This window comes from Camellia sinensis, chromosome 2, assembly GCF_055761805.1.
Source record: "Camellia sinensis isolate YWXY chromosome 2, ASM5576180v1, whole genome shotgun sequence".
In the NCBI taxonomy this organism is placed as follows: domain Eukaryota; kingdom Viridiplantae; phylum Streptophyta; class Magnoliopsida; order Ericales; family Theaceae; genus Camellia; species Camellia sinensis.
This window is the reverse complement of record NC_138962.1, coordinates 20,677,756-20,749,844: the sequence shown is the minus strand read 5'-3', so window position 1 is coordinate 20,749,844 and position 72,089 is coordinate 20,677,756. Positions and strand designations below refer to the sequence as shown.

Below are 72,089 nucleotides of genomic sequence, written 5' to 3'. Positions count from 1 at the left end.
ATTTGAGCTTTGTTGTCAACTGAAAAAAGTTTTGTTTTGAGGTCCTTTTGATGTTTGTTTAAGGTCATTTTGTTGTTGGGGGTCTTCTACCCCCTTGCATGCTTCATTTTGCCTTGTTTTGAGCCATGCATTAAGGCCTTTGTATTGATCTTTGTTTGGCCTTTTGACCACTGAAATCCAATGGATTTTCAGTGGTTATCATGTGTTTTTGAGAGCCAAAATCAGAGAGGGTGACCCTCTCTCTCCTTGTCTTTTTTACTAGCATATTTGGCCTAACAAAGGAGCCTATACTTGCATGCTTCCAAGCCTTGTTTCAGGCCTTTTTCAGTGAGTTTTAGGACCTGCATAAGCTCTTTCTAGAGCTGGCTTTGTCACCTTGGGTGTCCCTCATGCATGTGTAGAACAACCCTCTTCATAGCTTATCAAAGGAGCATGTCATTCTTGTATGCATTGACTATGTTTCAATGAGTTTTTGGGCTTTATTTGGCATGTCATACCTCTAAATTTTGCTGGTTTAGTGGCCTCTTGAATGCCTCACATGCTTGTAGTGTAAACCCTCTTCACTAGCTTGTATTGCATGTTGTTTTGGCCTTTGATTCTAGCACTTTTTGGCCATGCCCTAAACTGATTTTGTGCATGTTTTGGACTGTCTTAGCTCTGTTTTTATGCCTCATGGTCGAATGATGCTTTCTATGCATGGTTGTAGTGCAATACCCTTGCCTAGCCTTGAGTTTTGAAGCCTATTGCATGCTTATGTTGAAGTGTTTCCATGTCTTAGCATCATTTTGTATGACATTTCAGAGCATATAAGGTTGCCATGTCCCCATGTTTTCCACTCTTTGGATGTGTTTGAGAGTTGTGCTTGTATGCCTCATTCATGGACCATTGCATGAGCTTCTTTTCCATGCCTTTTGAGCCACCATTTTAGTCCATTTTCCTACTGTTTTGGACCTGCCTAGGGTCTGTTTGGGGCTGGTTTTGCCATTTGGGCATTGCTTTGCATACATCCAGTGTAATGCACCTCACTAGTTTCGGTATTTGAGCCTTCTAGCATGCATTGTGTGAGTTGTTTGCATGACTCAGAGCCATTTTGTATGTCATTTCAGAGCTGGAAAATATGTGATTGTATGTCATATTTCATCCTTGCCATGCTTTGGAAGAATTGCATTTGGTGCCTTAGGTTTGGTCCCTTGCATTTGTGCATGCATTTTGTTGCCTCATTTTCATCATATTGGCCACTGATTTGAGTGTGGTTGAGGCCCATTTATTTTAGTTTAAGTTCATCTTGCATTGTGTACGCCATATCCATGTTGTCGCATGATTGATCGTCGCATTGCGCATGCCTTGTTCGCTTCATTGTGTGTGTTAGTCTCCATGTGTGCATTGCGTATGCCATATAGTTTCCGTGTGCATTGAGTATGCCATTGATTATTTCATAGCATTGTGTATGCTAGTAAGCATGTTTGCATATCATCACTTGCATGTTTGCATCATTTAGTGGCATTGCATTTAGGTTGCATGTCAGAGTTGCATTCATGCATGCCATACTTGTTGCATTCTATTTAGAGTAGGGTTTAGTCCAAACACGGGAAATAAGGAACGTTTTGTACTCAAAGTGATGAAACGTGATTCAATTCCCGGTCGCCGACACTCCGGATTACACATGATAGAGTCTAGGCCTTATTGTGTTCATATGTGCATTCATTTCGCATTGAGTCGTGCAACTCGACTCCTCGGCCATCATGCATCGAGATGCGTGATTGGTGGCACGAGGATCGAGGACTACACTCCCTAGAGCTTATGCAATGATGGGGAGAGTGGTCGGGCACACATATGTTGAAAATACCTTGCCTTTTCTCTCTCTTGCCTTTGTTGCAGAAAAAGCAGAAACCAGGAGAATGAACTGGTCGGCCGACCAGGTTTTCTGGCAGGCCGACCACCTTTTCTGGGCTTTACCACCAAGGGTGGTCGGTAGGTGGTCTCCAATGCCTATAGCTGGGCAGCAGCCCTCCCACAGCTTTCCAGGGTGGAATTTCATCTCCTTGGAGCTTCGCGCAAGTTTCTGAATTCAATTGCAAACAAAGGCGAGCCGAGGCATCGCGATGGAATTTACCGACAAGGCGACCCGAGCATGCATGCATTCTTTATCATTCAAGGCAGAGCTGAGGCAGTCCTTTCCATATTATTTTGCATGCTAGTTTACTTTGCTTCCTTAGTTAATTTGTTAATTAATTAATGTTGTGTAATAATTAGCTGTAATCCGTTATTCATTTCGGTTGTGTAATAACTAGGTTAATTAGCTTAGATTAGCTAGTTGGTTGTGTATTATTTATTCGGACCCTCCGAGGGGGGCAGTGCTGTAATAAGTGTGCGTGCGTGTGATGTATGTCTTCCAACCCCACGTCTTTCTCCCTTTTATTTACCAACTTATGGTGGTTAGCTTTAGGGCATGTTTCAATTAGCATACTTATGTTCGCATGTTTGCGTTTATTCATTTGTCTTGCATGCATCGGGCTCGGTGCATCATACTAACTGCATTACATTTTAATTCCAAGTTGAATACATGTTACCTGTAGCATCTCATATGCCATCATAGAATAGCCGAGCCTATCTTAGTTGCATTTCGCATGTGTTGCATTAGGCATCTCAGTATAGTTAGGACTCATGCATGATTTCTAATCAGTTTCTGTTTTGGCTCGGAGTACTCGGTAAGTGTTTATGCTTTAGCATCCTTGCATGTGTGTGAGTGACTGCCATGATAGCATGCTTGCCATAAGGCTAACTACTTATGTGATATAACTGCCTGAATGCCTGTGGGTGAAGGTTGGATTATCTGAATTGGAACAATTCATCGATTGCGAGTTTTAAACCCACTAGAGAGTGGCAAAATCATGTTTTCTAAGCCTACTTGAGGGTGGCAAATCCACGTCTTAGCCTACTTGCGAGTAGCACCATCAAACCATTTTCAAATAAATAAGCATGAAATGTTTTGTTCTAACTCAGGCGATCCAGTCTATACTTGTATGCTTGCGCATCACATAGTAATTCTAGGCTAATAACCAAAATAAGGACACATATGTTTTCAAAACTCGATATCTTGTTTAGTAGTGACCGATCTTTGATCGGGCGAGCGGGGGTGCTCACAGCTGACCTTCTCCAATCGTACCTAAGTTGCCGAGCCGAGACAACTTTGGTGATGACGGATACGTGGCCTTAGGCACGAGTCAGGGTTTCCTAAATTCCCCAAAGTAAAATATTTAGGTGGCGACTCTGTATCTGGCAAAGTAGTCCATGTTTGGCACTTCTTTCTAAAAATCTGTTTTTCAAAACGATTTGCCAGATTTGGACTCTTTGATGACTCATCGGTCTTGCATTGCACTCTGCGAGATTAGATACAGGACCGTGACTTTGAGTTCGAACTGTAGTAAGCCCAAATGAACAGATCGGGATTCTCTCCTGGGGCGTTCGGGGACGTCCACAATGGTGAATTATGGAAATTTTGGAAAAGTTAGGGTTTGATTTAAAGCTATAAAAAGGGAGTTTTCAAATGTTAAAATCCATGTGTATGTGGGACTATGAAAAATGGAATTATTGTTGTTGAATTGATGAAAATGAGCCTTAGGACTAATGTTGGGAAAAGGGGAAAAAGCCCTAATTTAATGTGACCAATTAATTTGTATGATTAATTTGAGAAATTATGAGAATGTGAAATTGAGTTGGAAATTATGAAATTGGGAAATTATGGAATTGAGTGGTGTAGTTGGACTAATTAATCACTCACCTATGAATATGTTGATATTTTATCTGTTGGGTAAATTTATTATCTGTTTAGAGATAACTGCTTTGGGCTATCAGTGGAGGATAGTCTTGATTGTTGTAGACACTGTATGTTGATTAGGAAAAACTGAAACTAATCACCTGGAATATGTCATCGAATATGACGGTTGGAATAATACATCGAATATGTGTATTGATTGATCATTGTATATGATAAGTGTTTAAATACATTGTATATGTATATTGTTTGGGAGGAGATAGGGGATGTACTCCATGGTTTGAGAGGAGATAGGGGATGTACTCTCAAACTTGTTTGGGAGGAGATAGAGGATGGACTCCATTGATAATTATGTTGGCCGGAGTGTCTAGGGTGAAAGTCCCGAAATTCTAATTGCGTTTGCATAACGTAGATAATTGAAATATTGGAAGTGTTTTAATATGAGTTGTAGTCTCATTTGAATTGTGAATAAGGGAAGTGTTTGGATATGAGTTATAGTCTCATTTAACTATTTGGCTAGATTATGAGCCATGTTTATGAATTGAAAATTGGATAAGTAAAGGAAAGTGGAATGAAACATGGACTATTTGTCCTGGAACTAGATTGTGTCGTAAGTTGGTTTACAAGTGTTAGCCATTTATCAAATGCTAATGTTTTAGTTATTTCTCATACTTGGTTTAGTATATCTCTATTGGGCTTTGGCTCACCTTTTATAGGACATCATTTTCAGGTACAGATGGTATGCCACCTCCAAGGATGTAGCTTGGGAGGCTGAAAGATCTTTTTGTGTTATCTTTTTGTATTACATGTAAATCAAGCCAAGGGCTTATTTTGTATAAAGAGTTAGAACTCTTCTTTTGTTAAACCCAAGTGTTGACTTGGAAAGTTGTAAGCCCATAGGGCATTTACTTTTGTTGTCAACATGTAATACTTTTGTACTAAACACTATGATGTACGGAATATATTGTCATTTTCTTGTATCATGAATGTATGAATTATGGGTTTATTTTGAGGGCGTTACAACTTGGTATCAGAGCGTATCGGGTTTGAATACTTCGGGTACGTGGGAAGTGGTTAGTACCACAATGGGTTTGTCTCGCTTGTTAGAGACTTATGTATGATGTTATGTGCTTACGTGATAACATGCTTATGTGACTATATAGGTATGGAATTTAGTTTCTAGGATGTTGATTGGATCCTTGGGTTTCTGGGAGTCCTGTTGGAAAAGCACTTGATCAATGCTGTTTCTAATCGAAACTCTAGCAACGCCTCGGGACTATCATTATCCGAAAATGAAATTCGTAAGTGCTTATGTGATTATGTGCTTACGTGGAATGAATTATTGTTGTCCAATGCTTTAGGACGCGAGTGAGATAGCTTTGGCACATTTGTGAATGTGCTAATGTTTTCGTTACCTTTATTAGAATGTCAGGATGAGGATGTGGCGGTAGGCGAGGTAGGCCTAGGAAGCAGGAGATGCTTATACCGGATGAGATTCCGGCGCAGCAGGAGGGTGTTGGTCAGGCCAATGTGGCCGAGCCAGTAGGTCAGCAGGCCATGGGCGCCTTAGCCCGCGAGATGGCAGGAGCATTGAGTGAATCCATGGACATTCTCAGAGCTGAGAATCAAGTCCAGGCCCATGTTGTTGAGGCAGGGCCTTCTTTTCTGAAGAGGGAGTTTTTTCAGTCTAATCCGGATGAGTTTCTGGGGGATTTGAAAGAGCCACTTAAGGCTGATGAGTGGCTTGAACAAATGACGAAGACGTTTGAGATGCTTGGCATCGAAGACGGAGGTTTACGGGTGACCTTGGCATCCTTCCAGTTGAAGGGAGACGCAGGTCAGTGGTGAAAGTTTGTTCGAGGCCGTATTGGTGGGACTTGGGAGGCTTTCGTTGGTGCCTTCCAGGAGAAGTTTTTGCCTCCCGCTGTTAGGGAGAAGTTGAGGGATCAGTTCTGTCAGCTCAAGCAGTTGAATACACCAGTGGCCAAGTTTGAGGCCGCATTTACTAGCCTATCTAGGTTTGCACCTGAGCTAGTGGCGTCTGAGGAACGTCGTTGTCTTGAGTTCAAGAAGAAGTTGAGGACTGGGCTCAAGCTTAGGGTTGTAGGGTCCATGACTCGGGAGTATGGGCGCCTTGTGGATGCTGCGGCTCATCTTGAGATTATTATGTATGAGGAGGATGAGAGAATGGGGGGCTCCAAGAGGAGTCAGGATGGCCAGGGGGATGGTAGGAGGTAGAAGGGGTTCTAACCCTCAGCAGCCCTAGAGTGTTTTTGCGATATCTACCTTTCCAGTGCCGAGTTCAGGCTCTGGGAGAGGCAGTTAAGGAGACTTTACTTGTTATAAATGTGGTTAGCTGGGCCACAAGTCTCCAGCTTGCCCGCAGAGGGGAGGAGGGTAGAGAGCAGCTTCATCTTCGGCTCGTCCTCAGAGCTAGAGTCAGGGCAGAGGTCAGCCGCTCTTTTGTTACCAGTGTGGTCAAGGTGGGCACCTAAAGAGGTTTTGCCTGCAGTTGAGTGGCACATCTGGTGCATCTGGGTCGAAGCAGAGTTATCAGCCAGCTTAGTCGGTTCAGGCCTCGAGGGCCAATCAGGGAGCCTCATTGTCTCAGTCTGTACAACAGTCTTTTGCTCTGAGAGGTGAGTAGGTAGACCAGAGACCTTCTGGGCATGTGTACGTTGTTACCGTGCAGGATCTTGTATCGGCTCCATCGGTTGTGAGAGCTACCTTTTTATTTTGCAACTCGGTTGCTAATGTGTTGATTGATACGGGTGCATCTCATTCCTTTATATCTGCTGCATTTGCATCTGTTTTGGGGTTGGAGTTGGCGCAGTTAGCATCTCTAATTTGTGTTGTATCACCTGTTGGGGGTGAGTTGATTTTGAAATGAGGGTGTCAGGGCTGTGATATTGAGGTCGCCGACCGCCAGCTTCCATTTTCTTTTGTAGTTATGGCTATGTCGGGTTTTGATGTAATTTTGGGTATGGACTGGCTATTGTCATACCGGGCTGTTATTGATTGTTACCACTAAGAATAACAACTCTCAGGTCCAGAACCAGACGCAGACGCACGCTCGAGCGAAGGAACTCTGGCTCGAGCCACCAGACACAAAACTCAACTCTCGCTCAAGTGAAGATACCCTGGCTCGAGCGAATGATCTAAAACAAAGAGCTCTCTCGAGCGACAAAGTCCTCGCTCGAGCGAAGACACCAAAATCTGGGCAGCAACCATTTGTTCCCAATCACACCTAACCTGTAACAAACCTGCCCAACACATCCTATAACTCAAATACAAAGTATTGAAGGATGGAAACAAAATATAAACAACAATCAACACCACGAAACCTAAGTCCGGAATACTGTACATAAAGGGGAAAACCCGGGATCGCTATAACCTCCCCTCCTTAAAGAATTTCGTCCCCGAAATTAAGTAGTATAGGTTTGTAAAAAACCAATTTTCTCAATTCCCAACAATATGACATTTCAATATTCAACAACTTGGCCCATTACCGGCCATTCCATCTCTATTCAAGAGGTAATTCACAATATATATTACAACATGCATTATCAACATGCATTTCTTCCAAATCCAACAATTTCCAATATACAAGGTTCCCAATTCCATATCATAGTCAAAATTCATGATATATTTCTAGTTCTACAATACATTCAACATATGCAATGTTATATTAAGCTTCCATTTCAAGGCAAGTTTCAAAATACTTCCATAAATCAAAACATATACAATGTTTTACAACTTAAGACATATTCAATGCTCTTAAAGTTTAACAATACAACAGAAAATACAACATATGCTCAAACATCCACAAATAGATCTGGATATTTCTCTCGGACCTCCAACTCACGTTCCCAAGTGGCTTCCTCCACTCCGTGATGTTTTCACAAGACTTTTACCAAAGGAATGGTCTTGCCTCGCAAGACTTGATCCCGCATATCCAAGACCCGAATCGGTCTCTCCTCATACGAGGCATCCTTATCAACCTCTAAGCCGGTCCAATCCAATACATGCGATGGATCCGACTCGTACTTCCGAAGCATACTAACATGAAACACGTCATGAACTCCGGACAACTGCGGCGACAAAGCTAAATAGTAAGCAACCTCACCAATCATCTCAAGGATCTCGAAAGGGCCAATAAACTGAGGGGACAACTTCCCACTCTTCCCAAATCTTATCAAACCCTGCATAGGTGATATTTTCAGAAAAACGTGATCACCCGCCTGAAATGCTAAAGGCCTCCTCCTACGGTCGGCATAACACTTTTGACGACTTTGGGCTGTAACAAGTCTCCAACGGATAAGCTCAACTTTCTCTGTCATTTCCCGAACCAACTCTAGGCCCAACAATGGCACATCACCCACCTCGGCCCAACAAACCGGAGACCTACACAGTCGGCCATACAAGGCCTCAAACGGTGCCATACCGATACTAGACTGAAAACTGTTGTTATAGGCAAACTCCACCAAGGGAAAGTGCCTCTCCCACGACCCACTAAAGTCAATAACACAACCTCGAAGCATATCCTCAAGGATCTGAATAGTATGCTCGGACTGCCCGTCAGTCTGAGGATGATAAGCCGTGCTAAAGGTCAACCTAGTGCCCAAGGCACTCTACAAACTCTGCCACAACCTAGCAGTAAAGCGTGGATCTCTATTTGAGATGATCGACACTAGGACCCCGTGCAACCTCACTATGTCCCGAAAATATAAGTCGGCCAGATAATCTACCGAATCTCTCACGCGCATAGGAATAAAGTGTGCCGATTTAGTCAACCGGTCTACAACCACCCAAATAGCATCACTACCCCGCTGAGTCCTCGGAAGACCTACAACGAAGTCCATAGTGACATACTCCCACTTCCACTCGGCAATAGGCTTTCACTTGCTGACAAGTAAGGCACTTAGACACAAAAGCTGCCACATCCTTCTTCATACCCCGCCACCAAAACTGGCGACCCAAATCACGATACATCTTAGTGCCTCCCGGATGCACTGCAAGGCGTGAATGGTGAAACTCTCGGAGTACCTCCTCTCGGCAAGACTCCAGCTCAAACAAATGGTCTCGGTATCTCACACTCTGGTCGGGATACACCGTCAAACCCTTCTCAATCTTTCCACTGGAGATTTTCTCTTAGAGGGATTCTATCTTAAGGTCATCTCTCTGTGCCTCTAACACTCGAGTCATAAGTGTAGACTGCGCAACAACAGAAAACAAGGCCGCAGCCTCAACAGATTCACCCAGAAGCAAATCAAACTTGCCAAGTGCCCCCAACATCTCCCACTCCCGGATGGCTATACAAGCTACATCACTAATGGATTTCCTACTAAGGGCATCGGCCGCAACATTGGCCTCCCTCGGATGATAATGTAACTCGAAATCGTAATCCTCAATAAACTCCATCCACCTCCTCTGCCTCAAATTCAAGTCTTTCTGTATAAACAGATATTTCAGACTCTTATGATCCGAGAACACCTTGAATCTCTCACCATAAAGGTAGTGCCTCCAAATCTTCAAGGCAAAGATCACAGCTGCTAGCTCTAGGTCATGTGTAGGGTAATTTCTCTCGTGTATTTTCAACTGACGTGAGCCATAGGCCACCACTTTCCCCTCTTGCATCAGCACACAACCCAAACCCTCTCGTGAGGCATCACAATATACTGCATAACCCAAACCTCTCTCCGGAATAATCAACACTGGTGCAGTGGTAAGTCTAACTTTAAACTCCTAGAATGACTTTTCACAAGTCTCACTCCATACAAATTTGACCCCTTTCCGTGTCAATCTAGTCAACGGTGAAGCTAGTTTGGAGAAATCATTCACAAACCGTCGATAATACCCAGCTAATCCCAGAAAACTGCAGATCTCAAAAACACTCTTAGGCTGTGCCCAATATTGCATTACCTCAATCTTGGATATATCAACAGACACCCCTTCCCCAGAAACCACATGGCCTAAGAATTTGACCCCTCCTAGCCAGAACTCACACTTTCCAAACTTGGCATACAGCCTATGGGCTCTAAGCAACTCAAGCACCACTCTCAGGTGTTCCTCGTGCTCCTCCTCTGAAGATGAATAAATCAAAATGTCGTCCACGAAAACGACCACAAAATGATCTAAGAATTCCCAGAATATCCGGTTCATTAAGTCCATAAAGACTGCCGGTGCATTGGTGAGCCCAAAAGGCATCACCAGAAACTCATAATGGCCATACCGCGTACAGAATGTCGTCTTCGGGATATCCTCCTCCCTGACACTCAACTGGTGGTAACTCGATCTCAAGTCTATCTTAGAGAAACAACGAGAACCCTTCAACTGGTCAAACAAATCATCAATATGGGGCATAGGGTACTTATTCTTGACCGTAGCCTGATTCAACTTCCGGTAATCGATACAAAGTCTCAAGGCATCATCTTTCTTTTTAGCAAAGAGGGCCGGTGCTCCCCACGGTGAAACATTAGGGCGAATAAAGCCCTTATCTAACAAATCTTGGAGCTGAATCTTCAACTCACTCAACTCGGCTGGGGCAAAACGATAAGGTGCCATAGAAATCAGCACTGTGCCGGGCACTAAATCAATAGAGAACTCAATCTCTCGATGAGGTGGTAAGCTAACAAGGTCCTCAGGAAAAACATCCGAATACTCACAAACCACTCTCAGTAATACAGTCTGGGTCTCATCACACTCACCACTCATAAAGCTAGCGAGGAGACCACTAAGATCACTCTGCCCTCGCGGATCATACACCGGTGGCAACACACTACTAACCTGATCCCCCAGGAGATGGAAACAGTCCCCGCTCAAGGTACATACAGCGACCCTCTGGCAGTAGCAATCAATAACAGCCTGATATGACGATAACCAGTCCATACCCAAAATAACATCAAAACCCGACATAGGCATAACTGCAAAAGGAAATGGAAGCCAGTGGTCGGCTACCTCTATATCACAGCCTTGACACCCCTGTTTCAAAATCAACATACCCCCAACAGGTGATACAACACAAATAGGAGATGCTAACTGCGCCAACTCTAACCCCAAAACAAATGCAAATGCAGCAGATATAAAGGAATGGGATGCACCCGTATCAATTAACACATTGGCAATCGAGTTGCAAAATAAAAAGGTACCTCTCACAACAGATGGAGCAGGTACAAGATCCTGCGCGGTAACAGCATACACGCGCCCTGAAGGTCTCTAATCAACCTGCTCACCTCTAGGAGCAAAAGACTACTGCACAGGCTGAGACGATAAAGCCCTCTGATTGGCCCTCGAGGCCTGAACTGACTGTGCTGGCTGAAAACTCTGCGTCTGTCTCGAACCAGACGCACCCAATGTGGCACTCAACTACAGGCAAAACCTCTTTAGGTGTCCCGCCTGACCACACTGATAACAAAAGACAGTGGCTGACCTCTAACCTGACTCTGGCTCTGAGGTCGAGCCGAAGATGAAGTAGCTCTTTGACCTCCTCCCCTCTGTGGGCAAGCTAGAGACTTGTGGCCCAGCTGACCACATTTGTAACAAGTCACGTCTCCCTGACTGCCTCTCACAGAGCCTGCACTCGGCATTGGAAAGGTAGATCTAGCAAAACCACCCTGAGACTGCTGAGGGTTGGAACCCGTCTGTCTCCTACCATCACCCTAGCCATCCTGACTCCTCTTGGAGCCTCTTTGCCTCTCCTCCTCCTCATGCATCATAATCTCCATATGGGCTGCAGCATCCACAAGACGTCCATACTCTCGAGTCATAGACCCTCCAACCCTCATCTTGAGCCCATGCCTCAACTTCTGCTCAAACTCAATATAACGGCGTTCTTCAGACGCAACAAGCTCAGGTGCAAACCTGGACAAACTAGTAAATGCGGTCTCAAACTTGGCCACTGATGAACTCAGCTACTTAAGCTGGCAAAACTGATCTCTCAATTTCTCCCTGACTGCGGGAGACAAGAACTTCTCCTGGAAAGCATCTACAAAAGCCTCCCACGTGCCACCAATACGGCCCCTCATGAACTTCCACCATTGACCCACATCTCCCTTTAGCTGGAAAGATGCCAAGGTCACCTTCAATGCCCTGTCCTTGATGCCAAGCATCTTAAACGTCTTAGTCATCTGCTTGAGCCACTCATCAGCCTTTAGTGGCTCCTTCGGATCCCCTATAAACTAATCCGGATTAGACTGGAAAAACTCCCTCTTTAGAAAAGAAGGCTCTGCATCAACAACCTGGGCCTGGACTTGATTCTCAGCCTTGAGAATGCCCATGGATTCCCTCAAAGCTTCTGCTATCCCGCGGGCTAAGGCGCCCATGGCTTGCTGACCTGCTGGCTCGGCCACATTGGCCTGACCAACCCCCTCCTGCTGTGCTGGAATCTCATCTGGTATAGGCACCTCTTGCCTCCTAGGCCTACCTCACTTACCTCCACGTCCTTGTCCTGACATCCTAATAAAGAAAACAAAGAACATTAGCACATTCACAAATGTGCTGAAGCTATTTCACTCGCGTCCTAAAGCATAGACAACAGTAATTCATTCCACGTAAGCACATAATCACATAAGCACCTACGAATTTCATTTTTGGGTAATGACAGTCCCGAAGCGTTGCTAGAGTTCCGGTTAGAAACAGCATTGATCAAGTGCTTTTCCAACAAGACTCATAGAAACCCAAGGATCCAATCAACATCCTAGAAACTAAATCCCATACCCATATAGTCACATAAACATGTTTTCACATAAGCACATAACATTACATCTAAGTCTCTAACAAGCGAGACAAACCCATTGTGGTACTAACCACTTTCCACGTACCCCAAGTATTCAAAACCGGTACACCCTGATACAAAGTTATAACGCCCTTAAAATAATACATAAAACCCAACATTCTTGACATGCATAAATACAAGATAAATAAACATCTTTCCATTCATCAGAGTAGTTAAGTACAAAAGTATTACATGTTGACAACAAAAGTAAACGCCCTATGGGCTTACAACTTTCCAAGCCAACACTTGGTCACAAAAAAGAGTACTAACTCAATTACACTTTAAGCCCTTGGCTTGTATCTACATGTAATACACCAAAAAGATAACAACAAAAGTCTTTCAATCTCTAAGCAATCCAAGCTACGTCCTTGGAGGTAGCATATCACCTGAACCTGAAAATGATGTCCCATATAGAGTGAGCCACAACTCAGTAGAGATATACTAAACCAATCATGAACAGTGACTAAAATAATGGCATTTGATAGATGGTTAACACTTATAAACCAATTTATAACATAAACCATTTCCATGACATAAAGTCCATGTTTCATTTCATATTCCTTTTCTTATACGATTTCAATCCATAAACATGGCTCAGAACCTGGCCAAACAATTCAATGAGACTACATTCCATATTAACACTTCCTTTATTCTCAATTCATATTAAACAACAATTCATATTATAACACTTCCATACTTCAAAATAATACACATATTCGTTGTATTAACACTTCTATTTAATACACATATTTGCTGTATTAATACTTCAATTTGATACACATATTCACTGTATCAATGGCGTCTATTCCCTATCTCCTCCCAAACAGGTTTGGGAGTCCATCCCCTATCTCCTCCCACACAATATACATATTTCAAGTATATAAACAATTATCATATACAAGGATCAATCAATACACATATTTGATGTATTATTCCAACCGTCATATTTAATGACATATTCAATGTGATTAGTTTCGATTTTCCCTAATCAACAAGCAGTGTCTACAATAATCAAAACCATCCTCCACCGATAGCCTGAAGCAGTTATTTCTAAACAGATAATAAATGCATCAACAGATATAATATCGATATTTTCATAGGTGAGTGATAAATTAATCCAACTACACCATTTAATTCCATAATTTCCCAATCTCATGATTCTCAACTCAATTTCTCATTTCCCCAAAATTAATTATACAAATTAGTTTGTCATAATAATTAGGGCATTTCTCCATATTTCACATATCAACCCTAAGGTTTGATTTCACCAATCTCACATCATAAATTCCATTTCTTTCAATGTTTCACATACATTTGGGTTCAAATATTTGAAAACCCATCTTTTATAAATTACACAACAACCCTAACTTTTCCCAAAATTACCCAACATCACCAACTAATCAAAATGACCAAAATTAAAGACAAAACTCATAAGATGGAGTAGGGTATCCCTACCTCGAAATGAAGAGCTCAAATGGAGAATATGACCAAAACCCAAGTGCTCCAAATCCAAGATTTTTCATATTAAAACGTAGCCCACACAACCCTCTACCTTTCTTACAAAGAACTTAGGTTAGAAACACTCTAAGTAGATCAATCCCTAGAGAGAAGGTGTATAGAGAGAGAGAGAGAGAGAGCACGGATCTAAGGTTTTGAAATCAAAAGAGGTGAAAAAGTGAAGTGTTTACCCGCTGTTGTCTACTAATATAACACAGGCTCGCTCGAGCGAAGGATTGGTCGCCTGAGCGACCAGACACAAGAAACCCTCGCTAGAGCGAAGAAAGTCTCGCTCGAGCCAACAATTCGAAGCTTCAGGTCTGCAACCTAGAAGCACGCTTGAGCAACAGAATGCTCGCTCGAGCGAAGAAACTCAAAACATACACCTCGCTCGCTCGAGCCAAGAATAGCAACTCTCAAGTCCAGAACCAGACGCAGATGCAGACGTACGCTCGAGTGAAGGAACTCTGGCTCAAGCCACCAGACACAAAACTCAACTCTAGCTCGAGCGAAGAAACCCTGGCTCGAGCGAAAGATCTAAAACAAAGAGCTCGCTCGAGCGACAAAGTCCTCGCTCGAGCGAAGACACCAAAATCTGGGCAGCAACCATTGGTTCCCAATCACACCCAACCTGTAACAAACCTACCCAACACATCCTATAACTCAAATACAAAGTATTGAAGGACGGAAACAAGATATAAACAACAATCAACACCACGGAACCTAAGTCTAGAATACTGTACATAAAGGGGAAAACTCGGGATCGCTATAGTTAAAGACTCATAAATTCACCAAAAATGATATGGTAATAAAATTGGAGCCTACATCATTGGTTTTATAACAAATCAAAAAATGATACATACCATACTACATAATTCTATTATATATCTAATGATTTATTCTATTCAATTTTATAGAATAATATTTTAATTTTTAAAAATACAAAATTTAAATATACTGTAATAATAATCCGTACCTTGCACGGGCCTTCTTAAATTAGTATATATATATATAGGTTTAGAGGAAGTAGATTAGTGTGTGTAGAAAAATTTATAAATACTGTTAATGGAGGTTAGTGGAAGAAAATAAGATAAATAATAAAAAATTCACAGTGCTGTAAATGAGTTTGTAAAGTTGTGGCAGGGACATATCTCTTATTTGTATTCATTTGCACCTCATAAAATTTTAATTATTTTTTACTTCTCACTAATTTTTAATTTCACTGAAAATTATTCTTTAAAACTAGGCAATTTGCCTACATAATTATTAAGTTAGTCATCTAACTTGAGAGAGGAGTTGGACTTAATCGATAATTTTGAGATTGATTTCGGTGATTCAAACTGTTCAATTTTTAAGATTCATTAACTAGAATAATCTTGTAAAAAATAAGATGATCAAACATTAATAGTTATATGTTTGAATCACATTTGTTATGAAAAATAGACGACAAATATATTTTAAAAATAGCATCAATTTTCGTAATACAAATATGACTTAAAAATATATCGATATTTGATTATATTAAATTTTTACATGAATATTCTACCTAATAAATTTTAAAAAAAATGAACAATTTAAATTTACCAAAGTTAATCCAAAATGGGCCCATCAAAACCAAACTATTCTCTCAAATTGAATTGTCAAATTGAAAGAATTTAAATCCGAAAGGAAAGTAATTTAAGAAAGACATTTGAAACTTTAAAAGCACAAATAATTAATTAGGTCATGTACGAAGTTAATAATTACCGGTACCTTCGTTTCTTCTCAAAAATGTCTTCTCAAACAAAGCCCAACTCTCCTTTTCTATTAAGTGCCTCAATTTATAAAGCACGAATTGTTGGTCTACATGCTTAGCAACATTTTCATTGCGAGTTGTTAGCAATATTTTGCTGCCTACCTCTGTAGTATTTGGGAAGCCTGGTCTCAAACTATCCCAATCCGCATCCTTCCAAATGTCATCAAGAATCACCAAACATTTCTTCTCACTTTGGACTTGATGAAGTTTCTTGACTAGCTCATCATGATTCAACTTTCCATTGCTTTCCTTTCTTCGTTTGATGGAGAGAGAAGTTTGATAAGAATTCCTTCAAGAACTTCCCTTGTATTGCATTGTTGAGATATACACTACAGGAAATGCCACTTTTGGCGACCAAAATATTGGTCGCCAAAAGCCCCATTTTTGGTCGCCGAAACAAATTAGCGACTACTATTTTTTGTCGCCAAAGTCGTCGCCTATAGCCTGTCGGCGATAGTATTGGCGACTAAACTATTTTTGGTCGCTGAAAGTGAAGGTTTTGGCTACTAAACTCTGGTTAGTTGGCAAAGGTTATCTTTTGGCGACTAAAAAATTAGTCGCCAAAAGTGAACATTCGGCTACCAAACTCTGAGTAGTCGGGAAAGGGTATATTTTGGCGACTAAATATTTAGTCGCCAAAAGTGTTCAAATAAAATAAATTAAATTTTCAGCAACTAAAACTTTTTGTCGGGAATAAGTTTTAGTCACAACATTACTACATTTAGGGACTAAAGAATTTAGTCGCCAAAAATATTATTTTTCATTTTATTAAACTTTTGGCTACTAACCATTTGGTAGCCGAAAGTCTTCATTTATTTTTAGCTACTAAATTTTTAGTCACCAAAAATCTTTGGATTCTTTATGGCTACCAAATATTTAGTCACTAAAAATATTGATTTCCTTTTTGGCTACCAATTGGTTAGTCACTAACAAATTCACTTCTTTTTTTTTTCGCTACTAAACATTTAATTGCCAAAAACTTTATTTAGTGTTTTTTTTATTATAATTAATTTCTTCACAACCTGTATTTATTTCGTGCAACCTGCACCCTATATTTAAACAATAATTATACATATATCTATTTCTATTTCGTTTCAACAATACAAAAATTTGATCAATTAACATCAAATTCTATACAAATCAAATACAATCCATCCCAAAATATTAATTCCATACAAACACAAAATCATACAAAAAAGATGTCCTCTATACAAAAAATTATACATCAAATGTCATTTACAGAATATTTTGAAGGTGTAAACATGATGGGAAAATTAAATTTATTTACTAAAGCACTTGCTTAATTTAACAATGAAGCCATTGATCTAAAGGCTTCTCATCCTTCAAGCTTGCTTCATATAGTTTGGTACCTTTCTTTCTGAAGACACCAACTGCAAAATAATAATCAACCTCCCAATCAGCGAAAGCATTTAGCAAATAAGTATAGATAATTAAACAACTTAAATAGAAAGATAATTAAATTGATGATTGGAAAGCTCTTGGAACGAGTGGATCAAAATTTCCAAGTAATATCAACAAATTTTTTTTTTGCTAGAACGAGATTCGCAAAGGCAAAAAGAAGATAAAAAATGAGAGATCCTGAGGTCAAATCCGAAATTTAATTCTTCTCAAGTTTGCAGTTACTTACATTTTTACTGATCCATAGATTTTCACTTCCATTACAAGTTAAATCATGAGTTATTAGAACTTGACAGGGAATGAGTATAGTGCCAGAGAAAAGGATCTATGCACTTCAAATTTGAGACTAGTGTTAAAATTTCTTCCCATAACATCTTACACCAAGTTCTTCCCATAAAATGTCTTAACATAACATCTTCAATTGTCCTATATTTCTTAGTTATTTCGTCTTTATTATTTTGGAAACAGTACACATCGCAGTGTAGTCAAAAGATTCACCAATTTGAGCTGTAAATTTCTAGTTAATGCCAGCTACACCATCTAACAACATACCTCTCCAGCATAATGGCAAATACCAAAAGCTCCACCTCTTTCTCCTTTAAAGCAAGGATTACGACTCAAGTGTTGTTTAAACTTATTAGCAAAGGTCAAATCAGTGGCCTTGAGGAAATTTGAATCTTCATCCAACAAAGATATTAGCCCTATAGGTTTCTGCAAAATGCATAGCAGTGAAGCCATTAACACACAATCTACCACACATGAAGGAGTGAATTTAAATATGAAAACCTATAATTAGGTTTCATATAACATGGTATGATCAAAAAGATGAGAACTTGGTGTATAATTATGCTTAGAAAGCAATATATTCAATCTTTTATTTTCTTTACAACTTCAGTTTATAAGAAACAATATTACAATAAGAACATGGTTTGAATTATGCATGAAAGGCTAACAAAAATAGTCAGAGACCTAGGACGACCTATGTGGTATGGCATCATATGTATATGAAATATAGTCCAATGCTCACATAGATCAGCACAAGGAACTCTGAAAAACTCGACAATGAACATGTGAGTGTGTGTGCGTGTGCGTGTTTGTGTTAAAAACAGAACTACCTTCTCAAACAGATGCAAATGAAAGACAGGGGAAAAGAAATTAAGGAAAACCTGAACAGATGCAAATGAACTACAAATAATAATAATAACAATAATTGACTAACCATGAAAGAGATTATACAAAGCAATTCAAAATAACTATACCAATGCCATGACCCATGAGCATAACAATTCAGCGAAGTAAATACATTTCAAAATAATGCAAATAACCTATCCACCAAGGGATAATGGTCCATGTAACACATGTGCAATGGAAAGGAAAGAAATAATATGTTAGGTAGTTCAAGTTAAAGCACTCCAAGGACCTCCATTTCAGAGCCAAAGCACTCAGACTCCCAAAACTGTTTACAATTTTAGTGAAGTTTATACCTATTAATCATGAATTGAATGTTGACTAATCATATTCTATAACGAATATACTTGAGAAATAAAGAAATAAAATTTCAAATCCAAATCGATTCATGTAGTAATTTTCCCAAATTCAAAAGAAGAACAAACTCACAAAATTAGGCATAATCATCACAAAGCATCACCAACAAGAGTTACAGACAAATATCATAGGGTTGTGTGTGTGTGTGTGTGTGAGAGAGAGAGAGAGAGAGAGAGAGAGAGCGATTGGGCGTTATGGTTATAGTGCCATTATGCTATAGTATTCCTATCAAATTTTTGCACCTCTGTCACGCCACCTCTGTCACACCCTTCCTAAATGTAAATTTAACAATTCAAATAAAAAAAAAAAAAAACACTAACAAAATTAATGTCCCCTATTTATTGTGTTTTCAACATTATAAATTGAATGAATCAAGATATGAACAGGATATATAAGATATTGAATGAATCAACACTATAGATATATATATATATATATATATATAGAGCAGTACCAGTATATATGTATATAGAAAGAACAAAGAGAGAGTGAAATTTCTACCTTGGCCCCTCCTAAGTATAATTTCTAATTCCACCCTTGATTCTGCCCTATGCGAAGGTATAGATGGAGTGTGGTAACTTTTCAATTCAATTCAGGTGCTCAGAAGTACTAAATGACCATATACTTCCAACATATCGTTGCATTCCTGAAGTTTTATGCATCAACAATTAACTAACATCACCAACCTTTCTCGGCACTACTTGCCTATTCGACCTGGTAAGAACTTTGCAATAGCAGACCATTTCTTACAACCATACTTCTCAACTAATCCAATTATGCAATCATCCTCCTGAAGGTTCAAAGAAGAAACAGAGAGCGATCAAATATCAATGGATAGATTATATTAATTGTCACTCCCAACAACAAAAGCATGAAAGAAGATTGATGTGTACCTCCTTTGTCCAAGGTCCTTTGACGAGTTCAGGATTAAGAACCTTCTGCCAACGATGCAAGCACTGGACATCAGTCCGTCCAGGAATATATTCAGCTGTACAAGAAAATAACATTATCATATCAGCAGAGTCAAGAAAGAAAAGCATCATCTTGCTGCTTTATCGAAGTTTCACCAATTCTAAAAAAACTACAGAAACATGGAGGAAAAATTCATGGCAATAAAGTCATTCAGCATGCACATTCTCGTACTAAAAAATGTCATTCACCATTGAATGTTCCTGTGGGCCAACTGCAAGGAGCCATCTAGTTTGCTACAAAAGCCCATTGTCAACTGTGCAAATAGTAACCATCATATATCAACAGATTGCAACCAACAAATAAAATACCTTCTTCAAATACAAAAACAAATTCAATACATTATCATCAAGAAGCCTAAACATGAATTCAAAACAGAAATAACCTTGTAAAACTCAACATAATCAAATACCACTTTAGTCTACAATTAAGAAACAAGCAAACCCACAAATAAAATACCTTCTTCATCCGAGTCTTGACCTCGGATTTCCGAGCTTTGTTGTAGACACGCCTCTTCTCTGCTTGACGAGCTCTCTTCGCAGCCGAATCGGCCTTCTTATTCGGAGCAGCCTCGCAAATAATCGAGTGACGAGTCGGCCTCACAACAGGGCTCATCGAAATCAAACCTGAAAATATTACCAAAAAACAATTTTTTAAAACTATTTAAGAACAAGGGTTTTGTGATTTGAGCTGAGAAAAGGCAAATACAGAGAAATGGGTTTTTGAGTAGTACCTGTGGAGAAGACATTGTGAGAAGTGGTGGAAGACAAGCTTAGAGACCTGAGTGATGAAGTGGGTTTGGGGTGAGTAGAAGAATAAGGGTAATTGAGGGATAGGGTAATTGACGACGCTGCTCCGACGCTGCTCGCTGTTGATCGCGATAGAGAGAGAGAGAGAGAGAGAGAGAGAGAGAGAGAGAGAGAGAGAGAGAGAGGGGTGGGTAAGTAGAGATTGGGGATTTTTGGGTTTGAGATTAGGGATTTTTTGGGCAGGAATGGGAAAAAGAGGAGGGGGGGTAGGGAGCGGGAATGGGAAAAAAAAAGAGGAGGAATAAACAAAATTTTTTTATTTTTTCAGTCACAAATGAAATTTAAATAATAAAATAATGTCGTTTATTTAATTTTATTTTATTTTTTGCCGCAGGGTTGACATCGTCAAAAAATTTTATTTTTTGTTAAAATATATAATTTTTTGTAGTTAATAAATTTTGTTAAAAAAATTCCTTTTTTTTTTTAGTTACTAAGATTGCAAAGTTATTTGTTTCATTTTTATTTTAATGAAAAAAAATATTATTATTTTTTATTTGGTAGAAGTAGGGGTAATATTTTAATGAAAAATATTTTTTACTAAAATAAAAGTTAATTTTCTGTAGTCAATGAAAAATATTTTTTTGAGGCTTATTTTTTTTTTTTGTTACTAAAAATCATGAACTAATTTTTTGTGGTAGAGGAAAGGGAGCGGCAGTAGTAGTGAAGATGGTGGATAAGAGATGATGGTGGTGGTGATGGGGATGGCGAAAGAGATTAGTGGTGAAGTTGTGGTAGTGGTAGTGTAAATGGAGTGGCAAGGGTGAAAGAGAGGTAATGGTAGTAGTAGTGGTAGTGGTGGTAGTGGAGTGGTGGTGATGATAGTAGTAATAGTAGTCGTAGAGGTGAAGTGGCGATAGTGGAAGTAGTGGTGGAGGTGGAATGGCATTTGTAGTAGTGGTGAAGGTGGTAATGGAGATGGATGGTGAGAGAGAGAAATGAGTGAGAGACAGATAGAGGAGAGAGAGAGAGAGAGAGAGAGAGAGAGAGAGATAGAGAGTGAGGGTGAGAGACAGAAAAGAGACATAGAGAGAAGAGAGATGGACGAGAGAGACAGAGAGATAGAGAGAAGAGAGATGAAGTAGTGACAGTAGAAGTAATAGTGGTGGCGGAATGGTGTTTGCAGTAGTAGTGAAGGTGATAGAAGAGATGGGTGGTGAGAGAGAGTGATAGACAGAGAGACACAGAGATGAGGGAGAGAGTGATAGACAGAGAGACACAAAGATAGAGAGAAGAGAGATGAGCAAGAGAGATAAAGAGAAGAGAGATGAGCGAAAGAGACAGAGAGAGAAAAGAGATGAAAGAAAAGATAGATGAGTGAGAGACACAGAAAGACACAGAGATGAGAGAGAGAGTGAGCAATGTGAACACAATGGGAGAGAGAGATAAACAGACAGATAGACACATAGAAAGAAAGAGAGAGAGAGAGAGAGAGAAGAGTGAAAGACAGACAAACAGACACAGAGAGAGAAAGAAAGAGAGAAGAGTGATAAGTGAGAGAGAGATAAAGAGAGAAAGAGATATAGAGAGAGAGACAGACAGAGAGACAGAGAGAGAAAGAGATAGAGAGAGCACCCTATAGAAAAATAGAGAGAAACAAGCGATGAGAGAGATATATAGAAAGAGAAAGAAAAGAGATGAACGAGAGAGAGAACAGAAAAATAGAGACATAGAGAGAAGACAAATGAGAGAGATAAAGAGAGTCAGATAAAGAAGAGAGATAGAGAGAGAGAGAGACAGAGATAGAGTGATGAGCGAGAGAGAGATATAGACAAAGTGGTTGCTAAAAGTATATTTTCTTATAGTGGATCGATAAATCGAGAAAGAGCTCGATAAATAGAGAAGATGGGAGTAAGAGAGTGAGCAAGACGAACATAGTAAGAGAGAAATAGACAAATAGACAAGTAGACAGAGAGAGATAGAGAAGAGTGATGAGTGAGAGAGAGACAGGGAGAGAGAGATAGACAGAAAAAGAGATAGAGAGAGAAAGAGAGAGAGAGAGAGAGAGAGATAAAGAGATAGAAAAAGAGAGAGAAACAAAAGATGAGCGAGAGATAGACAAAAAGAGAGAGAAATAGAGCGAACAATTGCTTCTAATTTTTTTCGAGTCAATGAAAAATAGATCAGGCTTGTTAAATTAATATTTTTTAATTTTATTTATTGTTTATACTTTTTACTTTATTGGAATTTTATGACTCAGTTTGTGAAAAAAAAATTATAAAATTTAGAAATATTTAGAAAGTATAAATTTAAAAATAAATCTTACAAATCAAATTTATTTACTCATAAGTCATGAGTGAATTTTTTTTACACACTTAGCCCTCGTTTTGGTAATGAAATTTTTTTAAAACTTTTTAAATATATGTTTTGTGTTTGTAAAATGATTATTTCATTAGTACTGGTAATAATATTGAAAAATTTATTAAAATGATAAATAATTGGGATATTTTGTCTTTTATTTGTGAATTTTGATTTATTCTTAATTTATTAGTGTTATTGAAATATGATGATGCAAAAAGTATAAATAGTTTAATTGTACTTTTTAAAAATAATAAATTTATTATTAAAAATTAAATTCATCAGACTGACCTGTAACTATGCCTTTAAATTTTTGCAATGTAAAACTATCGACAAACAGCCAATAACAAGTTGCCCATTTTAGCATACCTTTCGCGTGAGGGCCCAATTATTAAAAGATGTGTTCAACCATCAAATGAAAGCCGACTACTTCTTCCATCTAAAAATAATAATCTATTTTCAGAATTTAATTTCTTTTTATAATACAATTATTACATTTTAAAAATATTAATTTTTCAAAATTACCTTTTGATAGTATATTTTTTAGACATATCAATTGTCATAATTGTACTTTTTGTATTATTAATGGATTTAAAAAAAGGACAAAATAAGAAATTCATATTATTTTAATAATTAATTTTTAAAAAAAATTAATATTTTGAGATAATAAAAAAAATAAGATATTAATATTTTTGGATGGTGGGTGTACAACCTCTTAATAAAAATAAAAATAAAAATAATTAATTTTCTTATTTTCATTCGGCTACCAAACAATTTAGTAGCCGAAAGTAGATATACAGCGACTAAAAGAAATTTTGTCGCCGAAACTGGACATTTGGCGACCAAAAGTTTGGTCGGGAAAGATTAAAAATTAATTTTTTAATTTTCATTCAGCTACCAAACAATTTAGTAGCCGAAAGTAGGTATACAGTGACTAAAAGAAATTTTGTCGCCGAAACTTGACATTTGGCGACCAAAAGTTTGGTCGGGAAAGATTAAAAATTAATTTTTTTATTTTCATTCGGCTACCAAACAATTTAGTAGCCGAAAGTAGGTATACAGCGACTAAAAGAAATTTTGTCGCTGAAACTTGACATTTGGAGACCAAAAGTTTGGTCGGGAAAGATTAAAAATTAAATTTTTTATTTTCATTCGGCTACCAAACAATTTAGTAGCTAAAGGTACCTTTACGGCTACTAAATTTTTATTTAGTCGCCAATTGTCATATGTTTAGCTACTAAAAATTGTTTTAGTCGCCAATTGTAATATCTTTAGCTACTAAATTTTTTTTAGTAGCCAATAATCAACATTCCCCTACTAAAAAAAATTAGTAGCTAAAAAGTTGACTTTTGCCGACTAATATTATTTTTGGTAGCCAATTCCGTGACTTTTGGCGACTAAATTAGTTTTGGTAGCTAAAAGTGGTCGGCAAAAATGCTTTTTCTTGTAGTGATAAAGGCCCAGGCAACACATTTAAAATGACGCCCAATTTCAATGCGTTTGTAAATCATATTAGCAAGGGTGGTCTTGCCCAGACCACCCATCCCCCAAATGGAAACAACTCTATAACGTGCCTTCTCCTTCACCAAAAGATCCACTATTGCTTTTACATCTTCTTCTGCGCCGGCAACATCCTCCTCGACAATATGGGTATAGGATCGCCTTAATTGTCGCTGGCTCTCAACCATAGAAATTGATGATGAACTTTCTCCTACTCCTGTAGAATTTAGTATTCCACAAGTTTGAAAACCTGTTGTGAGGCTATTGGTGATCCTGGTATTAATACGCTCAATCTCCAACCTAACCTCACGAAGGGCTAAACATTCCTTGAAGATAAACAAATACCCCCTGAGAACGAAACAGAACTGACCTGATCTCCCACTAGTACGAAATGCAATTTTGACAACAAAAGTTGCAATTGTAGCTTCAGCATCATAGGATGCTTCTCTGATTTCAGCAACGCAATTGCAGATTATAATCTCATCTGCTCCTCCTTTTGGTCTTGCATCTGCAGCCTCTAAGAAGCATTGCATCCGATTTAGTTGGTCTTGCAATTGCTCAACTTCAAGCCTCGCCCTACCCAAGTTTTTCGCTTCCTGGATGAGAAACCCACCCAGACTTTTCACCACAAAGGTCGCAAAAGGTAGAGCTACAGATTCCGCCATAGTCATCTCTCACCACCAAAGTGTTCTTTCCTCTTCTTCTTGACAGTCCGCCCATGCGGTCGACAACCCACAATCATTGACTGTCTACAAGATTGATAAATCCCTCCTTTGGTATGTTTTATGAAAGAGTTAAAAAATAAAGTTTCAAAGCGCGTAATCTAATAGATTCGAAGCCTATCTATTTCAATTTTGAAGACAACTCAATAATGCGTGTGTGGGTCAGATTGCAAGCATAGACTTGAAGAGTTGAAGGCCCACCAATTTTGTTGTTTCTGGACCATGTCACATGAGGGACTGCCCACAAATTATTAAACAAGCCAAGATTCAAATAAATAAATAAATAAATAATTGTTTTCAAATTTTTATTAGCATCTTGTGTCATTGTTTATATTAATTTTTATGGTTAATTTCTTGTTTGGATAAATTATAACGGTAGTTCCTGTATTTTGGTCATTATGTCATTTTAATACTTGTAATTTCAATTAATTCGATTTTGATCCTAAATTTATGATTTTGTCTAAATTTGGTCCAATTGATTACAAATTTTAATATTTTTTTTTATGAAAAATATGCACATAAGTGTCATATGTTATATTTTTAAGAGAGAAATTATAAATTTACTCGACTAAATGAGTTAACCTCAATTAATTTAGTGATAAATTCTCGTAAAAAACACTAACGATATTATCAATTGGACCAAATTGACACAAAATCTAAAGTTAAGGGTCAAAATTGAGTTAATAAAAAGTGTAGGGACCAAAATGACACACAGGATAAGATGTAGAGACCATTGGTGTAATTTGACTTTCTTATTTAAAAATAATTATTAAAAACTAACAAAAATACAAACTCTGATGATACAAAATCATATAAAACAAGAAAAACAATGAATGTGTCTGTTCTGCTTGCTTGCACTATAACAAATAAGAGTTTTAGAGACTAAATGTTTTGGTTTCTAAAAGTGAAAATTTTGTTATAAGAGACATTTAGGGACCAATTGCTATCGTCATGACGATAGTCGCTAAAAGGTTGTCTCGAAAAATCCAAAACAAGGCTTTTAGTGACAAAATTTTGAAAATCTCACTAATAAATAGACATTTAGTGACAAAATAATTTGGTTTCAACATGCTTTATTTTTTAAGACCAAAAATTTGGTCCCAAAAGAATAATAATTCATCACTAATGTCTAATTTTTGTTGTTAAAAATATAATGACAACACTTTTCTCAAAAAAAATATTTGGTCTTTAAAAAATAATTTTGTCCTTAAATTTTGGTGTCTAAAACCTTAATTTTTTTGTAGTGTTGGCATGTCTTCAAATGAAAGTTGGTGTATACTCTACTGGAACCACAAATTGCAATAAGAATTGTTGAGAACATAAACACAAATGGTGTGTGTTAGGACACCACCAAGCACAGGATTCCACAGTAATTTAAGGAAAACAAAATCACCCATTGACATAAATATAAATTAACAGAGTCTAGGAAACAACTAACAATATGAAGAAAGCCTTAACACAACTGAAGTAAAAAAAAAAAAAAAAAAAAAAAAAAGGAAAAAGAACAAGACCAGATGCAAAAATAACAGTAGATTGACTAGATGCTGTAAGCTAGGATCATTTGATGTCAAAAGGAAAATATGCCTCTCCATGAGAAGAAGAGATACGGGGAAAAAGTTGCAAATCAGGCTAAGAAAAGCTACTGTGAACAAACTCCTTGGCTGTAGAGATAATTGGCAAGAATGAAAAGATTGTGGGAGACAACAAAATTCTAAAAAATCACGGTGCTTCCACTACCTGAATATCTTTACTGCCCTTCATCTACTCAGAGTTAGTAGTAAAATTAATGTGTAGAAAATTGTACTTATGAGCACATTTAAGAGCAGAAAGAGCTATAGCTAACAGTAGGCTATTGAAACATTTAACCAAACCAAAAATGAGATTAGGCCACAACACCCACAACTACCATAGAGGGAGAAGGAATAAAAACACAACCGGAAAGAGCTAATGCTTAGATTCAGGACAAACTTGAGACTTCTTATGTCATTCATAAAAGAAATCTATCTAGCAAAACTTAAACAAGTGTGAGTTTTTCTTTCTTTCTTTCTTTCCTCTAAGTAAAGCAAGTCTAGGATACATGTTCATTGCCAATTTTCGCATTTGGTAGTGATGAAGTTTTACTAGCCAAATATCATTTGAATTTCATAGAAGGCTAAATTAAATATAGTACTTAATGTAATCTTATTATCAGGGAGAATAACAGAGCCCATCCACTAAGGTCCCAAAATTGCATCCACAATGTGTAGGTTCTGGTTTGTAATGCGAAATAGTCGTAGAATTGCATCCAAACACAAGAAAAGGTAAGAGCAGGCCCCCCTATGTAAAAAAAAAAAGCTAAGAGTAGGCCCACACAAGGTATTAGTCTATGAGTTCAACCAAGAGAAAAGATTTGCAATAGAATGAGCTCAACCAATTTTGTCCTATAAAAAAAGCATGCCTTATTACAAAATAACACAACCATATTATTTGTACTTCTGAAGATTTAGAAGAAAAATAAAAATAAATAAATAAATCTAAGTTTCTATGTTTATGGAGAGTCCATGGATTTGCATGAGTAATTCATATTTCATATGGAACAAATATGATCCATAGCAATGCGAGTGAGACAAATGAACTTGTCTATTATGCTCTGCACCATTTGCCATAATATCCATCAATGATCAGACCTCTTTGAGCTCGCTCGGCATGTCTTCAAATGAAGGCTGGGGTACTCTACTGGAACCATAAATTACAATTTAACATTACTTCAAAGTATAACTTTAGAACATTTCATTTGTTAGTTGGCAGGAAAGACCCTTCGACGAAGATGAGGTGAGACAGGCTGTATTTGAGTGCGACAGAGACAAGGCTCCAGGTCCAAATGGTTTTTCAATGACAGTATTTCAGGATTGTTGGGAAATTGTAAAAAATTATCTTACGAGGGTACTGAGTTCACCAATGCATCCTTCATTTGACTAATTCCCAATAAGGAGAAGTCGGTCAAGATTGGGAGTTTTAGACCCATTAGCTTGGTCACATCTCTTTATAAGATTTTAGCTAAAGTGCTTTCTAGGAGACTAAGAGTTGTCCAGGGGGGAACAATTTCTTTGGCTCAAGGTGCGTTCGTGCAGGGTCGACAGATTTTGGATGTTGTCTTAGTGGCTAACGAGGTTGTGGAGGAGTATAGGGGATTACGTAAGGAGGGTATTGTATTTAAGGTAGACTTTGAGAAGGCATATGACCATGTTGATTGGGGCTTTGTGGATTTTGTTTCGGAAAGGAAGGGGTTTGGTGTTAGATGGAGGAAGTGGATTTGAGGGTGTTTGTCGTCATGCAATATGGCAATCATTGTGAATGGCAAGGCGGGGATTTTTTCCAAGTATCCAGGAGTCTAAGACAGGGTGATCTTTTATCACCATTTTTGTTTATTTTAGTTGCTGATGTGTTGGGTAGGATTATGGATTTAGCTAAGGACAAGGGTGTCATTGAGGGATTTGTGGTGGGTAGGGATAGGATATGTGTTGCTCACTTACAATTTGCGAATGATACTATTTTTTTCTCATCTAAGGAGGAAAGTAAGATGGGGAGTTTGTTGAAGATTCTGAGAATTTTTGAAATAGTGTCGGGCCTCAAGGTTAATCTTAGCAAAAGCAGTGTTGTGGGTATTAATTTGGATGATAGTCACGTGCATAGGGTGGCGGTTATGTTGGGATGTTCAATTGATTCCTTTCCCCTCAAATATCTAGGGCTTCCGTTAGGAGGTGATCCTAGATTGGTGTCTTTTTGGGAACCTGTTCTTGTCAAGATTAGGAAAAGATTGGAGGGATGGAAGCAAGCTTTGTTGTCTAAGGGAGGGAGGTATACATTGGTACAATCCGTATTAGGATCTGTTCCTATTTACTTCATGTCCCTTTTCAAAATTCCGGTTAGTATTGCAAGAACGATTGAGAAACTGATGAGGGATTTCCTCTGGGAAGGGTGTGACGAGGGTAAAGGAGTTCATTTGGTTAGGTGGGAGATTGTTTCTCTTTCTAGGGCAAAAGGTGGCTTGGCTATAGGAAACATCGTTGCTAGGAATATTGCTTTCTTGGGCAAGTGGTTGTGGAGATCTCCTCTTGAAAGTGAGTCGTTATGGTGTTCAGTTATTAAAAGTAAGTATGGAGTTCAATCCAATGGTAAGGATTCTAATGTGGTTAATAGAGGCAATTGTCGTTCTCTGTGGAAATCCAGTTCTTGTTTGTATCCTCTTGGGTCTATTTTTTTTTCATTTAGAGTGGGGAATGGGGAGAAAGTTCGGTTTTGGGAGGATGTTTGGTTAGGGGATATTTCGTTTGCTAGATCTTTTCCCCTTCTTTACAAGTTGGCTCGTTCTCCAAATGTGTCTATAGCATTGGTGGCTTGCTCGTCTACGACACCCATCTCCTGAAATTTTGGTCTCATTAGAAACTTGAATGATAGGGAGGTGGGGGAGTTGGCATCTTTGTTGGTTGTGCTTAAGGGGGCTTCTCTTTCTTCGTCTTCCGATAGTAGGGTGTGGAATCTTGTTTCTTCTGGGGTCTTTTCATGTAAATCCTTTTTTGATAAGATTATTGATAATCCCTCGATTCCCTTGTTCCCTTTTCATAAGAAAATTTGGAAAGCGGGTGTCCCTCATAAAGTGAAGTTTTTCATGTGGTCTTTGGCTCAAAAGGGTGTTACAACTAATGATGTTCTCTAGAGGAGAAAGCCTAATCACTCTCTATGCCCCAATGGTGTGATGTGCAAGAGAAATTTGGAGGTAGCGGATCATCTTTTTCTGGTTACTACATTATGGCAGTGTCTTTTCAGGTTATGTGACGTACAGTGGGTTGCTCCATGGGAGTGTATGCATATGCTTCTTATTCGATTTGACGGGTTTGGGAGTACTAAGAAAGCCAAAACAATGTGGATAGGCATTGTTTTTGTTATTTTTTGGGTTATTTGGTTGGAGAGAAATGTTAGAATTTTTGAAGGCAAGGAAGAAAGTGTAGAGGCTTTATGGGATAGGGCTGAATATTTGGCCTCTTTTTGGGCATTTGTATCTTCTCCTTTTAAAGGAGTCCCTTTGTTTTTGATCTCTAGGGATTGGGCTACTGTTTGCCATCCTTAGGGTTTCGAGTTTTGCGATTTTGTTTTGCTTTTTCTTCTTCTCTTTTTCTTTCTATGTAGGAGGACTTCTTGTCCTTTTTCTCTTTCTCGTTTTAATAAAAAAAAATTGTTATTCAAAAAAAAAAAAGAACAAGAACATTTTATCTGTTTAAGCATCCTGCTGATGGTCACATCATATATCCAATACAGACAATTTGAATTGAAAGACTAAATAGTAGGGACTTATTGTCATGACCCGAACCCGCCCCTATGGGTTAAGGCCATAATCGGCCAGTAATCATGAGATTACCTACGGCCTCAAACCAAATAAAACAAAACTCATCAGAGGAAAGGGGCCAAACGGAAGCAAATCTAAAACTTTGTCCATAGAGCCGTGCTTATATGCACATCATAACATTCCGTACATACATATGTTAATAACTCACAACAGAAAGTATAGTAACATAAAGTTCTATACAGACAGGATCATTCAAATCTAAGTCAGCCAAAACAAGCTATATACAGATGTACACCAAAGTTCTCGTCAACATGAAAAAATAACATAAAATGGCAGAAGGGCGAAGACGTGTCTCGTGCGTGAGACGCAAGGGCTGACTCTTCAAAACTTCAGTTGTTCCATACAGACTTCACTGGGGCTGGGTTTGGACTTCTCTTGGCTCACCTACAAACACATGAATGAGTGTGTGTGATAGCCCAGTGAATAATATCAAATACACGAGTTATACAAACGGTATGTAGAACAACATGCTTCAAACGGCCTTGGGCCCAATTCATATTTCTATTTAACATACATATATATATATACACAATTTAAGTCAAGCGACTGTGGTTCCAAACATACAGGCCTTTGGCCCATTTATCTTCCATTTGTCAAATTGGCCTTTGGCCCATTCAACTTTCATTCACGTCAAACTGGCCTCTGGCCCATTCATGCATGTCAAACTGGCCTTTGGCCTATTCAACTTTCATTCATGTCAAACTGGCCTCTGGCCCATCCATTCATACATGTCAAACTTTCGATTGTGTCAAAACGGCCTTTGGCCCAACCATTTATGTCAATCGGCCTTCGGCCCAATCATTCATGTCAATCGGCCTTCGGCCCAATCATTTATTCTTGTCAAAACGGCCTTCGGCCCAATCATTTATTCTTGTCAAACGACGTTCGGCCCATTCGTTCATTCTTATCAAAACGGCCTCTGGTCCACTCATTCATTCTTATCAAAACGGACTCTGGCCCACTCATTCATTCTTATCAAAACGGTCTCTGGCCCATTCATTTAGTATAACAACCATTGTCCACCAAACGAATCAATGAACTTATAAAACTTACATAGAAGTAAGCAATTTGGACAACAACATATTTCGGATATTAGATATTACTCACAGTGATCGGCTTGTGGATTTGCCCTGAAGCTTGACCCTACATATCACATAACACATATGGGTCACAAATAATTCAATCCGTTCTTTAATTCACATATTCCTCTTTAGGCTTCATTCTTATCTGTTTAACTCATTTACAATGCTCAATGCATGCCTAAAAGTGCTTAGAAGTGAAAGGGAACGGAAAACAGAACACATAATGCATTTTCAAAATTTCAGAAAACAGGGTCCCCGCTCGAGCGTGGACTTTCCCGCTCGAGCGGACCTTTAAGGCCTGCAAAAGTACTGGTTGCATTATTTTTACGCTCGAGCGTTAACTTAGATGCTCGAGCAGAAGTTCATTCCACAAAGCTCCCTGCTCGAGCGTGAACTTCCCCGCTCGAGCGGACATCATGGTCTGCAGAAAATACTGGGAGCACGACATTCACGCTCGAGCGGCGGTTTCCCCGCTCGAGCGGACATCAAATTTCTGGGTTTTTCAGATTGTGTTCTTGAGCTCCAATTCGACTTTCAAACAACATTTCTTGCATGCAATGGCTCAAATATCACATATACACATACTAACATGATACTAATACCAAATTACAACATTAGGAAGCTCAATTTCTTGAATTATCTACATGCATGTCCCAAATTATCTCAACTCATCACCAACATGCTCAAATTTAAACATTCAAGACTTACACTCTCATGATTTGTACATGCATGTGGGAGATGCTCATCATTCCCAACTTAATTGGTGAAGAGGTGGCCAAATACATGGATTTCAAACAAGATTCAACATGGATTATACACATTGTGTTCAAATATGGAAATTCATGGCAATTTCCTACATGCATGCCTCTATTGACTTCAAATACAACAAAATCCACTCAATTCATGCTATTTATCATCATTCAACTCTGAATTTACAAATTGCAAACAAAAACCCATGATTCAAGGGACGATTACTCACCTAGGAGCCTTAAACACCCAAGTTCTAGCCAATTCTTGAGCTTAATCTTCAAATTCCCAAGCCTTGAGCCAAAATTACACAAGTCTCTCCCTTTCTCTCTCTATAACCGACCCTCTCCCCAATCTTGAGTCCAAGATCAGCCAAAATACAATAAAGGAGAGGAATTGGGGTGTAGTGCTCCTCTACAACAAATCCCACTAGCATTTATTTATTAATAATAAATAATTGGCTCTAATTCATCAGTTTAATCAATTTAATCTGGTCCGAATCAATTTTTCAATTAAACTTCACCGTAGGCTCTAAAAATTATGCCAATCACAATGACGCAATCAATTTCGAGTTCTATGGCCGATAAGGCCTTCAATTAAATTTCCAAAGCAGATAATCAAACAGATATTCCTATGGTGAACAGATATAAATTCAAAACCACATATATTCATGTAAATGGCACTCAAAATCGTATCAAACACATAATCATATGCATAAGGAGGATGAATTAGCATAATACGGAACAGGGGTATCACAGTCTTCCCTCCTTTAGGAAGTTTGGTCCTCCAAACTTATTTTACCTTTAGTCGAACACAAGTCGTAACACTTTTCATTCTTTTTGATAGCCATTTACTTAGTCCCAAAATCAAGCAACACTCAGTTCTCAATCAGTCAGAGACTTACCTTTTTCTTCCATACAAGGCTTGTATGGTGTCATACCGAAACCAGAGTGCAAGCTGTTGTTGTAAGCAGAGTCTGCCAACAACGAATAGACTTTCCAAATTCCCTGAAGGATCTGCTGAATATATTTGGAGCATTTCTCCCAAAAGTTCTAAAAAGTTCTTTCTGATTATACCTCAATTTGCGGATAGGAAACAGCGCTGAATCACAATTCAATTCCCCTTGCCTCTTAAATGCTCGTCAAAATTCAAACACATTTTCGAATTTCTGTCTAAAACAATAGATACTGGGACCTCATGCAAACGAGCAATCTTATTGACTTAACCAGTGGCTAGTCTACAAACAACATACGAAAATTTCACAAGGAGGAAATGAGCAAACTCAATAATTCTATACACAATAACCCAAACAGGACTTATACCTTGGGTGCTCAAGGTAGCCCCACAATGAAATTCGTAGTCACATATTTCCATTTCTGTTTCGAAATAGAGAAGGGTCGAAGTAGTTCGGCCTATATTTGATGTTCAAGTTTGATTTGTTGATGCCGAAAATATTTAGGCGCCATTTCAACAATTTCCTTCTTCATAATAGGTCACCAACCTTTTATTTCAAATGTCGGCTAACCTTACCATAGAAGTTCGATGACTCATCACAGTTATCCAAGATCAATTAACAGTCTTCAGGAATTTAAAGCGAATCCAGACATTGATTCCCGAGTCAAAGATAACGGTAAAGCAATCAATCATACGACATACGTAACTCATATATCCTCATAGTACCAGTTGTAAAGTATAATAACATCGAAGTAGTGGACTTCTAACATAATACACGTGTCCGCAATTCATTCAACAGTTTATGGTTTACAATTTAGTCCACATTCAATCCCCTATTCTATCGAGTCTGTCCATATTATCTGATAATCGTCAAAAGCATAAGGCAAAGCATATACAAATCCCCATGATGTCAAGGACAATATCAAAGGAGTCAATCACATATTAAGCACAATTTACACATCCCCAGAGTCTCAATTATAGAGTATAATGGCACTGAGCAGTTATTTACACAGAGCGTACTGAATTCACACACTTTCGGATAATCAGGGTTTTTTCTAAAGCTCATTTGATGCTAATAACGTCCACATAATACCAAAGGATGACATTCCGGACAAAACAAAGGAATAATCGTCTCGGAATCAAAGCACACCCGTTCACGACCGTCGGTAGCCGACTCGAGATCGATTAAACAAACCCACCCGTACAAAACCGTCGGTGGCAAAAGAGATGTCTCAACAAAGGTACTACACAGGCTTAACATCCCTTAGCACGAAAGGACGACCCAAGAATGTCATCAAAACAAACATAATACCACTCACCATAACTTGATTTTCCAAAACCCGATAACACTGGAGTAACTACCCTCCCCTACAAAACATATTCTGATCAGTCAAGGATAAATGTTCAGTACTGCTTATGGCCAAATCAATTTGCCGCCATCGGTTCTCATAGCGTCAAACAAACAAGAGTGTAACAATACACAAGCCATAAAACTCCCAATCACTGGATTTGCTCAATCCCGTTCACTTGTACCAAGTATGTCTTCAACAACTATAGGTCAGTTCTTCATAGTGTTCATGGTTAGATCGGTCTGTTGATAGCCCACAAAAGGTCTTTCAAATAAGTCAAGTATTCCAAACGGATTCAAGTTAGTTTTTCTACCACGAATAATCTGGCTATTTATTTATAAACAATTCTTAATTCCCTTCAACAAAATCAAATTAGATAAAGGGTCTTATCGATCAATCCAAGCTATGGTCTTGTTAGATTAAACCAAACAAAGGTCCTATCAAATTATATCCAATGAGGGTTCTATCAGGCCAAATCAAACAAAGGTTCCATCGGATCGAATCAGATAAAAGTTTTCTCAAATAGGGTATATTTGGTTCTGTAAGGCATACTCCGTTTGCTTAGGTACATGGTTAGTAGTTTCACAACTGTCCCAAGCTCATCAATTCTCAAAGTCATATCAGAGTCATTTATCACAACTGTTCATATCAAAGTATTTCAAATCATATACAATATGGCATCGCCTACATAAATTCGGGGGTAGTTGCATAAGCATGCAGTTATTCAGATCAGGAGATATGTACCATAATCAATACAGTAGTTCCCAAACAAGTCTTATATGCAATTATATGGCGCGACAACAACACATTAAACAAAGTTCCAAATTGGTCACAAAAGCATAGGTTTCTGAGTCAAGCTTAATATAATCACATAATCTAGTCAATTTTCTACCAATCAAGATACGTGATCTCGCAATTCATAGAGTTTGCTATTTGGGGTGCTCAACTCAGTCATACAATCACAGAGCCATAATTTCGGTGGTTTAGTCATTGAAGACAGTGATATAACAAATCACCCTGAGCATAGGTTTAGATGTACATGTGCATGTGCAGAGTTAATTGATGTCCCAATACATATTTCACAAATTTCCCAAATGGAGCATACATATTCAATGAATACGGTCTCGACCTTGTGGGTCTAACCAGTTTGGATACACATGCAGCAGATACAAAAGAAGATACCGATCCGAATCAAATAATATCCCAAGCGAAGATGTACACATGTACTAATTCAGAATCAATCAATATATAAGCATTCGTTTATAAATAGTAGAGATACCTGGGATAACGTTTGCAGTATTTTGAGCGCTTTCTGAGGTGAGTGTGATTACTCTATCTTGATTAGCAATTCCTACCATTGGTACGAATCCAACTGAGGCAGAGGATCTACTCACATTTTGTTCATTTCGGGGACAGTTCTTTACTAGATGGTCCATTCCACCACACCCATAACATGCCCCAGAAATTCGATAACACACTCCTCGGTGGTTCTTACCACATTCATTACATGTCGGTGCTGTATTCCTTGTAGAGTTTGAAGGGCGCGATGATCCCGTATTTTGCGTTTTAAATAACTTCTTCTTTGAGAAAAAGCCTTGTCTCTCACTTTTTCATTCAGAAGTTCGGTTCATGTTAGCTTTGGTCATCTGTGTTCGGTCTAGCACCTCAACATATTTTGTGACTTCTAACACATTCACTCGGTGCTCTTGCACTGGTGGTGGCAAAGGTTCTTGCCGTAGCGACAACTGATACTGTTATCTTAAGATCTTTGCCATTTCTTGTACTGTTCTTTCCAGTCTATCCAGTCGGGCTGTGGAAGAGTCTGCCAACTCATTTGCCCTTACTTTATCCATAACCTACACAAACTCTTATTAAGCCTTACCAGATACTGAAATGCCCAATACAGAAACAAATACAGATACACATGGGTACATTCGCATGCTGTTATATTCTCATATAATTACATGTTCTCAACATCTGATTAAACTTGCATCATACTATATACAAAAAAAAAAAAAAATTCACAGGTATGCATATACAAATGAGCATATGTATTCAAATATTTTGCAATGCAAGTAATTTACAAACTTGTACCACATAATCGTTCATATCAAGATAGTTAGGCATATTCTCGATGCTTCCAAATTCATACTTATCACATGAATGCATCCTAGATCTTTTCTAGACGCTTATTGCTCTTTTGGACAAGTGTGTGAGTTATTAACTCGTGCTCTGATATCACTCCGTCATGACCCAAACCCGCCCTTATGGGTTAAGGCCATAACCGGCCAGTAATCACGAGATTACCTACGGCCTCAAACCAAATAAAACAAAACTCATCAGAGGAAAGGGGCCAAACGGAAGCAAATCTAAAACTTTGTCCATAGAGTCGTGCTTATATGCACATCATAACATTCCGTACATACATATGTTAATAACTCACAACAGAAAGTATAGTAACATAAAGTTCTATACAGACAGGATCATTCAAATCTAAGTCAGCCAAAACAAGCTATATACAGATGTACACCAAAGTCCTCGCCAACATGACAAAATAACATAAAATGACAGAAGGGCGAAGACGTGTCTCGTGCGTGAGATGCAAGGGCTGACTCTTCAAAACCTTAGTTGTTCCATACAGACTTCACTGCGGCTGGGTTTGGACTTCTCTTGGCTCACCTACAAACACATGAATGAGCGTGAGCGATAGCCCAGTAAATAATATTAAATACAAGAGTTATACAAACGGTATGTAGAACATCATGCTTCAAACGGCCTTGGGCCCAATTCATATTTCTATTTAACAAACATATATATATACACAATTTAAGTCAAGTGACTGTGGTTCCAAACATACAGGCCTTTGGCCCATTTATCTTCCATTTGTCAAACTGGCGTTTGGCCCATTCAACTTTCATTCATGTCAAACTGGCCTCTGGCCCATTCATGCATGTCAAACTGGCCTCTGGCCCATTCAACTTTCATTCATGTCAAACTGGCCTCTGGCCCATTCATGCATGTCAAACTGGCCTCTGGCCCATCCATTCATGCATGTCAAACTTTCGTTTGTGTCAAAACGGCCTTTGGCCCAACCATTTATGTCAATCGACCTTCGACCCAATCATTCATGTCAATCGGCCTTCGGCCCAATCATTTATTCTTGTCAAAACGGCCTTCGACCCATTCATTTATGTCAATCGGCCTTCAGCCCAATCATTTATTCTTGTCAAACGGCTTTCGGCCCATTCGTTCATTCTTATCAAAACGGCCTCTGGCCCATTCATTTAGTATAACAACCATTGTCCACCAAACAAATCAATGAACTTATAAAACTTACATAGAAGTAAACAATTTGGACAACAACATATTTCGGATATCAGATATTACTCACAGTGATCGGCTTGTGGATTTGCCTTGGAGCTTGACCCTACATATCACATAACACATATGGGTCACAAATAATTCAATCCGTTCTTTAATTCACATATTCCTCTTTAGGCTTCATTCTTATCTCTTTAACTCATTTACAATGCTCAATGCATGCCTAAGAGTGCTTAGAAGTGAAAGGGAACGGAAAACAGAACACAGAATGCATTTTTAAAATTTCAAAAAACAGGGTCCCCGCTCGAGCGTGGACTTTCCCGCTCGAGCGGACCTTTAAGGCCTGCAAAAGTATTGGTTGCATCATTTTTACGCTCGAGCATTAACTTAGACGCTCGAGCGGAAGTTCATTCCACAAAGCTCCCCGCTCGAGCGTGAACTTCCCCGCTCGAGCGGCATCATGGTTTGCAGAAAATACTGGGAGCACGACATTCACGCTCGAGTGGCGGTTTCCCCGCTCGAGCGGACATCAAATTTTTGGGTTTTCCAGATTGTGTTCTTGAGCTCCAATTCGACTTTCAAACAACATTTCTTGCATGCAATGGCTCAAATATCACATATACACATACTAACATGATACCAATACCAAATTACAACATTAGGAAGCTCAATTTCTTGAATTATCTACATGCATGTCCCAAATTATCTCAACTCATCACCAACATGCTCAAATTCAAACATTCAAGACTTACACTCCCATGATTTGTACATGCATGTGGGAGATGCTCATCATTCCCAACTTAATTGGTGAAGAGGTGGCCAAATACATGGATTTCAAAGAAGATTCAACATGGATTATACACATTGTGTTCAAATATGGAAATTCATGGCAATTTCCTGCATGCATGCCTCTATTGACTTCAAATACAAAAAAATCCACTCAATTCATGCTCTTTATCATCATTCAACTCTGAATTTACAAATTGCAAACAAAAACCCATGATTCAAGGGATGATTACTCACCTAGGAGCCTTAAACACCCAAGTTCTAGCCAATGCTTGAGCTTAATCTTCAAATTCCCAAGCCTTGAGCCAAAATTACACAAGTCTCTCCCTTTCTCTCTCTATAACCAACCCTCTCCCCAATCTTGAGTCCAAGATCAGCCAAAATACAATAAAGGAGAGGAATTGGGGTGTAGTGCTCCTCTACAACAAATCCCACTAGCATTTATTTATTAATAATAAATAATTGGCTCTAATTCATTAATTTAATTAATTTAATCTGGTCCGAATCAATTTTTCAATTAAACTTCACCGTAGGCTCTAAAAATTATGCCAATCACAATGACGCAATCAATTTCGGGTTCTATGGCCGATAAGGCCTTCAATTAAATTTTCAAAGCAGATAATCAAACAGATATTCCTACGGTGAATAGATAGAAATTCAAAACCACATATATTCATGTAAATGACACTCAAAATCGTATCAAACACATAATCATATGCATAAGGATGATGAATTAGCATAATACGGAATAGGGGTATCACACTTGTCATGATGAATACTACTCATACATTCATACATTTGTTGAGCATCCCATAATGTGGCAGTGTTACAGATTTAATAAACACAATGGCAAAAAATGTTATGACAACACGAAGCATAGGAAACAATAACTAATTACATGAAGAAGCCTTAACAAAAACTGATGCAAAAATAAAGTTTAAAAAAAAAAAAGATCACCAGTGGTAACATATAGACCTTAATTGAGATGTGAATGCTAACAGTAGATTGACTAGATGCTGTCAGGTAGGATCATTCGGTATCAAGAGGAAAGTAGGCCTCCCCATGAGAAGAAGAGATACAGGAAAATGCTTCAAACCAGGCTAAGAAAAAAGTTGCTGTGAGCAAACTCCATGGATGTAGAGATAACTGGCATGAATAAAAAGATTGTGCAAGATAACATGGACCTGCCACCACCCAGATATCCTTATTGTCCTCCATTTGCTGAAATAGAGTATCGACATTAGTAATAATAACTATTAGCCAGTGTGCACTGTAAGCTTTTGAATTTTGGATTTTAAATTCTTTCAAATCTCCAAAAGTTTGGCGAATGGACAATGACATTGAAAATAAAATGTATAGATATGTAGACTATTTGAACAGAGGTTTTGTCATGAAGTATATGGAACCCTCAACCAAGTGATCAAATCATCACTGCTAAACTACAGCTATTGTCTTCCCACTTTGATGTTTCCAAGACTAATAGGCAAAGCAAGCCGAACTTCATTTTGCATATTCAAACTACAAATGAGGATTGCTTAACAGATTAACTACAGTAGAATTCAGGTCATTTTGACGATAGTTTGAGAATTTTCTTGCACTGAAGTCATTGGAAAGCTAAAGCAAGGCAAATGTGGGATTTTCTTGTAGTAAATTCATTGGAATAGGTGATTTAAAGTTTAATTGTGACACTGCTTTTGATAGAAATCTTGACTCCTACAGCCTCTGCATTTGTTACTGTTAACACGAAGTGAAATTTGGTTAATTATGTTTTAACTTGTGCAAATCAAAATCAGTACACAAGCTTCTCTGCATTTTGAAGATTTTTATAAAATAAAGTTTCCAAGCGGGATCTTATGCATTGATGAGTAGTAGGTTGATGATTGAAAAGGAATATGTATATTCTTTAGTCTTGTTGTCTCCATGCGCATCCATTGCAGCCTTTAGACAACTGGGGAGAACAAAAAAACAAAGAAAAACTTAATTTTCTTTGCAAGGATGCCATGTAAACATTGGAGTATGATTAATTATTTATGTTTTTCAAGAAGTTATGATCCTATCTAAGAACAAGAAATTACATACCAATTTTCTAATTTCTCCATTCTCTGAGAAAGACATTTTACTAGATTCATAAACAATACTACAAAAAATTCTATCCTGCACACAAACAACAGGGGAGAATTGCATCATGTGTCATACACAAACATAAAATGAGTTACCTGAGTTGCATAAGATCATATTTCTCCAACACAATTGAGCCATGAGATTGCAATAGTGGCAACTCTCAGAACATCATAAGATTGGAGAGCATATCTTGAGACATAAATATATGCATGTATGTGTTCTCTATTATTTGACATGAAATTTGAAAGGTAGTTAACACTTCTTTTGCAAAATTAAAACATAGATGAAGTGTTGGTCAGTTTGTTCTATTTCAGGAAGCGAAGGAAAGCACTAGGCCGAACAGTTAGAATTTTCGAACCTAGTACCATTAATAATCTGAAAACTTTGTTTTGACATGGTTTTAGATCATTGAAGTCATAAATGTCACCATTTTTTCTACTTGATTCAACTATCATTTTCGTCTATTTAGTTCCTAAACTTTTTAATTTATGTTTATGTAGAGTCTAATTGGAGACAATTATACAAATTAATAATTGTTAAAACTTAATTTGATTAAAATAATGTTATTTGAGAATTTGAACATCTTAAATCATACAATAAAACACTCATTTTTCTTACTATTTTGAATAAATTACAACCCACAACCAACTTAAGGTGTTTGATTGTATGATTTAAGTTGTTCAAATTATAAAATTATCTTTTTTCTCCCTCAAATTAGGTTTTAATGGTTATTGATTTGTACAATTGTTTTTAATTGGACCACATGATTAAAAATGAAAAAATTTAGGAACTAAATAGACGAAATTGATGGTTTAGAGGAAATAAAAAATAAAAAAAAATGTTGATAGTTTAGGGAATACAAGTGAAATTAACCCTTAATAAAAATAAAAAATAAAAAAAATTAGGAAAGAGAGAGGAAAGAAACTGAACATGGGACAAACAACTTGATGTAAATGTAGTAAGATCGAAGACAGCTCAGGGAATTGCGACTGAAGGCACGTGGTGGACTTTGTAGAAGTCCTCTCCTCCTTCTCTAAGCCTGTCTCTGAGTGCTTCAGATACCCTTTGGATCTGCAATTCATGGAGGTTGGTAATGAACCTCAATCTGTTTGGAATCTCGTTCAATTTTGGGCAGTCAACAATTACTAAACGGAAGAGATAGGGCATGGCTCCTTGTTCCACCTTCCACTCCTCCAAGTTTCGAATAGACTCAAGCAATAAGATTTGAGCTGAGGAAAACCTCTGCTGCTGCTGGATGGTGTTGTTGGTGCAGAAGAACAAACCATCTCCTTCCCAATGTAGGAATTCCAAACTAAGATGAGACTCCTTAAGTTGGGCAACTTCTCCGATGTTGGCATTGGGTCTTCCTCTAGTTCAGTATTCCCTATACGTAATTTGGAGGGAATTGATCTGGCAATTTATTAACTAGATTCATGTACCCCCATAATGACAATTGGCAAAGATGGTGGCATCCTAAAAGTTGCCTTAGAAGGCTTTGTTCTTCAAACGTTTGGAAATCTCCACTAATCCAGAATGACGAATATCGCAGAAGGCAGTTTGAATTGTTGAGGATTAGGGATTTCAACATCACAACCAAGTCTTTGGGGGCTACCTGACCACTGAATTTTCGAAGATTTGTCAATTTAGATAAGCATCTGACATCACAATACTTTGTATCAAAGTACGCTAGCGTCTCCAATTTGTTTAAACTATCCAATTGCAACTTATTTGTACCAGCCAACTTGATTTGAGAAGGAAGATACAGAGGTCTCAATTGTTTCAACCTCCACAAGACATTAGGTATTCTTAAACTGCTGATGCTCCATCTCCTTAAATCTAGGGTTTGGAGGAATCCCAAGTTGCCTATAGAGGAAGACAAACTTGTAATAGTATTAGATTCTCTTATACTTAAATACCTCAAGTAAATTAGGTTTCCTATTGCTCTCGGAAACTTTTTTCCTTTCGCAGATATAGTAATCCTTTCAAGGTCTAAAACTGTAATCAATGTGAGGCCCTTGAAGAGTAATTTTAATTTTTGCCAACCAGAACTTTCCAATTCATTGCCAAAAGAGTAAAATTGGCATGATCGGATATGGTGGTGATTCTTCATTTCATGTCCAGATAAGGCAATAACATTTCCGCTTTCCATAGAGTTGGCATCACGGTCACTCAAATAGTACACGACAACTCTGCGAATTGTTGTTAATGATGATGATGAAGAAGGCGGTGCAGGGTCTACCCATGTGAGTTGATGACCAAAGCCTTTAATGTGAACAATCTCGAGAAAATTCTCCTCTTTGGCCTTCAACATGCATAAGTCTCTCATGAGAACGTGGAGGCGACAAAGTTTAATCCTTTTGTTGAACCTTGTTAATTGGACTTGAAACATGCATCTCTGGACTAGCTCACCCAAATAACTCATTCCAACATCCAATATTGTTTCCTCTTCCACTTCTCCTACTCGTGTTGGTATTGATGACGCCAATACAATGCCTTCAACCATCAACATTTGAATCAATTTTTTTGCACGAATAACACAATCTTCGGGAAGATGGCTCAAATACAAAAAGCACACCTTAAGATGGTAAGGCAAGTCTTGGTAGCTTAAGGCTAAAATATCTGTTATTGGGATTCCTCCCTGGCTTTTGCCTTTACTTAAGTCATAACTAATGTTTTTACTCACCTTCTTCCACTCAAGCAGTTTGTTTTTTGTTGTCGAAAGTCCTCCTAATACCACAATTGCCAATGGTACACCACCATAATGCTTGACAATTGCCTTCCCTAACTCAATCATTTCTGTGCTTAATGTGAATCCTGCAAAATTAGAGGGGAAAAAAAATACATTTGTTGGTAAGTTTGTACTAGTCTATATGGACGGTACTAATATAAATAAAAAATAGCAATGTGTATTTATATTAAAAACAATAATGCTAAGAATACCAATAAATATGCCAACGAATATATTAACTACAACACAAAAATTATACTAAGTTTCATCACTGGACGTGAGGTCCAACTAATATTGTGTCTAGGCTAAAATTCTTTGTTCCCCAAAACTATGAAAAATTAAAATGATACACAAAAATGCATTGGGTGGAACTATTTTTAAAATTGATTTTGAGAAAATTCTCAAAATTTTAAACGTCGCATAAAAAATAAAAATAATACAAACTTTTAACAAACCGATCTCAAACAAGCTTTGAACGAGTCGATCATGAAGTGAGCTTAAGTCACATAGTCTGTCTTACTGTCCTAATTTTTAACAAAATATCGTAACATAAGTTAGCTTCATTTATTATATTTGTTATCTAGACAAATCTAGAGCATGCATCCCTAACAACGCAGGTGCACATCGCAAGAAAGTTACGATTTTATGTGATGAAAGTGATGAATATTTGTAGTGTGTTATGTCACTATGTGGTAAAGTTACCAATAGTGAATTTATGTTGTGCACCTTAAAGTTATTAATGGTGAAGTTATGACTTGATTTTTTTAATGGTATTTTGTGGTGAGAAGTTAGGACTTCTGTGGTGAGAATTTATAAAATTTAATGGTTTATGTTATTTGTAAAATTTTGCAGAATTGTTATGAAGAAGATACCATATGCACCCTTTTCAGATGCACATTGTAACCTCTTATATATATAGGAGAAGTTACAAAATAAATAAATAAAACCCAAGATTTAACCTCCGTAACAAATCAAATCCTAACTTTTCATTTGTTTGAATTTAAACCCTAAAATTTTACAATTTATCAATTCTTAATTAGTAAAATAATCATCATACACTTAATCTTAATTAATTAAATAAAAAATAGTAGCTTGTTATTAAATAGGATTCAAGGTCCCTCTCTCTATTCACATACAACCCATAATTTTCCTAGAAGCTTGACATCATATCACTAGGAGAAAACAAACATAATAGTGTGATTGAAGGGAGAAGACTTTGAATCTACACCATATTTGTTGGTGTAAAGATTAAAGCTTTTAGTGTAGAGACTAATAGTAATTAAATTGTGGGCATGTTTAATTAGTAAGATTATAGCATAGGATTGAGATTGTTAATTTATGGACTTAAAATTTCATGTTTGATTGTAAATTTTATTAATCGGATTACATGTCGGCAGACATTCAATTTGAAAAAATTGGCAAATTTTTATTATTGAGAGGAGCGGGAATCATAATTTCAAATATGAAAGAAAAAAAAACCAAAATGAATACATAATAACTGGTTATCGCACTAATTTAATTGGATAACTAATCTTACACTAGTTTATGAAATTATTAATCCTTTCACTATTAATCCTGCTAATCAAACTAGCCTCGTTTGGGAACAAACTATTTTAGTACCTTTTTGATTTTTTGTCTAAAATATGAGGTAAAAAAACTAGTATGTTTGGGATGAGTTTTTGGCTTTTTATGAAAAAAAATGTGTAAAAAGTTGAGAGAATAGAATCTTTAACTTTTTAGTATAATTTGTTAACTTTGTGAATTTTTTTGTGACTTTTTGATTTTTAGGCTAAAATTCAATGTTGCCAAACGTTTGTTATTCTTGAATTCTACCATAGCCCAAGGTATGTGTGGTGTGGTTTTTTTTTTGTTCTAGTTAGTTTATTATTACATAACTAATCATCTTTGTCCATCTAATTTTTGCCGATGTTAAAATTCTTCGAACAGATAGAGCATTTACAATCTTTCATCAATTTTTTCATCTAATTTGATTTCAAATTTAAGCAAAAAGATTGATTTGATATGAATTATTCCTTTTCTTTCATTAAAATCTTTATAAAAAAAAATCCCCTCTTATTCCAAATTTTCATTTTCATCAAATTTGATGGGGAAAAAAAAAAAAATCACCTCCAATACTTTATCTTTCTAAATTTGAAATTATTCCTTTTCTTTCATTAAAATCTTTATAAAAAATCTCCTCTTATTCCAAATTTTCGTTTTCATCAAATTTAATGGGAAAAAAAATCACCTCCAATGCTTTATCTTTCTAAATTTTCATCAAATTCAAATTTGATGAGTTCTCAATTTGGTAAAAAATTACTTTCTCTTGATTTGATGAACAATTGATGAAATGAGTGCAGATTGAACACTTTTAAATTCGGTGAAAGAAAAGGTGAAGGATTGAAGACGCTCTTACAAGAGAGGACCACCACCCCTATCTCCGCACGTCTTCTCCTCTGTTCTATTTACAAGTGATATGTGTGTGTGTGTGTGTGTGTGTGTGTGTGTGTTTGTAGGTTTAGAGGAAGTAGATTAGAGTGTTTAGATTAATACAAATATTCAAAGTCAGGCTTGCAAAAATTCTCTCTCTAGAATGAGCACACCAGAAACAGTGGAAATAGATCCCAATGGAAAGTCTCAAGAGGAAGAGGATCCTCTGATCCGTAGCACCAAGAAGATTAAAAGCAAGGAATCAATGGGGGAAGTAGAGATGGAAATCACTACGGAAGTTTTCCCTCTTCAAAATCTCCCAGCTCCTTCTCAAGCAACAAGTTCTAAGCTAATGATTGCTCCAGCTGAGGGGACCAAGGTTAAATCCTTCAAGGAAGCTCTTGCAGCACCCAAAAGCAAAGATTTCTACTTTGATGATTTAACAGACAATATTATCACTGAAGAGGAGGATGAGGATGGAGACACAGACATCCAAGATGGGAATCAATCACAGAGGAACAATGGAATACCCAAATTCGGCCTCCCTAAAAAGTTATTGCAAGAAATCAGACAACCATGGACGAATGCACTCATCGTCAAATTGCTTGGCAAGAGTATAGGATAAAAAATGCTTTGTACCAGAGTTGGGAAACTTTGGGGGCTGCAAGATGAATTCAACGTCATTGATTTGGGTAACAACTATTTCTTATTCAAGTTCTCCTCCTAGGAGGACTGTGCGATGGTTTATTTAGGGGGACCATGGGTAATCACGGACCATTCTCTTACGGTGCGTAAATGGGAGCCTGACTTCAAGGCATCAGAAGCCTTCAAAACCACCACTGCTGTTTGGGTTCGGTTTCAGGAGCTTCCGATTGAGTATTTTCAAGAGAAAGTCCTCTATACCATTGCGAAGCAACTTGGGAAACCACTGAAGATTGATCTCACCACAACCATGGCTACAAGAGAACGCTTCGCAAGGGTTTGCATCAAAGTGGACCTACGAAAACCACTTTGTCCCAGATTTGTATTAGGTAAGAAAAGTCATAATATCGAATATGAATCTATTCACTCTTTGTGGCAGGGTGGATCACTGAAAGGAGCTATGCAAATTCAAGGCCGCGAACCCAGTGTCCCAGTTGACTCAAAGCTCAAATCCTTCCCCGACGGGAAACCCACTAGTCGTTACAGGGACCATCCAAATGGCACAACCAATATGTTAGAATAGGAGAGAGAGAGAGAGAGAGAGAGAGAATAATATGTATTGTATTCAATGAATTAATCCCAATACAATAGAAGGCCTGTATATATAGGCTGAGAAAGAGTATCCTACTAGAAACCTCACTATGACTATTTCTAAATATATTTAGGAAATCAATACCTAATATATCTAGGAAACTGTACAATACAGGAAATAACATAGAAAATGATATAAAATCAAGGCCTAAACAATGGCCATAAAAAGGGTCCTATTTTAAAATATTTTGTGTCCTATATTTCAACACTCCCCCTCAAGCTGGCGTGAAGATATTTGATAAACGCAACTTAGCAATGGATGACTGAAGCAAAGATGGTTCCACGGACTTGGTATGTAACGCCCTCAAAATATTATATAAATCATCCATTCATAAGAATCATAAATATAATAGAAAAGTTGTATTTCATTCATCAGAATTTATATTACAAAAGATATTATATGTAATTCCTTAATGTTAACAACAGAATGAGTGCCCTACGGGCTTACATCTTTCCAAGTTGTTACTTGGTTTCAACAAAAGAAGAGTCCTAACTCTTTGACATATAAAACCATCGGCTTGAATTTACATTTAAATACTAAATGATAACAAAAAAGAAGCCTTCAGCCCCTAAACCTCCCAAGCTAAGTCCTTGGAGGTGACATGTCACTTGTACCTGAAAAATAGTTTCTCAAATAGGGTGAGCCAAAGCCCAGTAGAAATATGCTAAACAGTATATGAGAATCAACTAAAATATGAGCATCCAATAAATGTGCAGTTTTCTAAACCAACACACATTCTTTTCAAGGTCATTCAATATAGATAGCCAATATCTCGATTCCTTTCCATTCTTTCATTTCGGGTAAATCAATTAACCAAATTCATGATTTTCAAACAACAAAAATGTGACTACAACTCAATGATTCACAGTTCAATACATTCATCAATCCAACACTTCTATTTCTTGCCATTTAACGGAACCACACCCGAGGGAACCGGCACCCACAAATAAATAAGGTTTCAGGACTTTCACCCAGGACACTCCGGCCAACTTAATTCTCAACGGAATCCATCCCCTATCTCCTCCCATACAGTGATACATATACAATGTATTTAAGCACATTGTCATATACAATGACTCATCAATACACAAATTCAATGGTTTACTCAAACCGCCATATTTAATGACATAATTCAATTGATTAGTTTCAATTTTCCTAATCCTCATGCATTTTCTACAACAATCATAGCTATCCTCCACCGATAGCCCAATTCTAAACAGATAAATAAATCCATCAACAAATAATTTATCAAGTTTTCCATAAATGAGTGATTTATCAATCCAACTATACCATTTATCACATTTTCCCTCAATTTCATAATTTCCAAACCAATTTCATATTTCCACATTGATTTCATTATTTATACAAAATAGTTTATTTAGGCATTTTTTTCCCTTCCCCAAATATTACACCCAAGGCTAAATTCCACCCGTTATACACAAATAATCCCATTTTCAAGACCTCACAGACACATATGGAGTCCCAAATAGGAAACCCCTCTTTCACAAATTCAATCCCAAACCCTAACTTCATCCAAAAATCCCAACTACACCATTTATGCAAAGATGACACACATCTAGGTTAAAACTCATAATAAAGAGTAGAACATCCCTACCTCAAATGGAGAAGCTCAAAGAAGAAGAAGAAACTTGAAGATGCTCCAAACTTGAACTGATCAAAAGAAAGCCCACGCTATACTCTAGCCTTTTAACAAAGGGAGTAGGGTAGAAAGACCCTAAATCAAGGAGTATTTGTAGAGAGAGGGGGTGTTTTAGAGAGAGAGGCAGCCGATCTAGGGTTTTGAGTGAAGAAGGAACCAAAAAGTGATATAAAATCACACTGCTGCAAACTGATATAAGCGAGGCTCGCTCGAGCGAAGGAGTTGTCACTTGAGCGACCAGACACAACAAGTACCTCGCTCGAGCGTAAGAAGCCTCGCTCAAGCGCACAATGCCAAGCTTCAAGTCTGCCACAAACGCAGACGCACGCTTGAGCGCAAGAAGCCTTGCTCGAGCGAAGGAACAAAAAAACAAGGCTCGCTCTAGCACAGGAATGCTTGCTCGAGTGAAAGCTGCGTCTGAGAAAGAAACCTGAAGACTCTCAATCCTCGCTCGAGCGCAAGAACCCTCGCTCGAGCGAAGAAGCAAAAACCTGAAGACTCTCAATCCTCGCTCGAGCGCAAGAACCCTCGCTCGAGCGAAGAAGCAAATACCCAAGGCTCGCTCGAGCGCAAAAAGCCTCACTTGAGCAAAGAAGTCAAAAGCTGGGCAGCAACCATTTGTACCAACTCCCCACCAACCTGTTCCAAATTCACCCAACACGACCCACAACTCAATTTCAAAGAATTAAAGGGAGGAAACAAGACAAGGATAACAACATACAACCACGGAACCCGAGTCCAAAACACAATAAAGGTCAGGGTAAAAACCTGGATCATTATATGGTAAACAGGTCTGCTAACTGCTATGAAGAAGAAACAAAGAATAGACTCACAATACCAGTCCGAACCTTTTTTCTAATGAAATGTATGTCAACCTCAATATGCTTGGTATGCTCATGAAGCACAGAATCAGAGGATAACATAATGGCATACTTGTTATCACAAAACAAAGAGGAAGGAGCAGTCTCATTAAAACCTAACTCTGTCAAAATAGAGCGAAGCCAAAAAAGGTCACATGTTCATTGTGCCATAGCTCGATACTCAGCCTCTGCAGAAGACCTAGACACAACTGTTTCTTACTTTTATATGATATAAGATGATCACCATAGAAAGTACAGAAGCCAGACGTGGAACGTCGATCAGTTCTAGATCCTGCATAATCAACATCGGTGAAACAAGAAAGTCCAAATTGAAGACCAACTGTGAAAAACAGTCTTAAGCTAGGAAAAGTCTTCAAATACCTCAAAATAGGATGAACTACGTCAAGATGCTCTATACGAGGTGCATGCATAAATTGACTCACAATACTAACCGCAAATGTCAAGTCATGTCTAATGTTGATCACATAAATGAGATGCCCTACAAGACGCTGATACATGCCAGGGTCATCCACCAACTCCCCAAACTCTGATATGAGCTTGACATTAGGATCCATAGGAATAGAAACAGGTTTACACCCTAACATACTATTATCCTCAAGCAAATCAAGAGTATACTTTCTTTGAGACAAAGAAATTCCCTGTTTTGAGCTTGCAACCTCAATCCCCCAAAAATACTTGAGACTTCCTAAGTCTTTGATATCAAAAGTTTGACCCAAGTTCTCCTTTGCTTGACCAATGCCGATAGAGTCATCACCCGTGATAATAATATCATCTACATAAACCAACGAGATGATACATTGTCCCACAGAATTACGCTTGATGAAACAAGTATAATCTGAATAGCATTGAACAAAACCCATGAAGATGATAACAAAACTGAAGCGACCAAACCATGCTTGTAGAACAATTTCAGACCATATAGTGATTTACGTAACCGACACACTTTCTCCGAACACTCCTCCTAAGCCCAAAAACCAAGTGGAGGATCCATATAAATTGTCTCAAGTAGATCCCCATGAAGGAACGTATTCTTGATGTCAAGCTGATGAAGAGGCTAAGAATGTGATACTGCAAGAGAGATGAGGAGACGCATAGAAATAAGTTCGGCACTGCAAAGGTGGCGGCAAAATCCTTGCCAGGAATCTGTATAAAATCTTCGGCCATTGAGCAGGCCTTGTAACGGCTAACTAAGTCATCTGCAAGATACTTGATAGTGAATACCCACTTGGCAACCAACGGTGCTTTCCCCAGGAGGTAAAGGTTCAAGATCCCAAGTATGTTTTTGTTCTAAGGCTGCCAGACTAATAGCCACTACCCATTTTGGATTTTGAAAGGCCTCTGACACAGAACGAGGAATAGACTCGAAGTCAAGTTTGCCAACGAAAGAGCAACAAAAGTCAGAAACCCTGTCATAGAAAAGACACTGGGACATGGGATGATGAGTACTACTCAAATAACTCAAACGAGCTAGACGGTGTCGAGCCCGAGGTAGGTTATGGCGAGGAGGTGGAGGAGATGGAGAAGAATTACCTGACCCAGAGATCGGAGAGGCGGCTGTAGACGCGCCCCCCATGGGCCTCATGCTACAGTTCGGACTCAAATTGTCACGGTTCTTAATCTGGTCTTGCAAAGTGCAATGCAAGACTGATAAATCACCAAAGAGTCCAAATCCAGCAAATCATTTTGGAAAATAAATTTTTAGCAAGAAGTGCCAAACATGGACTACTTTGTCAGATACAGAGTTGCCACCTAAATATTTATTTTGAGGGAATTTAGGAAACCCTGACTCGTTGCCTAAGGCCACGTGTCCGTCATCACCAAAGTTGCCTCGGCTCGGGAACTTGGGTACGATTGGGAAAGGTCAGCTATGAGCACCCCCGCTCGCCCAATCAAAGATCGGCCAGTACTAAACATGATATCTTGTTTTTGAAAACACATGCGTTCTTATTCCGGTTAATTAGCCTAGAATTACTATATGATGCGCACAGCAAACAAGTATAGACTAGATTGCCTAATTTGGAACAAAGCATCGCATATCCGTTTGCTTGGAAAATGGTTTGAGATTTACTACTCGCAAGTAGGCTAAAACACGGATTTCAATGAATTGTCCTAATTCAAGCAACCCAACCTTCACCGACAGGCATTCAGGTAGTTATATCACATAAGCAAATAGCCTCATGGCAAGCATGCTGTCATGTTAACACTCACATACATGCAAGATGCTAAAGCATAAACACTCACAGTGTACTCCAAGCCAAAACAAGACCATGTTAGTAATCAAATGTATGATCCAAGTCCATGTTAAGATGGCTAATGCATCGCAGGCAAAATGTAGCTAGAATAGGCTCGGCTAATCTAAGGATAGCATGTGAAATGCAACAACTTAATACACGTATTCAAGTTGGAATTGAAATACGATGCGGTTAGCATGATGCGCCGAGCCCGGTGCATGCAATACAGATGAATGAATGCACGCATGCACAGCATAAGGATGCTAATTAAAACGTGCCCTAATACTAACCATCAAAAGCATGTAAGTAAAAGGGAGAAAGAAGTGGGGGTTGGAAGACATGCATCACACACACGCACACTTATTACACAATTCGCCCTCTTGAGGAAGGGACCAAAAGAATAATACAAATTAACTAACTAACAAACTAATTAATTATTTACATAACCGCTTAACTAATTTAAACAAATTAATTAAGTTAAGAAAGCAATAAAATAGCTCGGGAAGAGGGTCAAATGCACACATGCTCGGCTCCGCTTGGAAATCCATTGCCATGTCATATGTTGCCTCTGTTTACACTGCTCTGCATTTCTAGAAATTGCAAAAATCTCAAGGATGCTCCAGAGCCACTCTTTGAGCACCGTGGGATGTCACCGGCCAAGAGGAATGGTCACCGGCCATGGAAAAGTGGTCATCGACCAGAAGTATGGCTCTCGGCCAGAAATTTGTAGTCGGCCGGCACTGAATGTGGTCGGTCGACCATATCTTCCTGCAGAATCCTGTTTTGCAGCAGCAGAGGATAGACATAGCATGGCAATGCATTTTCAAAGCAAATGTTTGCACAGCCAACCTCCCTATCATGTTTAAGACTCAAGGGAGTGTAGTTCTCGACCCTCGGGCCACCAATCACGTATTTCGATGCATGATGGCCAAAGGTGCCAAGTCTGCAACTCAATATAGAATGAAATGCACAAAACACATAAAAAGGCCTCCCTCAACCTCTGTCATGTTTGGTCAAGAGGCAAGGGATGCATGCACAATGCTATGCAAGCTAAGCATGCAAGCTAAGCATGCAACATGAGCATGTGAACAAGCATACAAATATGCGAGGCATATGACAACATTCAAGTATGTAATAACATATCGAACACATGGAAAAATGCAAACTAACAAGAATGTAAAATGCAACTTAAGTATGCAAGAACATGCAATGAGCCGAGTATGCAACAACATACAAGGTGAGCATGCAACAACATGCAAAGGATGGACTTACACCAAGATGGACAGCTCTCTAATAGGTCTAAGACAGTGACCAATATGCTAAAGGATAAGGGACAAAGTCACATACAAACATGCATGCCAATTTGGCCTAACTCTTAAGCTTAGTAGAGCAACTCTTAAACACACTTAAAAGAGGATAAACATGGACATGTGACAAACATGTTAAGCTCTAAAAACATGTTAGGAAAGGTGCCAAACCAATCTAATAATGCAAGCAAGTTATGCACAAAAGCTTGAAATTAGCCCAAGGACTCAAACCATGGTCATGTGACATATGAAGCAAATGACCAAAGTGAACCAAAATAGTTCTAAATCATGCCAAAATGAGCCCAAAAAACCCACTTAGATGGCATCCCAAATGCCTAGACACGATGGCATACGCAATGACATATTCATGAGGCATAAAACACAAACCCTTTAAAGCATTAAAGGAGTGATAAGTGCAAGTATTCAAGCATACTATATGGACTGAAATAACATTGTAAGTGATGCCAAACCCCTGAAATGGTCTAAGTAAAGCATGCTAGCAACTTGGACACTTAAAGCTAACAAGCTAGATTACATGGTAGCTATACAAGACAATGCAAGCATGACCAAAACAACACCAAACAGACCTTAAGCATGGTAAAAACAAGCCTAAAAGCTTCATGGGGTTAAGCCAAAATCATGCTAAAAAGGCATGTTACAACATGGTGCATGTTAAGGCCAAATCATGGGATTACAAGACAAGTATACAAAGCATGCATGGCATGTCTAAACCAACTTGAAACAGAGGTATAACATGGCAAAATAAAGCCTAGTACCTACTGAAATGAAGCTAAAATAAGCTAAGCATATAAGCTACAACACAAGCCATTTGTGCAAGCATCAAAGACACCAAGGGGAGGGGATGACCCTCTCCACCTCAAAACCACCTCTCCACCACTAAAAATCCTCTAGATTTCAGTGGTAAAGAGGTCAAGCAAAGTTAAGAACAATGGCCAAAATGGATGGCCTAAAACAAGGCCTTGGAGGGGGGAAACAACCCCAAACCTCAAAGCAACCTTAAACAAAGTTCTAAAACACAAAATCAGAACTTTTATCAGTTATAGTCGAAGCTTAAAACAAAATGCAAGATAGGCTAAAAGCTTGTACAAAAATGGGGAATAAAGAGGATAGTTTCTCACACTTGAAGAACCTCTTCAAGAACACCACTTTAGCACCTTTCTTGGACCAAAACCAGATCAAAAACCCTAACAACCACTCCTTAGAACCTCAGCAACCAAGGATGGTGTAATGCTAGGTGTTTGTGTGCAATAATATGAACAAAAGTCACTTTAGGCCACAAATACACATACAAATGGGTAAATAGAGGGAACTATAGAGATAGATAGATAGAACTCTCTAATCCTAATTTCAGAACCTCTGGAACCTCTGAGGAGGGAGGAGAAGCTCCCTCTTTTTAGAATTTCAAACTTTGCAAAGCTTCTGAAACAAGCTAAACAAGAGGCAAATCCCTTCATACACGTGTATGGAGGGGGTGTATTGTGGATGCCAGCTGTGACAGCTGGCATAAAATATCTGCCAAAAGCAGATGGAAAGGGGTCGACCAGCAAAAATGGCCGATTAACCAACAAATGTGGCCGACCGACCACAAAAGGTGCTGACCGGCACAACCTTTGGCCGATGTCAAGGAAACAAGGCCGGTGGCATCATGCCATGGCCGGTGGGTTGAGGGGATGGCCAACAAGCCTCCCTCTTCCCTCCAAAGCAAAAACCAACAAGTGTTTGGTCCAACTAAGCACAAAACAGTCAAGTTGAGAGATCCTAAGGCAAGGCGCATAGCCGAGACCTTCGGGAACTCAAAACGAACACAAGCATGGATGATCACTGAGTGTTCAAACGGTGACGTCCAAGTCTTGAGGACGGTCAAAAATGGGGTGTCTACAGTGGCAGGGAGCAGCTGAGAGCGTGGGCGACGAGAGTATACCTACAATGGGGAAGGGGAAGGAGAAGAAGGTTGAGGAGAAGGAAGAGAAACATCCTCAGCCTCAACCTCAACCTCAACCTCAACCTCATCCAAAATTGGCACTTGACAAACACTAGAAGAAATGGGTGTATGAGCATGCAAAGGAGAGTTAGTAGCAAAGTATGGAACATCTTCACAAAAAGTAACATCCAAAGTATGATGAAAATGATGAGATACAGGATCATAGAATCTATACCCCTTGGACATGGAAGAGTACCCTAAGAAAATACACCGAATGGACGTGTCATCTAATTTAGTGCGAGTGGGACTCCGATTTTGAACAAAACAGGTACACCCAAAGACATGAGGTAATATGTATTGTATTCAATGTATTAATGAATAGGATGAGAAATATTTTATAGCAAGCTTCAAGGGGTCGATGGGGAAGAAGGAGAAGACTTTTACAAAGTGCGACATGTGCCTTCCATTAACATTTGGTAGATTTCTAATTTCTAACTAATCCTTTCCGAGGTAATTTTAGTTTTCAAAATGAGTTACTTTCCCCTCTTGTATTTGAGAACTTTTAAATAAATTTCTCCATACACCTATATATACAAATATTTCTTCATAAGGTATAAGATTTACAATGCAATTAGTAGGTGTAAAATAAATAAATAAATGGGATATTTAGAATCTATCCTTGTTTTTTAATAGACATATACCCCCTCATTTTGAATTTAAAAAAAAAATACATGGGAAGTCTTAAATAGCCTTGAAAAATAATTATATTATAAATTTATCTTGATACTCCAACAAGGAACACCAAAAATATATAAAAAGTTCTGTACATGTATTTACATTATTCCATATTTTGCATCTGAGTTTTATATCCTCAATGCTTATCAATGGAAAACCAATATGTCAAAAATTAGCTTTTTTTTACTATGAACATAAATGAATGATCAACTTTCATTTTTTTTTTCCCCTCTCATCTTATTTAGAGCATATTATTGGTTAAGAGAGACACACTATGGTGATCATCACAAGGAGGTTTATCATCATAAATGAAACTATATGGGGTCCTTTATTTTGAGTCTAATCTAAGGGGTAAATAGTTATTTGTCCAAGGAAAAAAAAATCAAACTATTTAACAAGCATTCAACAAACCAAAATTAACAACTCTAAAAGAGTTTTATCCTCGTCTTGGAAAACCAAATAATGTGATTATGATTTGCACATGTGGGAGACCATTTTGCCTATGATGACCCCAAAATTCTGCATATGACAAGCACAACTCTCCATAGAGTACCTTCACCTAAACTACATTCTTCTTTAGTTAGACAGTTCATTAATTAATGTGTATGAGAGAGAGACGAAGACACATATAGAGAGAGAGAGAGAGAGAGAGAGAGACTGTGGGTGTATTTGGTTTGTGTTTGTAGAGTAGTTTTTGAGATAAAAAGTACGAAAACTTGTTTGGTTTGCCTTTTTTCAAAAATGGTTTTGAAAAATTGTTTTGGGGAGAGAGTTTTAAAAAAAGTGATTGATTTGATGTGTTTGAGAAAGTGATTTTGGAAAGTAGATAACCAAACAAAATTTTGAGATATTTTTTGAAAAAATTTGTTTGGTTTGATTACTCTTGAAAATTTATTTGTAGAAAATTTTTCCCAAAAATTTTTCCGAAAAATAAACCAAACAAGGCTTGTGTGTTCAGTATATTCTGGAATGTGCATGAGGTGTTATGTTCCCCTTCATGTTATGTTCCCCTTCTGATCATTTTTGTATAAACTTAGCGATCAGTGGATTCCATGCCCAACCTTTGATTATCAAATGATTTTTAACAGAAAGTGGACTACAATGAAGACCAAATCCAGCAGTCAGAACTCTATAACATTTCAAATAATGACCCAAAAGAAAAAAACTACTTATCAAACCAATGTCTAAAAACCATGCCATAATCAAGCCAAAGTCTCACTGATAAATTCACAATGCTTACTTTGATTTCATGGTTAATAATCTGAGAGAGCCCAACTTTGAATGCCAAGTTCTATCAATTCTTCCTCCCTTCAGACAAGATAATGTGGTATCCATGCCTGTACCATCAATAGCATAACAAAGTTAGCCGGTCTGAGAAACATGAACAGCATAAGATAGAGCTTAACACACGGTTAACAGGTTTGTGGAGCAAAAATCAGGAATTAAAATTGCATACGTTGATTTAAATGGTGCACTGGTAGCTCCAACAAGCATGCTAAAGGCAACATCCTGAAATAGGCCAGCCATCTTGCCACGCAGAAACCATCCCAAGTCTCCACCCTTCTTCCCTGATGGATGCTCTGAATATTCTGCTGCTAGCTGGAAGAAAAAGACAGAAAAGCAGCACAGAGATGTCAGTTTTATGGCTCCTTCAAATTTTCCTGAGACAATATCTTGGCCAAAAATTCTCTTTAGGAGAATGTAAAGAGAACACCTGAACCATTTTCTTACTCTCCTTTTGTTTCAGCAGAAAACATTTACCAACGAAAAACATTTTGCGTCATTGAAACTAATGTACTAATGATTGTATTAGTGGTGGTGAGATGGTGGCAGCAGGGTGACAGTGGTGGTGGCAAGAGCGGTGATGGTGATATGGAGGAGGTTGTGGCGGCGGTGGTGGCAGTGTGGTGGTGCTGTTGCTGGTGGTAGTGTGGTGGAATTGGTAAGACTTTAGTCTAGAAAATGTTTTGCATCTTTAAAAGTGCAAACGTTTTCCACCCAAATAGGTTTATTTTTACCACAAAAAATATTTTTTGTTGACTTTCATTTTTCATTATACCAAACGCCAAAAAAAAAAAAAAAAAAACATTTTCCCACCTAAACATATGAAACGTTAGTTAACTTTGAGCATGCAATTTGTTTCCAATGACTAGGGTTTTGTAATGTAGTGCTTCAAAAACATTAAGTTGAAGAGATCATGCAGCACATTTTAGAAGCCTTGAAAGCAATTAAATAGCTAAGTGAAAATGATGAACCCCTTGAATACCTAAATAAAAATGAACTAAATACAATAAAAATAGGTTCACCATCAAGATCATAAATTATTACAATAATATTAACGAGTCAAAAATGATCCCCTCAAAGTTCAAAACCATCCCATCTAAAAAATAAATAAAAAAAGTTCAAGACCAGAAATTGATACTGACACAACCTTGACCAACAAGTGTAAAAGTTTTAAACTTAAATGTGTTAAAAAAGACTGAGAGAATGGAAAATGTAATGGGAAAATCATCTTGACAAACTCAGCAGGTGGAACCTTATCTCCATTACTAAGTCAGACATCTTCTAGCTTCTTGTATGCTTCATTAATCTTCCCTTGCTTCTCACATAAGATATGCCTTGCTAAAATAAAATCCAAAACCTAGAGTCACATTAGGAGACTCAACAAACTAGATAAATTGCAGTTAAAATAAAATAGAAGCTCCTGAAAAACAGATTAAGGGGAAGAAACAACATTTGACACATGTGCAGGTGCCAAGCCCATCTGTCTGCGCACCTTTTCCGTTACCTTTTGAAGCAGTATCATCACTTCCTTCCACTGCCTGCTTTCCCTTTCCCTTCTTCCTAACTCCTTTGCCTTTGAGTCCTTACCCATGACTCTTTAACCTTCTATATAAAACCACAATATGAAGACCTTAATGAACAAGGAGTGAGCACTGGAAGAGCTTAAAATCACACACCATAAAACAACAATTGCTTAAAGGCAAGCCAATTAAGATGACCATTATCACATAAATAACAAATATGTTCAACATATAGTATGATTTGCTTAAGCTCATTCCTAAGAAATATATAACTTTTGGGCTATGTTCATATTTGCTTGAGCTCTCTCTCTCTCTTTCCCCCTCCATGATTTTTTACAAATCCACAACCCTAGCTCAACGCTATACGGTTATCTATATGTATGTACATATTGTCTGTCTTTGTGTGTGTCTATGATCCCAAATGCATCTACTAATTCTCAGCATTTTAGATTTTAAATCCTTAGATTTGAATCCATATCCAAACTCAAATCCATATTTCTAGTGCAATCTTAGGAAATGGATAACGAGCTACAAGAAAGAATATGGTACAAAATATGTAAGTGGCTCAGCCAGAAAGGTAACAAAAATAAGTATAAGAACATACTATGCAAAACAAAAATAAAAATAAAAATAAAAATGAGAGCATTTGACAACAAACAATAGAACAATGAAAATTTTTGTAGTTGAGCTGGTTAAGAAATTAATACTTTGGAGATAATTTATGATCTTTCATTTCCAAGATACTTAAGAGTGAACAATTTCATTATCTAGATTCAATTATTAATAATGATGGAGAGAGGTTGGAGATGGTGAAGCCCACACACTAACGTAGGTTGGTTAGAGTGGAGGAATACTTTTGGCATAATATATGATCGATGTATACCAACATAATTGGGAAAAAAATAATTATAGAACAGTTATAAGGTCAGTGACACATCATAAGACAAATGTTGAGAAACTAAGAAATAACACGCAAGCCAAATGAATGTAGCTGAGATGAGAATGTTAAGGTGGATGTGTGGTAAGACCATGAAAGGTAGAATCAGATATAAATTTGTCTGTGAAATGGTAAAAGTAGCACCAACTGAACATAAGTTGAGAGGGAACAAATTATAATGGTTTTGTTGTGTATAATGAAGGCCGATAGAGGCAACAACGAGGATGTTTGATAGGATCACGGTTCATGGAAAAGCTAGGGAGGAGGGAAAGACCTACGTTGATATGGGATAGTGTAATAAATAAGGATAAGAATTTACTTAATTTAAGTGAGCATATGACCCTTGATAGAGTATAACAGAGAAAAAGATTCAGGTAGGTCACCCAATGTCATGACATTGAAGTCCAATCACTACCAAGATTTCCAATACAGTATCTACATTTTCACCAATCAAATAACACCTAATCTCAAATCTTGTAATCATAAGTAAATGCTAGACAAAAATATCCCAGTTCATAAGAAACATTGCTAGCAATTATAGCAATATGAAAAATTCTACCTTCATAAAACACATCTGTGTGTGAACATTGTCACTTTTTTTTTTTATAAAAAAAAAAAAAAAAAAAAGAGAGAATGCCCTTCACATCTAATAATTGCCACATTCAATAACTACTAAATGGTTTTTTTCAATCATCAAACTGCCCAAAATTGCAAATCAATTTACCTCATTCGTTTGTTCAAAAACTTAAATTTAAAATTATGATCGCATAGCATTTGCACCTACCACTTGTATATATGTATATATACATCTAGCTCCCAATTACAAGTTATTCCAGTATCCAGAGTATCCAGAAATGCCGAATCCCAAACATTTGCTCACTTTGGACAGTTCACTTCATTCCAAGAATTCATCTAAGTTAGCATAGGATAAACATAGCCAGCAAGTAAACCAATTTAACAAAACACACAAACAATGGCAAGTTTTCTCATAGAAACATATGATGCAAATCAAATCACACCAAGGCTATATATATATATATATATATAATTCTTGCACACTACATATCACTGTGTTCAACAAAGAAATAACCCAGAATTAAAATCAAACACAGAATTGTTCCACCATATAAAGCACACACCCATGTGTGTATACAATATACACATACATGGCTTAGAGAAGCGAAACCCAGAAGCAGAATTTAATCACAGTTACTAATTAAAAAAAGGAAATGGAAGAAAATGGCAGAATTCAGAATCAGTAATGAGATCAGCGAGTTGGGTCTTTACCTTTTGATTGGATTTTACGGTTCTGGCAAGAAAACTAACACCACAGCCACGAAAGCTGTGTCGTCCGCGAAGAACTTGATGAATCTCTCTGTATTCAAAGCTCAAATTGCAGATTTGCCCCTCGTCTTCTGTCCTCGTCTTCTGTCCTTCATTGACAGTGACACTACAGTACGGTGTAGTAACGTATATATTTTAGGGTTTGTGAGTTTAGTTTCAATTTTTTAGATTTTAATTTTTTAAAATTTGAGTTTTTTTGTTTTTGTGTTTTTTTATTTTTAGTAAATATTTTAAAATTTTTAAATAATTTTTTTACTTTTTTAGATATACTTATCTAAAAAAATAAAATATTTGTAAAAAATATTTTAAAAAATCAATAAATATATAAGAATACGAAAATGTACTGAATTTTCGTTAAAATTTTTTTTCACAAATATTATATTTTTTAAGTATATTTATGTTAGGTGCATCTAAAAATTAAAAAAAATACTTAAAATATTAAAAAAATTCAATGAAAACAAAGAAAATGAAAAAAAAAATTAATTTTTTGAAAAATAAATCCTAAAAAGTGAAATCAAACTATTTAACTCACGTTTCACAAAAGGGACCTAAAGAAAACTATCATATTTTTCAAAATGATTGATCTACCGAATTTGAACTCATCTAAATTATCTGAATTAAATAAATCGAATGTCCGACCGGATGACCTTGTGGACGACTGTCCAAACAACCGGCGTCATCCTTGTCAGCCGTAGCTGTCACCCTTATCTACCAGTGTGTCAAATGGCATCCGTCCAAATGACCGACATTCTAGTGGATGACCAGTCGAACGACCGACATGTATAAATTCAGGCAATTCAAGCTAGTCCAAATTCGGTAGATGTAGCAATTCTCTTTTTTATCAAACACTTATATGGGTATGGGGTCCACTCTCATGTGAGTCCCCGGCTTATGTAATTGTTTGGTAAAAAGTTTAATAGTTTTCTTGGGGTCTCTATTTTTTTTTTTTTAGAAAATTGAATTTTTTTCTTTTTTTCTAACTAATTTTTTAAATATTTTAAGTAAATTTTTTTTTTTTTTAAATACATAGATACACTTAAAAAGTATAATATTTGTAAAAAAAAATTAAAAATTTACCAAACACAAAAAATAAATACAAAAATTTAATACATTTTCATATTTTGTTATATTCAATGAATTTTTAAAGATTTTTGTAAAAATTTTAAACTTTTTTAGTATACTTATTAAGTGGGTCTAAAAAGTTTATAAAAAAAGAATAAGAAAAAGAAAAAGATTGATTAAAATATTTTTAAAAATCATTAAAAATACAAAAATATAAATTGAAAACTCCAAACCAAACAAGATGAAAGATTATAATTTTAATAATAAATAGTTATAATTTTTATCACTACTCTGTAATTATTTCTTTAAATTTCAATTGAATTGAAAATTCCCCTTGATCTTTTACAGACATAAGGATATAATAATTAATAAATTTAATTAGTGAAAAGTTTATTACTATGGTATCATATGTTATTTGGTTCAAAATTTAATCATTTTTAGTGATAAGCATATGAGTTTAAAAAAAACCAAAAAAGTTGTTGGTGCCCCGAAAAGTCGCCAAAAAATTGGTTGAAAAGTTGCTAGTGGTCAGCGGACAGTAATCGACGGCTAGTGATGATGAGCTAGACATATAAGTGAATAGATACGTAACATGTACATATATATGTGTGTGTGTGTGTGTAACGCCCTCAAAATAATACATAAAACCCAACAATCTTGACATGTATAGATATAAGAGAAATAAATATCTTTTCATTTATTAGAGTATTCAATTCAAAAGTATTACATGTTGACAACAAAAGTAAATGCCCTACGGGCTTACAACTTTCCAAGCCAACACTTGATTACAAGAAGAGAGTGCTAACTCAAATATGTAATTAGCCTGTGGCTTGAATTTACATGTAATACATCAGAAGATAACAAAACAACCAAAAAGAGTATTCAACTCCCAGAACCTCCCAAGCTAAGTCCTTGGAGGTGGCATGTCACCTGGACCTGAAAATGATGTCCCATATAGGGTGAGTCACAGCCCAGTAGAGATATACTAAACCAACTATAAGCAATGACTAAAATAATAGCATTTGATAGATGGTTAACACTTATGAACCAATTTATATCACAATACAGTTCCGTGACAATCATGTCCATGTTACAGTCCATTTTCCTTTACTTATACAAATCATTTCATAACGTGGCTCAGAACATGGCCGAACAATTAAGTGGGACTACATCCCATATTAAAACATTTCCTTTATTCTCAATTCAAGTGAGTTTACAACTCACGATTAAAACACTTCTATACTTCAAATAATACACATATTCGCTGTATTAACACTTTCATTTAATACACATATTTGCTGTATTAACACTTCAATTTGATACATATATTTGCTGTATCAATAGAGTCCATCCCCTATCTCCTCCCAAATAGGTTTGAGAGTCCATCCCCTATCTTCCCTCAAACCATGGAGTACATCCCCTATCTCCACCCACACAATACACACATTCCAAGTATATAAACAATTATCATATACAGGAATCATTCAATACACATATTTGATGTATTATTCCAACCGTCATATTCAATGACATATTCAATGTGATTAGTTTCGGTTTTCCCTAATCAACATGCAGTGTCTACAAAAATCAAGACTAGCCTCCACCGATAGCCCAAAACAGATATTTCTAAACAGAAAATAAATGCATCAACATATATAATATCAATATTTTCCATAGGTGAGTGATTAAATTAATCCAACTACACCATTTAATCCCATAACTTTCCAATTTCATTATTCTCAACTCAATTTCACATTCACACAAATTAATTATTCAAATTAATTAATTACATAATTAGGACATTTTTTTCCTAGTTATCCATATTCAATCCTAAGGCTCATTTTTCACCCATAATTCATAAACAACCCCCATTTCAAGTCTATAACACAAATTTGACTCAAACATGGAAAACCCCTGTTTTATAAATTACATAACAAACCCTAACTTTTCCAAAATTGCCCAACATCACCAACTAATCAAAATGACCAAAATTAAAGACAAAACTCATAAGATGGAGTAGGGTATCCCTACCTCAAAATGAAGAGCTCAAATGGAGAAAATGACCAAAATCCAAAGTGCTCCAAACCCCCAAATTTTCAGATTAAAACGAAGCTCACACCACCCTCTATCTTTCTTACAAAGAACTTAGGGTAGAAACACTCAAGAACTAGATCAATCCCTAGAGAGAAGGTGTTTAGAGAGAGAGAATGGACGGATCTAGGGTTTTGAAATCAAAAGAGATGAAAAAGTGAAGTGTTTACCCACTGCTACCTACTGATATAACACAGGCTTGCTCGAGCGAAGGATTGGTCGCTCGAGCAACCAGACACAAAGAAACTCTCGCTTGAGCGAAGAAAGCCTCGCTCGAGCCAACAATGCAAAGCTTTAGGTCTGCAACCAGAAGCACGCTCGAGAGAAGAAAAGCTCGCTCGAGCAAAGAACTCCAAATCATACATCTCGCTCGCTCGAGCGAAGGAAAGCTCGCTCGAGCCAAGAACTCAAACTCTCAGGTCCAAACCCAGACGCAGACGTATGCTCGAGCGAAGGAACCCTGGCTCAAGCCACTAGACACAGAACTCAACTCTCACTCAAGCGAAGAAACCCTAGCTCGAGCGAAGGATCAAAAACAAAGAGCTCGCTAGAGCGACAAAATGCTCGCTCGAGCGAAGGACCAAAATTCTGGGCAGCAACCACTTGCTCCCAGTCACACCCAACCTGTAACAAACCTGCCCAACACATCCTATAACTCAAATACAAAGTATTGAAGGACGGAAACAAGATATAAACAATCAACACCACGAAACGTAAGTTCGGAATACTGTACATAAAGGGGAAAACCCGGGATCTCTATAATCTCCCCCCTTAAAGAATTTCATCCCCGAAATTAGATATAAGTTTTCAAAAACATGCTTTCTTCAAATTTCAACAACATTACAATTCAAAATTCAATAACTGGACCATTACCGGTCACCCCATCTCTATTCAAAAGGCAATTCACAATATATATAACAACATGCATTACCAACATGCATTTCTTTCAAATCCAACAGTTTCCAATATACATGATTCATAATTCCATAACATATTCAATGTTCATGATATATTTCCATTTCTACAACACGTTCAACATATACAATGTTATATTAAACTTCCATTTCTGGCAAGTTCCATAATACTTCCATAAACTCAAGACATATACTATGTTTTACAACTTAAGACATATCTAATGCTCTTAAGGTTCAACAATACAGCGAAAATACAACATATGCTCAAACATTCACAAATAGATCTGGATATTTCTCTCGAACTTCCAACTCATGTTCCTAAGTGGCTTCCTCTACTCCGTGATGTTTCAACAAAACTTTTACCAAAGGAATGGTCTTACCTCGCAAGACTTGATCCCGCCTATCCAAGACCTGAACCGGTCTCTCCTCATACGAGGCATCCTCATCAACCTCTAAGTCGATCCAATCTAACACATGCAATGGATCCGGCTCGTACTTCCGAAGCATACTAACATGAAACACGTCATGAACTCCGGACAACTGCGGTGGCAAAGCTAAACGGTAGACAACCTCACCAATCCTCTCAAGGATCTCGAAAGAGCCAATAAACCGAGGGGACAACTTCCCACTCTTACCAAATCTCATTAAACCCCGCCTAGGTGATATTTTCAAAAAAACATGATCACTCGCCTCAACCACTTGCTCCCAATCACACCCAACCTGTAACAAACCTGCCCAACACATCCTATAACTCAAATACAAAGTATTGAAGGACGGAAACAAGATATAAACAACAATCAACACCACGGAACCTAAGTCCGGAATACTGTGCATAAAGGGAAAAACCCGAGATCGCTATAGTGATATTTAGACAAATAGGTGACTGTAGACATTCCATTTTTGACCGCCCAAAAGACTTGGGTGCCTTAGGTTGAACACTTGATGATGAAATACTACGCTGTGCAAATGTTTGATATCCTCAGCAAAAAGCTTCGGTTTTGAGTGTCAGAGCCTAGAACCTTGCACCTCATTTGGACCAAAACCTAAATTTTTTCTAGCCTAACCACCTAGAGGCCTGTTGGCCAGCAGGTAGCCGACAAGCCAATTTTTAATGGTCGGCCGTCTCCTTATATGGCCAGTCGGCCATGTTTCTTGGCTAGTAGATATTTTGCTGCCAACTGTCCCCCTATGTGCATGCACTACACTAGTTGGCTCAATACAGATATTTCCGACAAAGGCACCTGTTTTTCTATATATACGTGACCATTCCTCTTGATTTTAGGTTAGAAAAATTTGTTAAGAGCCTAAAGCTTGCCAAACACTCTCCCTCTCTATCTTGCAATATACATACACTATACATACACTCCCTAAACCAATATTTTGAGTCTTCTTGCTGAGATTATTGAGCTAAAATTTCAGTCCTTGAGAGTGAATACCTTATGGTTTGTGAACAAAAGAGTAACTCCTCTTCAAGAGGTATAACTTTTACCATCTTTACATTACTTTTTCCTTCTCTTTTCTTGCTGTTTTTACACTGTCTTTGGACCATTTTTGTGGGCTGAAACTTGTGATTTAAAAGCTACCAAGGGTGGAGGGGTTAACCACCCTTCCTTGAATCTTATTCCAAGCTTATATCCTTCTGTTTCCCATTTGTTTCTCAACTTTTAGCTACTGATTTTTAGAGTTCTCAAAGGTTAAAACATGTGATTTTCAGGTCCAAAAAGTGGAGGAGTTAGCCACCCTTCCTTTGGCTTGCTTACTAGCTTTAATTTTTTTTTCATTTTTGCTCACTTTTTTTTAGCTTTTCACACTAATTTTTCAGCACTACTTTATGAGTTTTGGGACCGTTTTGAGGTGTTTACTTCATTCATGCTTTGAATATTATGCTTGTATTATTGTAAGTCCTTATAGGTTTGGTGGTTTAGGCCTTAGACACCAATCTATTTGAGTTGATAGCTTTTATTTCATAATTTTCATACATATCCTCACATTTATAATAATCATCTCTGCAACCTCCCTCCTTTCTTGGTTTTCTTTATTTTTTTAAGAGTTGTTTTAAACAATTGATTGTTGTTCAAGGCATAAAGAGACATTCCATGCTTAACAGTTTAATCTCTTCAGAGGTTCATTACTAGGGCATTACATCTCTCTCATGCTAAGTGCAACTTCTTGTTTGACACTTCTCTTCATTAGTGGACGTAATTATCACTTTTGGACAAAATAAATAAAGAATGGCAAGGTAATGTAAAAGAGGTTAAAATTGAACTAAAAGTGGTAACAAGAGCAATAAAATTGGTTTAGGTTCAATCGGACGCTATATTGAACCTATTGCGTCTCGAGTCATTATATACTCTAGTAATGTTACTGATTCGAGAAGCAATGTCTACCACTTCCGTTGAGGTGACTCTATGATTGGGAAGAGGTTTTATTGGTCTTTTATTTCCATTTATTGAGCCTTTGTCCCATCGATTCATAGATCATCACGCAACGAGTTTGCGTCAATTGATGGTTTGCATAGTCGAGACTACCCATCCCTTGATCAGTTTCATGATAGGGAGAGGCAGAAAGGACAAACACCTCCTGGAAATACTATGTTTTTGCTCTGTTTCATTTCTATGGCAGTAGGGCAGAACCTCAAAACAGTGGCTGGCTGGCCACCCTTCCATCCGGCCGACCACTTTTCAAGGCCGGCCGGCCACTCTATTTAATGCAAGTAGTGTCATTTTCATGATAGAAAATAGAGCAGAAGTTGGGGCAAAAAGAGATTAATTTTCTAATTGCAAACAGAACAATTTCTGGCAGTAACGCAGAAGTGTTTTCGGGCGGATATTCTCATTCATGCATGTGCAACTCTTCACTTCCCGTGGCCCATTAAATTAATGTTTTAATAGGAATATGTTGTACTTAATTAGTAGCTTCATTCAAAACTTGTTATAGCTAGTTAATTAATTAGTTAATTTGGCTTTGTAATAATTGGTTTAATTAGGATATTCATTCGGACCCTCTTGTAATATTGTGTATGTCTTTCAACCCCCATTCTTTCTCTCTTTTATTTACTCGCTTATAATGGTAGCATCATGTTTTACATTTTCATGTCATTCCCATGACTTGTATCCATTTTTGCATGCATGAGGTTCGGTTCATCATTCTAACCTCGTTATTATTTCCCACTTAATTGTATACGTGTGCACGTTTTGAGTTGAACCATATGCCATGTTAATAAACCGAACTTATTAGTTACATTTTGTATGTGTTGCATTAGTCACTTGCATAGTAAAACATGCACTTTTCTAATGGTTTTATTTCCTTTAGCTTGCCTCAGTTGAGTACTAGGTGAGCATTTCTTGCTTTAGCATATTGTATGTGTGTTAGTGTTGCCATATCAAGTATGTTTACCATGAGGCTAGGTGCTTAGTTGATATAACTCTTGAATGCCGATGGATGAAGGCTTTTCCACTTACATTGGAATGATTTGATACATGTACATATGAGCTTACTTTTTCAAGTAGCTCATATTCACAACACTTTTCAAAATAAACATGAAATCAAAAAGATTTGAAGTTTGGCAAATTAGTTTATACTTGTGTGCCTCACATAGTAATGTTAGCATAATAATAGGAACAACAACATATAATGTACATAAAAATTATATCATGATTAGTAGAGGCCGATCTTTGATCGAGTGAGTGGAGTGCTCAATTTATGACCTTACCTTCTCATAGCTAAGTTCTCGAGCCGAGACACTTTGGTTATGACAAACAAGTGGCCTTTGGTATGAGTCACGAGTTTTTTAAATTTTTCAAAAATATTTAGGTGGCGACTCTAAAATCTGGCAATGTAGTTTATTTTTGGCATCTTTAATGATTACAATGGATGTTTCTAAGAATTGCCAGACTTGGACTCATTCGTGTTTTATCCATTTCACATTGCACTTATGAAACAAGATTTTGAATCACAGGAGTCCGAACTGTAGGGCTATCGTATCCGAGGAGACTAAACCCCTCTGAGGAGCACGAAAAGCAAGCTACAGTGACACATGTACAAATAGATAATATTTGGATAGATAAGTAAAATTTGGACAAATAGGTATCCTTTTGGACAGATCAATATCCTTTTAATCCAAAAAGATTTGAACTTGAACCTATTAGCCCAAAAATTTCATAAGTGAAGCTCTGCATGAGCGTCGATAATAAATTGTATATAATTTTTTTTAAAAATTTATTTTTATTAAGCACTAATAAAAATTTAAATTTTAATAATAACTTATTATAATAATACAACAACTGTGACATCAATTAACAAAAAAAATTATAAATTTTAACAATAATTCACAAAATTTACTAAACACAAAAAAATTAATTTCACTTATTTCATTTTTATTTTATTATCTTTAAAATTTGTTCTCATATCTCTCACTTTTTTCCAACCACCAACCATTGCTCATCTCTACGAGCTACCATTGCCAATAACCTCCACCATCAACCACTTCCAGCCATCACCTCTCTCAACAACCAACCACCCCTACTACTGGTAACCGCATTCGGTTACCATCTCCTTTTGAAAACTAACTTCAACTACCACTTTAGGCACCCAACCAGTCATCATTTTCGACTATCAACAATCACTTTCGCTCACCATTTTCCGTGGCCAGCAACCATATTTGGTTACCACCAACCACCTACCATAGCTAACAACTACCTCCAGCCACCATTTTTAATTGTCAACAACTACCTTTCGTAGTCATCTATTTTTACTTATTTTCAAAATACATTTGAAAAAAAAAACTTATGTACCAAATATATTTTTATTTTCTTTTTTACTTAAAATTAATAAACATATTATCAAATAGCACCATTACTCAAACAAAAAAGGGTAAATTACACTGACACCCCCTGAGATTTGGTCCAATTACATCCTACCCTTGACATTCTAAAAATTACATTTCCACCCCTGTGGTTAATAGTCTCATTTCACAAACTCCTCTGCTTATATAAAAGACAACAACCCCTAGTAGAAATACAGAGGAAATTACATTTAAAAAAAAATAAAGCAAAGGAAAGAGAAAAAAAAAACAGAAGTAAAGCAAAGTAAGAAAAGAGAAAGTGGATGAGTTCAATGTCATCATTCTGTCTAAATAATTACAATGATAGGAGGATTAGTGTAATTTCTCAAACGTCAGAGGGTGATATATATTAAGGAAAATGTTTGGTAGCTCAAATTTTTGTGGCTCAAATGGCTCAAATCTGTCAAAACGACGTCGTTTTACACTCAAAATCTGTCAAAACGACGTCGTTTTGACAGATTTGAGCCATTTGAGCCACAAAAATTTGAGCTACCTAGCATTGTCGATATATTAAACCCAAATCTTAGGAGGTGTAAATGTAATTTACCCAACAAAAAATTTCAGTTGAGTTTATAATTTAAGCATGTCCATTGAATTACACAGTAATGTAATTATTTTAAAGAAATATAAAATATTCACAATTTTGATTAACAAACTCACACGCAATGATTTGGTAAGGAAGTTGGGGCATTGTATAGTTAGTTACGTATGTGCTAAATTGAAGGAGGATTTACCTGTAGATCCTAATAGGTGGACTTGGCCTTCGTTTGGGGTTTGGGTTGGCTTTTTGGCCTTTTGATTTTTTGGCTATTTTAGCCTGGGGCCAAAAAATCTCGTTTTGGACGGGCTTTTTGGCTTTTTTGACTTTTGTGAAAGAAAAAATAAAATGATTATGGTTTGGATGTGACATTTTGTCTTATTGGCATTTTAGCCTATTTTGCCTCCGTTTGGGAAGTGGGTTGGCTTTTTAGTTTTTTGATTTTTTTGGCTATTTTAGCCTGGGTTAAAAAGCTTGGTTTGGGAAGGGTTTTTTGGCTTTTTAGCTTTTTTGGCTTTTTTTGTGAGAGAAGAGTGTAATGATTATGGGTTGGATGTGATGTTTTGTTTATTGTGACTGAAATAGCCTATTTTGTCTTTTGTGGTTAAAATAGCCAAAAAAGCTCTTGCCAAATGGATTTATGGCTAAAATAGCCCCAAGACAGCATATGTCAAACCCCAAAATTTGGACAATTAAATATTAAATTAGGATTAAACTCCAATTAAAATTCCATCATCCAAATCCTAGAGGTGAAACAAAATCTAAACGTTCACGTCTTCAAAGGGTTTAAGTAAATTTCCATCCTCAAAAGATTACAAAGGATAAAAAAAAAAAACTAACAAAATGCTAACCAAACCATCTACCATAAATTCATAACTAACCAATACCTCCAACATTAAAGTAACAATAAATAGTCAAAGTAACTTAAATAATATAAAGTTACAAACCATGCCAAATTATCAAAATACTAAGGTCATAAAAAAAATAATAAATACATAAACTAATATCAACCCTAAGCTTAAGAAAACAAAAGAAGTCTAAACGACATGTCCAACAACTATAGTTATTTCTTTTCACCACCGTAGGCCCAACTAATCCTGCAAAGGAAGCTCGGCTGCGCTCATACAGAACGCACCTGAGTTGCCAAGAGACAAAACAGGTTAGTATACAGGTATACTGGTATGAGTACAAGATTTAACACCCACGTGTCCACCAAACACAAATAAAAATACATTTAATTCCTGTTACGGGACAAGACAAGTAGTTCCATCCGCACCGAGATGAAGGGGTAGTTTCCCGCGATACGGTGACATTTAGTTTCTTGCCCGTACGCAACGAAATATAAATTGAGTATAAAATAAACAAAATAAAATTAAAATATGGTAGGTCAGCCGTACATAAAAAGTTAGTAAGACCCACTATTCTGCAAAAAATTAAGGTAGTATAATTTAATCATAAGTAACTTGTTGAAGAAAAATAAAAATGTACTGTTTCATGCTTAAATAA

The 72,089-nt window shown here is 37.3% G+C and overlaps 5 protein-coding genes across 10 annotated transcripts; 1 reads left to right on the top strand and 4 right to left on the bottom strand.

The window, feature by feature from the left end:
* Positions 1–17,022: 17,022 nt before the first annotated feature.
* Positions 17,023–20,687, bottom strand: LOC114264082 (small ribosomal subunit protein bS20c-like). The gene is made up of 6 exons (XM_082913892.1): positions 20,507–20,687; positions 20,233–20,399; positions 19,698–19,792; positions 19,306–19,594; positions 17,812–17,970; positions 17,023–17,231 (listed from the first exon to the last, which is right to left on the bottom strand). Exons 2-4 carry the CDS (start codon positions 20,386–20,388, stop codon positions 19,579–19,581), a joined length of 267 nt encoding a protein of 88 aa, XP_082770018.1. The 5' UTR covers positions 20,389–20,399; positions 20,507–20,687; the 3' UTR covers positions 17,023–17,231; positions 17,812–17,970; positions 19,306–19,578.
* Positions 20,688–24,119: 3,432 nt separating this feature from the next.
* On the bottom strand, positions 24,120–25,356 carry LOC145819901 (putative disease resistance protein At1g50180). Its single transcript, XM_082913891.1, has 2 exons — positions 24,748–25,356; positions 24,120–24,594 (listed from the first exon to the last, which is right to left on the bottom strand). Exons 1-2 carry the CDS (start codon positions 25,046–25,048, stop codon positions 24,293–24,295), a joined length of 603 nt encoding a protein of 200 aa, XP_082770017.1. The 5' UTR covers positions 25,049–25,356; the 3' UTR covers positions 24,120–24,292.
* A 1,981-nt stretch (positions 25,357–27,337) lies between these two features.
* On the top strand, positions 27,338–28,395 carry LOC145811534 (uncharacterized). Its single transcript, XM_082907567.1, has 3 exons — positions 27,338–27,399; positions 27,880–28,021; positions 28,129–28,395. The coding sequence occupies exons 1-3, from the start codon at positions 27,338–27,340 to the stop codon at positions 28,393–28,395; spliced, it is 471 nt and encodes a 156-aa protein (XP_082763693.1).
* A 13,422-nt stretch (positions 28,396–41,817) lies between these two features.
* On the bottom strand, positions 41,818–43,636 carry LOC114313102 (putative disease resistance RPP8-like protein 2). The gene is made up of 2 exons (XM_028259445.2): positions 42,327–43,636; positions 41,818–42,211 (listed from the first exon to the last, which is right to left on the bottom strand). Exons 1-2 carry the CDS (start codon positions 43,634–43,636, stop codon positions 41,818–41,820), a joined length of 1,704 nt encoding a protein of 567 aa, XP_028115246.2.
* Positions 43,637–47,640: 4,004 nt separating this feature from the next.
* On the bottom strand, positions 47,641–61,236 carry LOC114313099 (uncharacterized). Of its 6 annotated transcripts, none has more exons than XR_003647082.2 (6): positions 61,079–61,215; positions 58,839–58,939; positions 58,587–58,672; positions 57,507–57,649; positions 57,291–57,387; positions 47,641–47,908 (listed from the first exon to the last, which is right to left on the bottom strand). XR_003647082.2 is itself a non-coding variant. In XM_082913883.1 (6 exons), exons 3-5 carry the CDS (start codon positions 58,923–58,925, stop codon positions 57,345–57,347), a joined length of 285 nt encoding a protein of 94 aa, XP_082770009.1. In that variant the 5' UTR covers positions 58,926–58,939; positions 60,576–60,684; positions 61,079–61,234; the 3' UTR covers positions 47,641–47,908; positions 57,291–57,344. The 6 variants fall into 6 exon arrangements, 5 of the variants coding, with proteins under 5 accessions (XP_082770009.1, XP_082770008.1, XP_082770011.1 ...); XM_082913883.1 differs by lacking the exon at positions 58,587–58,672 and adding an exon at positions 60,576–60,684 and having other exon boundaries at positions 58,827–58,939; positions 61,079–61,234; XM_082913882.1 differs by lacking the exon at positions 58,587–58,672 and having other exon boundaries at positions 58,827–58,939; positions 61,079–61,236.
* Positions 61,237–72,089: the final 10,853 nt, after the last annotated feature.

Bases quoted from the DNA above. Each gene is read 5' to 3' on its own strand.
- LOC114264082 (XM_082913892.1), bottom strand. From the start codon at position 20,388: ATGAGCCCTGTTGTGAGGCCGACTCGTCACTCGATTATTTGCGAGGCT. The intron at 19,793-20,232 runs GTATTTTATTTG...TTTCTTGTACAG, and splicing joins TCAAGACTCGGATGAAGAAG to CTGAATATATTCCTGGACGG.
- LOC145819901 (XM_082913891.1), bottom strand. From the start codon at position 25,048: ATGACTATGGCGGAATCTGTAGCTCTACCTTTTGCGACCTTTGTGGTG. The intron at 24,595-24,747 runs GTCAGTTCTGTT...TAAATTCTACAG, and splicing joins TCGTACTAGTGGGAGATCAG to GAGTAGGAGAAAGTTCATCA.
- LOC145811534 (XM_082907567.1), top strand. From the start codon at position 27,338: ATGTGTAGGTTCTGGTTTGTAATGCGAAATAGTCGTAGAATTGCATCC. The intron at 27,400-27,879 runs GTAAGAGCAGGC...TTCATTTGTTAG, and splicing joins GCATCCAAACACAAGAAAAG to TTGGCAGGAAAGACCCTTCG. The intron at 28,022-28,128 runs GTACTGAGTTCA...TCTCTTTATAAG, and splicing joins TAAAAAATTATCTTACGAGG to ATTTTAGCTAAAGTGCTTTC.
- LOC114313102 (XM_028259445.2), bottom strand. From the start codon at position 43,636: ATGATTGAGTTAGGGAAGGCAATTGTCAAGCATTATGGTGGTGTACCA. The intron at 42,212-42,326 runs GCAACTTTTAGG...ATACTGAACTAG, and splicing joins GAAGAACAAAGCCTTCTAAG to AGGAAGACCCAATGCCAACA.
- LOC114313099 (XM_082913882.1), bottom strand. From the start codon at position 58,925: ATGGGTAAGGACTCAAAGGCAAAGGAGTTAGGAAGAAGGGAAAGGGAA. The intron at 57,650-58,826 runs GTGCGCAGACAG...TTTTTCTTCCAG, and splicing joins TTCAAAAGGTAACGGAAAAG to CTAGCAGCAGAATATTCAGA. The intron at 57,388-57,506 runs GTATGCAATTTT...TTGATGGTACAG, and splicing joins AGTGCACCATTTAAATCAAC to GCATGGATACCACATTATCT.